Source organism: Lactuca virosa, chromosome 4, assembly GCF_052849685.1.
Source record: "Lactuca virosa cultivar CGN04683 chromosome 4, Lactuca_virosa_CGN04683_v6, whole genome shotgun sequence".
Taxonomy (NCBI): Eukaryota; Viridiplantae; Streptophyta; class Magnoliopsida; order Asterales; family Asteraceae; genus Lactuca; species Lactuca virosa.
Window position 1 is genome coordinate 89,810,440 of NC_136429.1, and position 61,052 is coordinate 89,871,491.

Consider the following 61,052-nt stretch of genomic DNA (forward strand, 5'->3'; position numbering starts at 1 on the left):
TCCAACATCCAGGGTAAAAGACCATTTTACTTTTTTCTTAGTTGACCCAAAACGAAGGCCCAACCCATTTTCCCAAAAAGCCCAAATTCATAAATGGCATCCCAAAGCCCAATATGGCCCAACCTCCTAACTGGGCCCAAAATCCATCATGGGCCTAAATCCAAGAAATCCCATAGCCTAGCAATGACCCAAAGTCAGAATTCCAATATCCCAACAAGGCCCAAACCCTAAAAGTCCAAAATATGGCCTAAACCCGTGAAAGTCAACCGATGGTCAAACTGTTGAGTACGCTAGGCATACTCAGACTTATGCTCATTCGGATCCCTCCATTGTTTCCTTTTCCTTCCGCACCTTTTCCTCGAAATGAGAAAGAAGATGGTACACTTGAATTGTATTATTTAAGTGCTTATTGCTTGCCAAAAATCCTACTTCTACAATTGGTAGGTCACCGACTCCTTCCAGGGCCATTACGTGTAACATATGAGTTGGGTACGCCCTACGTACTCCACAGAAAACCAACCCAACTCGTTAAGCACTTAATCGGTTAAGCCATCAAGCCAAACTCTCAGATATGATCCTAAATGGTGACTTAACACGTAAAGTTGGCAACTTTACTCCCATGCATGACTAAATAAGACCCAAAACTCAAAGAGAACCATACCAAGGAACCTAACACATGCATGGACCAAAATAGCTCATAAAGATTGCATTTTTATGGATAATGGACCCCAAAGGTGCTAAGATCTAACATCCATGGCTTCTGAGTAGACCATAATCTCAAATATGGCTTAAAGGACCCAAAAATGCACAAATAACACCCTAAGTTGGATCTAGCATAAGGAACCATCAAGATGAGAGCTTTTTACCTCAAATAGCTTGCTAAGATGAAGATGACTCTGGATCTACAAGCTCAAGTCACTCCCAAGCAACCTCCAAGTTTTCTTCTTCTTCTACTTCACCAAAAACACCACCAAAAATCACTTTCAAGCTCAAATATTACAAATGACAATTAGGTTTTCGATCTTAGGGTATAGAGAGATGGAGGTTGTTCATTAGAAGGTCCAAAGGTGTCTTAAGTTGTTTAAATATGGCACAACCCCTAAAAAGTAGGGATTGACCCTGCATTATGTACGCCTTCCGTACTCCCACGTACATCCCGCGTACGTGGGTGCATCTTGATGGGTTTTAGGTAAAACAAATAAACCAGAAAACAATTCCTAAGTTCACATGCAACCTACTTTGGATCTATGTTTTAACTATTGAACATATAACTTTGAATTGCAAACAAGAACCCTAGAGGAGAGAGGCTAATTTCGAAATTAACAAACTAGGGTTTAGGAGTTACATACCTTTCAATTGTTATAGTAAACAATTGATAATCCTCTTGATCTTGATCTTGATCTTCTTGGAAGCTTAGCACCACAAGTGTAATGCCTCTAATGGAATCACACCCAAGAACTAGCAAGAAGGAAAGTAGAAGAAGAGAGAGGGGAGGGAGTATGCAATTTCGGCCAGGGTTTCTTCCAAAGAACAAGTGACCTAAAATGTGAGCCAGGAGGCTCCTTAAATAGCTGAGGTATCTAGGGTTTAGGGAAAACCCTAATTATCCTTTGCTTAGGGCCTAAGCAAAACCCAAGGGCCTTATCTGGACCCCTTGGACGAAATCTCTAGGGTTTCCCCTATGGATTTCGTCCACCTCCTTCCAAGGAGGTTCTGGAGCCTTCCACTCAACTATTAGATAATTGCAAACTAGTCCATGTACTTTATAATTAATACTTTTAACCCCAAAATTAATTCTGATTAATTTCTGGCTAACTATTAATTAAACATAATGATTTCTAATTAATATATTAATCTATTAACATATTAATAAATCATTTATATATTAATTTATTAATCTTATAAATTAATATCTCTCCTTTCATAATTTCCTTGTCCAGTTGCTAGGTTGAGGGCAACCCAAAAGGACTGTGCTGCTATCAATTCAAGTACATACCAATTATAGTTATGGGCTTAGACACCTAATCCAACAGTCTCCCACTTGGATAAGTCTGTAACTATAATTGCTAGTATGCCTTCTAAATTTGACCAGCAAATTGTAGCTTCCAAAAGCTGCTGCCGAACTCTGACCCAGTCAGTTACGTGTCCTAAGATAAGTGATCATATAATCCTTCGTTCTCCTGGATATCCCCAGACAAAAGACATGGAATATAATCAATCTCTTTGTCCAGAATCTATGTTTCCCGATTCCTGATTGTGATGATGTAGGACTTCTAATTGAACAAATTTAGTCCTGGCTGGGCCCAGCACATAAGTCAACACCAAATCATCGAGGGGCCCACAGATATCGCTTTTCCGCTTAGGGCAAAAGGAACGAATAAACGTTGACTCATATGCTTGTATCTTTTACTCATCAAATTATACATGACAATACGTTTTATAACACCAAGTTACTGATGCGTTTTCGTATCACCAATGCATGACCGACTTGTAAATTACAACTCATATATCTTCGTTTCAAGATTATAAGATATTATCGTCTCAGTATTACTCGTGATGAATTCCATGAAGTGATACTCTGAGCGAGGGTTTATCCAATACTCAAATCTCAATTTCTGAGTACTCATGAACATTGCAGCAATTCTATTGCCATGCCTATCCTCAGACAATCTACAATCTATTTCATGACAGTCTTAATTCACTACTTACTTCCAAAAGTACGAGCGACTGTGGAGTTTGAATAATCTTATTATTCGGGAAGTAAAACATGCAAAATATGAAACACAATAATAAACAATCGACAAAGGCAGTAACCAAACTTATAAATAATACTTTATTATTTAATCACCAAAAGTCAATTACATTTACTTTGTTACAAGTTTCAGAACAAAACTAATCTAACTACTAAAACTAATATCATCTTTTAGTCCTATGCTCCGAGCATGCTGAATATGCTTAGCTCTACTCAGACCCTTTGTGAGGGGATCTGTTGGGTTATCTTCAGATGACACCCTCTTTACTATAAGATGGCCTTCTTCTACTCTATGTCTGATGAAATGGTACTTTCTGTCGATATGTCTGGTTTTACCATGATCTCTCGGTTCCTTTGTCAAGGCAACCGCTCCTTCATTATCGCAGAACAGTTCCATAGGCTCCTGGATGGTTGGAACAACTCCGAGATCTCCGATGAAGTTCCTCAACCAAGCTGATTCTTTCGACCCTTCACTCGCTGCTATGTACTCTGATTCACAAGTAGAATCAGCCACCGTATCTTGCTTGGAACTTTTTGTAACGCCCCGGTTTTTCTCGGTACGTTTGGTTATTTTAATTTAATTATCCTTGTAACCTTGGGTTAATTTATTTAACCAATGTCTGATTTCTTATGTTATTGGACTCTTTTGATCATCTTGTAAACTCCTTTTATTGAAGTCCATGGGCTATGGGCCTATTTGCAAGTCCATCTAGTAAATAGTACTTAATGTGTTAATTGAGTCATTTGGAACACACACAAGAAAAACACTCTAAACCCTCCATCTCTCTCTCAAATCGTCCTCTCTCTCTTTGGGATCAAGAGCAGCCAAGGGGCTGTTGTTTGGAGCTTAATTCTTGTTCATTTCCATCCTTGATTCGTATTGGTATGAACCTCCTTATCATTTCTTACAACTTGATTCATAACCTTGTTCTAGTTTTATGATTTCATCTTCACTTCTTCTCCTTACTATTTGATTTGTAATTGTATGTTATACATCATCTCAAGATCCTATCTTCACCCCATATATGGTGGATGATGGATCTAGGGGATTACATGTGGCAAAAGATCATGGAAACCCTAAAAGGGAGAATGGTGATTTTATGTGCTTTATGTTCATTTTCATGTTGATTATTATTACAATCTTGTGGCAAAATGAAATCCTAATGATACCTAACCCTTTTTAGTACCACCATGATCATGGGGACTAAATTGGGATGATGAACACATCTTAAAATGTGTTTCAAAGGGAGAAGGATGGATAAGCCAAAAAGGAATCACGGGTGGCTACGATTCTGTTTTCCATCAGATATGTAGTCATTTTGTAAACTTCATATCTTGAGCTCTAGAACTCAAACGGACCCCAAACCAGTTCCAAAAGTTCACAAATTGAGTTGGCTAACTTTCTTAAGCAGGCCAACCTCACTGATAAGGACTTTATCTATGGGAAAGAATGGCATCTTTGCTGTTAGGTCTGATCCGGGTCTGTTCTGATATGTCATTTTTTTTTCATCATTTCTAAGGCTTGGAAAAGGATCCAGAGTGATTCCAAGTTTCTATATGTTCCTTATATTATGAATTTAAGATCTGGAGCAGATGGGGTGTTATTTCCAATTATAAATTGGTTAAAATGGATCCACACTCCAGATCAGTGGGCAGTCACCAGCTTTTGCTAGTGCTGTGATTGTCCACAATGTGAATTTTATATCTGGCGTTTGGGAGATGCTTTTCATTAAATTCCAACTCTGAGACTTTCATTTGTATGTCCTTTACTTCACTTAATTTTGGTTTGGACGAATTCTACTCACAAGTTGGGTAGAATTGGTCAACATCACTTGACTGTATTGTTGGAGACAGAAGTGATACACCATTTTGTAAAATTCATATTTAATTCATCTTTTAGAGTAAAAATGAGTTCTTTATAGTTGTGGAATCCTGAGCAATCATAGTTTCCTATAAAATTTAGTTAGAGCTATGTTTCTATTTTAGATTTTGGAGTAAATCCGTTTTGAACAGCAGGTCTGTTTTAGAGACCTTGCTGTGATTACTCTTTTCTCAACTCATAGCTTCATTACTTCTCCTTTCTAACCTTTAGTCATTCTTAGGTGAGGTTTTGAAGTTTGCTCAAGCTTGGTAGCATTATTTGATTGTTAGATATCCTTACTACTCACTCAAGGTGAGTTCTCTCACACCGTTGTATTGATGTTTGCGTTTGCTAGTTAGCTCGTGTGTGATTATTTGAATTTATTATAAAGGCATGTTATATAACCATTGTTTTAATTCGTACATGTGCACTGTATGTAACTAATTATGGATATGGGGACACCACCAAAGGATACGGATTTACCGGTGCGGTGGGTAGGTAATATCACCAACGTAATACTCATCATGAGGTGCGTTGATTAGGGCCAAATGATACGGGATCTTCCCGGTGCGGTTCAAACCTACAAGTCCTTCTTGTATTATAGGCATTGATTTGTTCTTTGCCCTTATCATATAATTATAAATGGAAAATGGATTAGGGTTAGTAAATATGAATGTTAGTACAATGTCTGTGTTTGAATTCACTAAGCTTTGTGCTTACGGTTTCCCTTATAACTTTTCAGGTGTTAAGATTAAAGAGGCTAAGGCTTGACATGGAGCACCGGGACATCGCTACTAGTTATTTTTGTTGGGACCTTATTATTATTATTATTACTTCTGCACTTATTTTATATGATTATTAAGTTGATGGATTATGTTATGACTATTTCAGTTGTTTTAATTTAATTTAAGATGCGTTTTAAAAGTTTAAAATTTTTGCAAAAATTTGGGTGTCACAAGTTGGTATCAGAGCCACATTTTGAGGGAACTAGGCATTCTTGTGGATGTTCTAGACTCAAATTTGAGGCTCTATAAGAGTTTATTTTCTTTTTAAAATATTTTTCAAACCTTCTGAAGACTAGTAGTGGAAGATGTCGCAGTGTGCCAGTCAGCCAGCCAAGTAAGCCTTATTTCTTATGTTAAATGTTTATGTTAAATTGTTGACTATGAATTGGATTCTACTAGTCTTAAAATGTTAGATTACACACTTATTTAGTGTTAACATGTGAGAGAGTTGTAAAATTAACGGCTAGAGCGAACTGGAAATTTTGAAACTAGACGCGAATGCGAAATTGGAACTTGTGTGGAAGGTAGTAGAAGGGCCCCTACTATTTGAAACATCGGTGCCGGTTTCGGGTCGGGGCAAGGTTGAAAAATTTTCGGCAAGCTGAGTGTTTTGTCTTCCTAGAAATATCTAGGCTGAATTGTTTCTAAGATTTTCCTTCTTCTGCGGATACCAATGGCTCCGCCTGCTCGACTTAATCAGCTCCAAATGGAGCAAGTTAGGGATATTGTTGCTGAGGAATTCAATAACGCTTTCAACGAACTAATCCCGGGTGTGACCAATGACATAATCAACCAAGTTGGTGCTCTTCTGGATGAACGCCTCGCAACTATTCCCGGGGGAGCGTTACCGGCTCCGCCCGTTCGGGATTCGGCATACTACTTCGAGAAGTTCAGCAAGTGTAGCCCTCCTCTTTGGAACGATGAATCCGACCCAGTTGCTGCTAAGCACTGGGTGTCAGATGTTGAGGGCGCCTTCATGACTGTTAGGTGTCCGGACCAGTACAAAGTTGTGATCGCCATGAATCAGCTGCGGAAAAGGGGAAAGACATGGTGGAACACCATCACCGCTCTATTAAGCGAAGAAGAAGTGAGGGCCATGTCTTGGGCCCAATTTGTGGAGAGGTTTGAGGCACAATATGTGCCTAAGGTGGAGCAGCAGCGAATGCAGCAAGAGTTCATGGCCTTACAGCAGACTACCGAGTCCGTTAGCGACCTGAACGCCAAGTTCTTGGAGATGCTATCTTTTTGCCCCTCGTTTGCTGGGAACGAGGCCTGGTTGGTCAGCCGGTACATGGCCATCCTACGTACCGAGATTCGGGAATTCGTTAGCATGCAGGAGTTCTCGACCTTATCCGCGATCATGAATGCAGCGAGGAGGAGGGAAATCGAGTTGCAGACCCAGTCCAAGAGGAAGGCCAATGACACCTCTTCCAAGACATCCAGAGATGCCCAAAAAAAAGCGAAAGCAGGGTAGTAAGTCAAGGTATGAGTATAGGACGTCTTCAGGGCGAGAAAAATCCGTTGATATGCTACAACTGCAAAAAGCCAGGGCATCATTGGAAGAATTGTAGGGATCCCCCTACGAGTGCAGCACCTCATATTACTTCTGCAGTTCCCGTCTGCTATCACTACAACGAGACGGGACACAAGAAGCCCGAATGCCCGAAGTTGAAGACTGGTAAAGGAGACGGGGGTACAAATCCTGCAATTGCATCGTCCTCTAAGGGACCCACTATGGTGACACGAGGTCGTGCTCACCAGATGACTGCGGAGGAGCCGGTGATTACAGCGACAGTGGCAGGCACTTATTTGCTAGATTCCGAGCCCGATGTTGTTATGTTTGATAGCGGTGCTACCCATTCTTTTGTATCTCGCATGTTTATTAATCGTTTGGGGCGTAGTATCGGAAAATTGGCTCACCCAATGGTTGTCGAAGTTGCCGACAACCGCACTATTTATGTCACCGATGTTTATCGGGGTTGCACTCTCGAGTTTTCTGGAGTTGAATTCCCCATTGATCTTATCCCTATTGCGATGCGAGAGCTCTGCGTTATCGTAGGCATAGATTGGCTTGATGCGTGTGATGTGGAAATCCACTGTCGTAAGAAGCAAGTTCGTGTTGAAAACCCTAGAGGTGGAGAACTTATCATTCAGGGGGACATTCCCCGCGTGGCCATCGCTTCTTGCTCTTCTGCTATAGCACTAGACGACGTTCCTATCGTTTCTGACTTTAGTGATGTCTTTCCGGAGGAACTCCCTGGTTTGCCACCTATTCGGCAAGTGGAGTTTCGCATTGATTTGGTGTTGGGTGCGACTCCGGTAGCTAAATCTCCTTACCGCTTGGCACCACCTGAGATGAAAGAGCTCCAAGATCAACTTCAGGAACTAAGTGATAAAGGGTTTATACGGCCAAGCTGCTCGCCATGGGGTGCTCCTATTCTCTTTGTGAAGAAGAAAGATGGATCCCAGCGAATGTGAATTGATTATAGGGAGCTAAACAAGCGCACGATAAAGAATAGGTACCCGTTTCCACGTATTGACGATCTTTTCGACCAGCTTCAGGTAGCGTCTTGGTTCTCCAAGATTGATTTACGTTGCGGTTACCATCAGATGCGGGTTCGTGAAGAAGACATTGAGAAAAAAAGCATTTCATACTCGTTATGGGCATTTTGAGTTCGTGGTGATGCCTTTTGGTCTCACCAATGCACCCGCAGCGTTTATGGATCTCATGAACCGGGTGTGTAGCCCGATGCTTAACCGTTCGGTCATAGTGTTCATTGATGACATCTTGGTCTATTCTAAGACCAAAGAGGAGCATGAGCAACACCTTCGGGAGATTCTGGAAACTCTGGCAAGAGAAAGGCTTTATGCTAAATTCTCAAAATGTGAATTTTGGTTAGAAGAAGTTCAATTCTTGGGGCATGTGGTAAACAAACACGGTATTAAGGTCGATCAAGCCAAGGTTGATGCGGTTAAACAATGGGAGATTCCAAAAACACCTTCTAAAATTCGCAGTTTCTTGGGTTTAGCCGGTTATTACCGTAGGTTCATTGAAAATTTCTCTAAAATCACCTTGCCACTCACCCGATTGACCAAGAAATCAGTGAAATTCGTTTGGGGCCCGGAGCAACAATTTGCGTTTGATGAGCTTAGGAAGCGATTGTGTGATGCTCCGATTTTGGCCTTACCTGATAGGGTTGAGGATATGGTGGTTTACTGTGATGCATCGCTTCAGGGTCTTAGTGTCGTGTTAATTCAACGGGACAGGGTGATAGCATATGCCTCCCGACAGCTGAAACCCCACGAACGAAACTACCCCACTCATGATTTGGAGCTTGGGGCTGTTGTTTTCGCTCTTAAGATTTGGAGACACTATCTCTATGGAGTGAAGTGTATCATATACACTGACCATAAGAGTCTGAAATACTTGTTCGAGTAGCGGGATTTGAACATGAGGCAGATCAGATGGTTGGATGTGGTAAAAGATTATGATTGTGAAATTCACTACCACCCCGCTAAATCTAATGTTGTAGCTGATGCTCTCAGTCGTAAACAATCTGCCGAACTGATTCGATCTAAGTGTCTCCGGATGACGATGGTGTCGTCTTTGTTAGATATGATTCGTGGCGCCCGTTTGTTGGGGTGAGGTTTGGCAGAGGGTACTTGGGAGTACCGATATCGTGCTTCGGACTACAGAGAAAATCCACGTGATTCAGGATCATTTGGTTACAGCGAGGAGTCGTCAGAAAAGTTATGCCGACAAAAGATGCTCCGATCTTGAGTTCCAGGTGGGAGATTATGTGTTGCTCAATGTCTCCCCCTGGAAAGGTGTGATTCGATTTCGAAAGCGGGGAAAGCTCGAACCCCGATTCATTGGACCCTACAAGGTCATAGCCCGTGTGGGAAAGGTGGCTTACCGTTTAGAGCTGCCTGACGAGCTTAGTCTAATTCATAATACGTTCCACGTGTCTCAGTTATGAAAATGCGTGGTTGACGAGACCGCTGTGATACCACTGGAGGACATACAGATTGACGAGCGTCTCAATTATGTTGAGAAACCAATCGCTATTTTAGCAACGAAAGACGAAAGCTCTCCGCAACAAGACTATAAACCTGGTTAAGGTGCAGTGGAAACATAGGAAGGGTTCGGAGTGGACATGGGAACCGGAATGCGAGATGCGGGCTCATTACCCGGATCTGTTTCTAGGCGTTGACTTCGAGGACGAAGTCCATTCTTAGTGGGGGAGAGTTGTAACGCCCCGGTTTTTCTCGGTACGTTTGGTTATTTTAATTTAATTATCCTTGTAACCTTGGGTTAATTTATTTAACCAATGTCTGATTTCTTATGTTATTGGACTCTTTTGATCATCTTGTAAACTCCTTTTATTGAAGTCCATGGGCTATGGGCCTATTTGCAAGTCCATCTAGTAAATAGTACTTAATGTGTTAATTGAGTCATTTGGAACACACACAAGAAAAACACTCTAAACCCTCCATCTCTCTCTCAAATCGTCCTCTCTCTCTTTGGGATCAAGAGCAGCCAAGGGGCTGTTGTTTGGAGCTTAATTCTTGTTCATTTCCATCCTTGATTCGTATTGGTATGAACCTCCTTATCATTTCTTACAACTTGATTCATAACCTTGTTCTAGTTTTATGATTTCATCTTCACTTCTTCTCCTTACTATTTGATTTGTAATTGTATGTTATACATCATCTCAAGATCCTATCTTCACCCCATATATGGTGGATGATGGATCTAGGGGATTACATGTGGCAAAAGATCATGGAAACCCTAAAAGGGAGAATGGTGATTTTATGTGCTTTATGTTCATTTTCATGTTGATTATTATTACAATCTTGTGGCAAAATGAAATCCTAATGATACCTAACCCTTTTTAGTACCACCATGATCATGGGGACTAAATTGGGATGATGAACACATCTTAAAATGTGTTTCAAAGGGAGAAGGATGGATAAGCCAAAAAGGAATCACGGGTGGCTACGATTCTGTTTTCCATCAGATATGTAGTCATTTTGTAAACTTCATATCTTGAGCTCTAGAACTCAAACGGACCCCAAACCAGTTCCAAAAGTTCACAAATTGAGTTGGCTAACTTTCTTAAGCAGGCCAACCTCACTGATAAGGACTTTATCTATGGGAAAGAATGGCATCTTTGCTGTTAGGTCTGATCCGGGTCTGTTCTGATATGTCATTTTTTTTTCATCATTTCTAAGGCTTGGAAAAGGATCCAGAGTGATTCCAAGTTTCTATATGTTCCTTATATTATGAATTTAAGATCTGGAGCAGATGGGGTGTTATTTCCAATTATAAATTGGTTAAAATGGATCCACACTCCAGATCAGTGGGCAGTCACCAGCTTTTGCTAGTGCTGTGATTGTCCACAATGTGAATTTTATATCTGGCGTTTGGGAGATGCTTTTCATTAAATTCCAACTCTGAGACTTTCATTTGTATGTCCTTTACTTCACTTAATTTTGGTTTGGACGAATTCTACTCACAAGTTGGGTAGAATTGGTCAACATCACTTGACTGTATTGTTGGAGACAGAAGTGATACACCATTTTGTAAAATTCATATTTAATTCATCTTTTGGAGTAAAAATGAGTTCTTTATAGTTGTGGAATCCTGAGCAATCATAGTTTCCTATAAAATTTAGTTAGAGCTATGTTTCTATTTTAGATTTTGGAGTAAATCCGTTTTGAACAGCAGGTCTGTTTTAGAGACCTTGCTGTGATTACTCTTTTCTCAACTCATAGCTTCATTACTTCTCCTTTCTAACCTTTAGTCATTCTTAGGTGAGGTTTTGAAGTTTGCTCAAGCTTGGTAGCATTATTTGATTGTTAGATATCCTTACTACTCACTCAAGGTGAGTTCTCTCACACCGTTGTATTGATGTTTGCGTTTGCTAGTTAGCTCGTGTGTGATTATTTGAATTTATTATAAAGGCATGCTATATAACCATTGTTTTAATTCGTACATGTGCACTGTATGTAACTAATTATGGATATGGGGACACCACCAAAGGATACGGATTTACCGGTGCGGTGGGTAGGTAATATCACCAACGTAATACTCATCATGAGGTGCGGTGATTAGGGCCAAATGATACGGGATCTTCCCGGTGCGGTTCAAACCTACAAGTCCTTCTTGTATTATAGGCATTGATTTGTTCTTTGCCCTTATCATATAATTATAAATGGAAAATGGATTAGGGTTAGTAAATATGAATGTTAGTACAATGTCTGTGTTTGAATTCACTAAGCTTTGTGCTTACGGTTTCCCTTATAACTTTTCAGGTGTTAAGATTAAAGAGGCTAAGGCTTGACATGGAGCACCGGGACATCGCTACTAGTTATTTTTGTTGTGACCTTATTATTATTATTATTACTTCCGCACTTATTTTATATGATTATTAAGTTGATGGATTATGTTATGACTATTTCAGTTGTTTTAATTTAATTTAAGATGCGTTTTAAAAGTTTAAAATTTTTGCAAAAATTTGGGTGTCACACTTTTCCAAGTAACTGCTCCTCCATTCAATAGAAATACCCAGCCTGATTGAGAACGGAAGTTATCTCTATCCGTCTGAAAGCTGGCATCACTGTAACCATCTACTCTCAAAGTATCATTGCCACCAAGTACAAGGACCCAGTCCTTTGTCCTTCGCAAATACTTGAGTATATTCTTAACCGCTATCCAATGAGCTCTACCTGGGTTTCCCTGATAGCGACTGACCATGCTCAAAGCAAATGCCACATCAGGGCGAGTACATGTCATAGCGTACATGATCGATCCGACAGCGGAAGTATAAGGTACACGACTCATGTCATCTATTTCCTCATATGTACTCGGGCATTGAGTCTTACTCAATTTGGTATTGCTCTGGATAGGTAGCTCTCCCTTCTTGGAATTTTCCATACTAAACCTCTTTAGTACCTTATCCAAGTATGTGCTCTGACTAAGTCCAATTAGTCTCTTCTTTCTATCTCTCAATATTCTAATCCCAAGAATATAGGCAGCTTCTCCAAGGTCTTTCATGGCAAAACACTTTCCAAGCCAAGACTTAACTTCTTTCAAGGTTGGAACGTCGTTACCAATGAGAAATATGTCATCGACATATAACACCAGAAAAGTTACTATACTCCCACTAGCCTTGATATACACACAAAACTCATCTTCACTTCTAGAGAAACCAAACTCTTTGACTTTCTCATGGAAGCAAAGATTCCAGCTGCGAGATGCTTGTTTCAATCCATAAATGGATTTCTCAAGCTTGCACACTCTATTGGGAAACTTTGCATCAACAAAACCCTCTTGCTGATTCATGTAAACATCCTCATCCAACTTCCCGTTAAGGAAAGCAGTCTTGACATCCATCTGCCAGATTTCATAGTCATGAAAGGCAGCTATGGCAAGCAATATCCTAATAGATTTAATCTTAGCTACTGGTGAAAAGGTCTCATCATAGTCAACCCCTGGGGTTTGAGTGAAACCTTTTGCAACCAGTCGAGCCTTGAATGTATGCACATTCCCATCCATGTCTGTCTTCTTCTTGAAGATCCATTTGCACCCAACTGTCTTACGACCTGGTGCACTATCAACCAAATTCCAAACTTGGTTGTCATACATGGACTTAATCTCGCTGTCCATTGCCTCTTTCCACTTGGAAGCCTATGGGCCTGCCATTGCTTCCTTATAAGTGACTGGTTCATCTAAGTTTACCAGTGTTATGTCACTTATGAATGTGTCACCATCTGAAGTAATATGAAAACCATACAACTCAGGTGGCACACTCACCCTAGTGGACCTTCGAAGAGGTAATGAGTTATCAACTGGTTCAACAGGAACTGTTTCCTCTGGTTGAGTGCTAGTGTCATCTAAGGTTCCTTTATTGGCTGACTCTTGAATATCTTCAAGGTCAATGGTGCTCCCACTGTCCTCTTTGAATATGATCTCTCTTTCCAGAAAGACTCCTCTTCGTACTACAAAGACCACGTTTTCACTAGGCCTGTAGAACAAATATCCAAAAGACTGCTTTGGGTAACCAATGAAAACACATTTCTCACTTCTAGCTGCTAGCTTGTCGTGAGTCTCTCGTCTTACGAAAACTTCACAACCCCAGACTTTAATATGTGCTAACGAGGGAACTTTCCCCGTCCACATTTCGTGAGGTGTTTTGGCAACCTTCTTTGTAGGGACAAGATTGAGGATGTGGGCGGCTGTCTCTAAGGCATACCCCCAGAAGTGAATAAGAAGCGAAGCACGACTCATCATAGAACGAACCATGTCCAACAAAGTTCGATTATGCCTCTCAGCTACACCATTTAACTGTGGTGTCCTAGGAGGAGTCAATTGTGAGACTATCCTACATTCTTTCAGATAGTCGTTGAACTCGATACTAAGATACTCCCCGCCTCTATCGGATCTAAGTATCTTTATCTTTCTGCCCAATTGATTTTCGACCTCATGCTTAAACTCTTTTGAACTTTTCAAAGGTTTCTGACTTATGTTTGATCAAGTAGATATAACCATATCTGCTATAATCGTCAGTGAAAGTCACATAGAATCGATTAGCATCCCTTGTGGTTGATCTGAAGGGCCCACACACATCTGTGTGTATGAGATCCAACAGACCTTCACCTCTTTCACAAGACCCTGTGAATGGTGATTTTGTCATCTTTCCCAAAAGACAAGATTCACACATATCATCTGATTTTAGGTCAAATGATTCCAACACTCCATCCTTTTGGAGTTGGGCTATGCGTTTCTTGTTAATGTGTCCAAGACGACAATGCCACAAGCATGCCTTGTCTACACTATTAGACAAGTCAATATTAAGTACACTATTTCCTAAGCTATCAACACAAGTCACTGTTTCATACACACCATCACAAGGTAAAGCTTCAAACATAAAAACACCATTCTTATAAACAGAAATTGAACCATTCAAATCATTAAAAGAATATTTAAAACCTTGTCTGAACAATGCATGAAATGAAATAATGTTTCTCGTCATCTCAGACGAATAGCAACAATTTATCAAATCTAATCTAACATCATTACTAAGCAAAAGCTGATAAACTCCGATCTTGGTTACTGGTGAAGACTTTCTGTTTCCCATGATCAAGTTTATCCTTCCTCGCTCTATCTCCTCACTTTCCTTTAGCCCCTGCATATCAGAACAGATATGAAAACCACATCCTGTATCAAGGACCCATGAACGAAAAGATAATGAGTTATTAGCAGAAATAGTGTAAATACCTGCCGAAGATGGCTTCACTTTGCCATCCTTGATATATTGCAGATATTGTGGGCAAGATCTCTTCCAGTGCCCCTTTTGATTGCAGTAAAAGCAAAAGGCCTCTTTTGGATTAGAAACATGGGGAGTGGAACCATTGGGCTTAGCCTTTGGGTCATTGCTAGATGACCCAGCTTGAGCCTTGCTCTTCCAGTTTTGCTTGGGAGGACCTTTCCTCTTTTTCCCCTTTCCCTGTCCAATAGCCAAGACAGGGGCACTTGCAGGTGTGGAGGGTATACTTTTACCCTTCATCCCTGCTTCAGCTGTCTGCAACAAGTTGTGCAATTGGGCCAAAGTATGCTCAGTATTGTTCAAATGGTAAGTTAGAATAAACTGACCATAACAATCAGGTAGTGAGTTCAAGACCATGTCAATGGCCAATTCCTCATCAAAGTGAATGTTGAGCTTGACCAAACGCTCTATGTAGCGTTGCATTCTTTGCACATGTGACACAACTGATTCCCCTTCTTTCATCTTGCAAGCCATGAGTGACTTGACTACTTCAAACTTTTCTTGACGAGCTCGCTTATGGTACTTTTCCATAAGGTCCTTGTTCATCTCGAAAGGCCAGTAGTCCTCATAGTACCTTTGCAGTTCTGGGGACATGGTTGCCACCATGATGCACACCACTTTGGTAGCATCATCGTAATGTTTCTTGTAGGCAGCAAGATCTTCAGGAGTAGCTTCAGACTCATCAAGCTCTTTGAGCTCCTTTTCAAGAACATATTCTTTGTTCTCAAAACGAAGCGCCATCTTGATGTTGCGCATCCAATCGTTATAGTTTGAGCCATCCATAACGACTTTGGAGCAGATATTGAGTAAAGAGAAGTTTTGGTTGGAGGAGGATGAAGCAGAAGTGTTTCCAGGAGTAGACATCTGAAAAGAAAGAAAGTTTTAGTTAGATTTCAAGATACCTCAATATAATAACCCAAAGATATAATATCAAGGTTAGGATCCAACTATGAAGGTTCACAACTTAGAAATGGGATGCCGAGATCCAAGTGTAAATTTCATAAAGGTAGGTGAATGACGATTCACCAATTCCACCATTAGACGAAACAAACGAAGTGAAATTCCTAATTCTTTTGAGATACATTGAAACTATTCAATGGCATGTTTTAATCTCAAATTATGCTCTTCTATTTGTGACTGGGATGCCGAGGATCACAAACAAGATGTGAATAACCATGCAAATGTGCTTGGTAACCTCATTGTCTTTATCATTAACTATTGATGTGCTGGTAAACCACACACGCTCCATCAAAATGACAATTATGAGATACCCATTACTACTCTTTATTAGTGCCTTTTAGTGTGCTGGCTAACCACACACGCTCCACTAATGACCAATAAAGCATAATGTGCAATTTCATGGATTAGCATACTTTTCACATTATTCCTAAAGTAACTAGAGTTGGGATTTTGTAAAATAATGTTCTAGTACTTTCTTTAATAACATTATACTTTTAATGAGAAGTAGTTGTCCTATCAAATCCGTTCTGCTAACGACCCTCCACTAATCAAGGGAGCGGTGGGTGAGAGTGGACACCCATTCAACTACCATTTTATAGGCAGTTTCCTTATACCCCCCTTATAGACTAGCTTCGAGAATGAGGCATACTAGCGATTTGACTGACCATATTCTTATACATATATAATATTAAACATTTAATCATAATACATATATAAGGTATGTTTTAAATTTTTTAAAACTTTAAGGTTTATATAAATTTCGAAAATTAAACTATTAATTTAAATTTAAAAATAAACCAAATTACTAGATTTAATGTTTATCTATTAATTAACTTTTAATCAATTTATTAAATCTTGTAAGGATTATCTAATCAAATTAATCAATTAATTTAATCCTAATCCTTATCCCTCTAAATTTCGAAAAATAGGGTAAGGATAATTATCCAATTAATCTAATCAAGTAGCAATTATCCAAAACAAGAAACCCTAAAACTTCTAGCATATTTCGAAATTTACAAGGGAGGAGGCTAGGGTTTTCAAAACCCTAACCCTAGTTTCGATTAGGGTTCTTTGGAGGCTAGGGTTTTCGAAAACCCTTCAATCCAAAACCCTAATTGCGAAAATTTGGCCTTTAGGGTTTAATGACTATAAACCCTAATTTGCAATTCAACTATTATAGCAATTCAATTTAAAACAAACAATGGCTCTGATACCACTGATGGGTTTTAGGTAAAACAAATAAACCAGAAAACAATTCCTAAGTTCACATGCAACCTACTTTGGATCTATGTTTTAACTATTGAACATATAACTTTGAATTGCAAACAAGAACCCTAGAGGAGAGAGGCTAATTTCGAAATTAACAAACTAGGGTTTAGGAGTTACATACCTTTCAATTGTTATAGTAAACAATTGATAATCCTCTTGATCTTGATCTTGATCTTCTTGGAAGCTTAGCACCACAAGTGTAATGCCTCTAATGGAATCACATCCAAGAACTAGCAAGAAGGAAAGTAGAAGAAGAGAGAGGGGAGGGAGTATGCAATTTCGGCCAGGGTTTCTTCCAAAGAACAAGTGACCTAAAATGTGAGCCAAGAGGCTCCTTAAATAGCTGAGGTATCTAGGGTTTAGGGAAAACCCTAATTATCCTTTGCTTAGGGCCTAAGCAAAACCCAAGGGCCTTATCTGGACCCCTTGGACGAAATCTCTAGGGTTTCCCCTATGGATTTCGTCCACCTCCTTCCAAGGAGGTTCTGGAGCCTTCCACTCAACTATTAGATAATTGCAAACTAGTCCCTGTACTTTATAATTAATACTTTTAACCCCAAAATTAATTCTGATTAATTTCTGGCTAACTATTAATTAAACATAATGATTTCTAATTAATATATTAATCTATTAACATATTAATAAATCATTTATATATTAGTTTATTAATCTTATAAATTAATATCTCTCCTTTCATAATTTCCTTGTTCAGTTGCTAGGTTGAGGGCAACCCAAAAGGACTGTGCTGCTATCAATTCAAGTACATACTAATTATAGTTATGGGCTTAGACACCTAATCCAACACATCTGCGATCCATCAATGAGCTAGTACGCTAAGCATACTCATAGAGTATGCCCCACATACTAGCTAGGGACTAAAATGATAGAAATTTTTACAATAAGGGTTAAAAGAAACATACCAATAATCTCGAATGTTACAACATGTTTAGTCTCTATTTTCAAAAATTAACTTGAATCGTCTCTTATATCATAAAAGGTTACACGTTTCATCCATCGTTAGTTTAAATTTGCATGCTTCATCCCTTTCGAGAAATGAAATGACTATAATGCCATTTTCAATTTCTTTTGTAACGTCCATAAAACCATAGTAAATTTTTTTCAAAATTTTAAAGAAAATAAAAGTCATTTTCATAAAACCAAACATCACCAAATATCCGTTTCACAACATAAATCCAAAATGAGAGTATATTATTAAAACATCTCTAAAAAATCATGAAAACAGCTAATGAGTGTGTACAATCACGCCTTTGCTTTTCCATGATCCATTAAAGTACCTAAAACATTTAAATCCACAAATATAAGCCAAAGCTTAGTGAGTTCCCCAAAGTATCACATACATCACAACATAGCTAAACATATAAACAACTATGGCTTATCAACAACCCCGAGTCATCAACGGCTCAAACACGCGTATTAGGGCTATCAACAATCCCGAGTTATCAAAAACTCAAATACGGTAATTTGGGTTATCAGCAACCTCGAGCTATCAACAACTCACATATAACAAATTGGGTTATCAGCAACCCCGAGCAATCAACAGCTCACATATAACATATGATATAAGTAACATAGTGAGGATACTCACCTCACAGACAAAGAAAAAAACCCCTACAACTCACAAAACGTGAAGGCAAGTACAACAACCACTTAAACATATAATCTGAGGTGAAATCTCAACCTATGACCTAAACACTGGAGTTTGACCTAAATTCAACCTTTGTCAAAAAGTCAACGTTCAAAGTCAACCATCATGTCACCACACCATGGTGACGAGAAGACAAAATAGACGCAAATCTTTTGTCCACCATGTTGTGGTCAGCCCCTCGCCACGTCGCGATTCATGCCACTTCTTCATTAAGTTCTTAATTCACTAAAACCAAGACTCAAACTTTACAGAAGGCTTTAATACATGCAAATAAGTCATAAAAATTATAACTTTATGGACATACATACCCCATGCATGTCCTACACCATTTTAGGTCAAAATGGTAAATATGTGACCCTTATTCTTTGCACGGCCCCAAATCACACTTAAGTTCTACTTACAAGATAAAACACTCTAGGTACATTCAAGATTTATAAAGTTGTAAACTTTAACTAGATTTCTTCCATAAACTCCAACCAAAACCATAAAAGGGACCTAAAATTCCAAAAAATTGCTAGATCTAGGAAGTTTAATCCATAAAGATAGGAACTTGAACACTTACAGACGTCCAAATGATGCACACAATGTTGGATCTCTTCTGGAAACACGCTCAAGCTCCAAAGGGGTGATAATCTTCCTTCAAGAATACAATAAACACACAAAAAGCCTTAAAACTTGAAAGGAAGGCTAGGATTTTGGGGGATTCTTTCTGGAAGAGATGGAGATAGGGGTTGAGGGAAATCCTAACCCCATCATTCTTTCAATAGGGCTCATGATCCGTGGCCTAGGGCTTTGAGCCCATAATTGTGTCGCGTCGCGTTCCTAAAATGAATGTTGTGTCGTGGTTGTAACATTCTAATCCTCGAGGTATGAAAATGTGTAGTTTGATGTGATTTTTGGGAGGGTCACGACGTGAGGGAAACACCATCACGCCGTGACATGGCCGCATAAATCGGGATGGATCATTTAAGTATAACACAGTGACACTCTATGGGTCACGACGTGACAACTAATCAGATGTAAAACCCTAATTCTAGAGTTGGACCCTATTTAAAGGAAGTGAGGGGATAGGGTTTCCTCCAGCCTCAGCCTCCATCACCTCCAAGCACCCCTTTGGCCAAACCCTAACTCTCTTGAAGCTTTTGAGCTTACTTTTGCAAGTTTTGGTGGTTTTGAAGGGAAAAGAAGAAGTTTTGGTGCTTAGTTCCTCCAAGCAACCCCTCATCATCCTTGTGGTATCTTCTGGACTTCTTGTAAGTACTCAAACCCTCATTTTGTTGTATGCCTCTTAGATCTAGGTTTTATGCCATGTTTTGCCCCATTTGTGAAGATGGGACGAGTAGAAGAGATAAAGTCTGCAACTTTATGATCTCTTTGAGTTCCAAGAGCATTATATCTCACAGATCTAGGATGTGGTTGTGATTTGGGGACCTTGCATGGTATTTAAGGTCATATTGCATCTTTTGGCCTAGATTTAGGAAGGACAAACATGCGACATTCATATCCATAAAGTTTGCATCACTACAAATAAAATGACATTTAGTGGCATATAAAAAGTGCCACTAAAAACTGAAAAAATGCCACTAAAGGCCTTCAGGACAATCAGCGGCACAAATAAAAAGTGCCACTAAAAGCGCTGCCACTAAAAGCCTTTAGTGGCACTTTTGGTTGTGTCGTTGCAGCCCTTTGGGGTTTTAGTGGCACAATTCTATTATGTCACTAAATTACTTGTAGGTTTTAGTGACACTATATTTATGCCACTATTAAAGTGCTAAAATAAATATTATTTTTAGTGACACTTTTTTTAACTTAAAAAAACTTATATAAATATTTTAGGTCTTATTTTTTTATTTTAAATGGATAAAAATTAATAATAAGACAATAAAGATAATAAATAGAAAACACAAAATCACTACTTCAATTTAAACTTGTCTAACCACCGTATTCTTAATATTTAAAATACAAATGTATTCATAAAAGTTTAATAGGTCTAAATATTGTGCTAATACTCAAAACATAATCCTATCGAACTAAATACTTATTAGTGAAGAATCATGAAACATGATTGACCTCGAACTAAATATTAGCATACAGCTTCAAGAGCTTCTTAGTAGGTGTCAATGTTTACTTTACAAGTTCTATCTTTGCATCTAAAAGCTTTAGTAATGCTCCATCTCCATGGACTTCCATTTCTTGCTCTCTATCTTGTTCACTTTCTTTGAAACCTGAAATTGGAAAAGGAGACACAAATGTTAACCAAAGAAAACCGATCCATGAAGCTATTAGTGTCTAGTACTCAAACCATCTTTGTCAATAATAATGGCACCATGAAGCAGAAAAAAAACAAGGAGTTTTGTCAAATAATTTTTAGAATAACATATATCTTTCTTATTAAATAGTTTTTTACAAAAAAAAAATAGATAAAAAAAAGTTAATTTTTTACCAAACCAAAAGGAAAAATAGTGCAATCAACATATGATTTTACGAATAAGAAACAAAAATTGGAAGAAAGGCATCTCACATTGCCACTGTGATCATCTGTTTATTCTAATTTCCTACAAGTTATGTCAAATATTTTTTTCAATGACATATATCTTTCTCAATAATAAAAACATGCTTTCGCTTTGGTACAGGGGAGTCATTAGGGATAAATACATACTTATAATTGAAAAAAAAAAGATTGACAGGTTAGCATGTGAGCTTTAAATTACGGTACATGGAGTTGATTTTGATTCTTTTGGTTTTACAAAAAACAGTAAACATAATTATTTCTTTAATAACAACATACCATAATACAAAAAATGATTTTAGATGAAACATGAGCAAAAAAAACCCTAAAAAGAAAAATAATAATAACCAAAAAAACAACAATAACACTTTTTTGACATTCGTTATCATTAGACTTACAAAGTAACTCAAACTCACAAAAAAAATATTAATAGCAAAACTATTACTGATTTGGTTCTCATATAAAAACACACATGACCATAAAGATCCAAAACACCAATACGATGTTTAACAAATCATGTGTTTACCTGTGAGGTTGTAGGGACGAAGGTTGAAGAAGCTGTTGAACAACACAAAATATTGTAAGTGATACATTTTTTGGTTTACATCGTCCAATATCTCCACCTACAAGTTGAAAAAATCATCATCATAGTAAAGTTACAAATTAGGTGTCGTCTTCTAGCTCGTTTAACCAATTAAGATCATTTTCGGTCTAAGCCAGAGACAAGAACTAGATACACGGAGAACTCAAAAGACAATGGGTAGGGTTTAATCGCCACCATCTATTACACATATTATCGTTTAAACAAAAATATGGATTAATAATTTAATATTTTGGGGAAAAACTAAGAACAGAATTATGAATTTAAACTATTCACAAAATTTTAGTTCATAAACGCTAATTAGGTAACTAAAAGGAATGGAACCTTGTTGAACTTGGATAGCAGGGTCGTTCCAACACACCAGAAAATACCAGATCATCCTCTTGATGAAAAGAAATAAATCACAAAGATGCAATCAATAAAAACCAGAAAATACATGAACACAAACAACTTACGTTTCTTAATTGTAAACGGGAGGGATCCAACTGCAAGCCCTAATTGGAACTCGTGTTGTTCATCTCCTAACAACAAGCCCTATCGGAACTCAAAAAAATAAACAGAGGATTGGAGATGATTGAGCGAAGCGGCCGAAAGTACTCGCCAAATATTCTTATGAACGATTGGCAAGTGAGTAGAGATCCACGAGAATTTGGGCAAGGATTGGAACTAGGGAAGGAACGGAGATTAGGGTATATGATCGAGACCAGTCTTTTTTCCTTCTTTACTTTTTAAGTTTAGGGTGGACGAAATCCTCTATTAATGATGGGGGAAATAGGAGCGGGCAACTTGAAATTATAATTTTCAGGGAAATAGGAGCGGGCTATTGTGATTTTCAATTTATAGTGGCATAAAAACATTTGTGCCACTAAATGTAATATTGTTTGTAGTGCATTTTTAGGGATCATTACGATCCTTAAAACCCTTCTCGAAGTTTTGGATTGAATATCTTAAGAATTAAGTGCTTAATGGTTGATTTCATGAATTGAGTTGCCTTTAAGGACCTTGTATTTGAGATCTTGGCTTAGAGGGATGTATTAATGGGTAAAGTTGGAAACTTTGTCCATTAAGACCTTGGGAATAATCAGATCTGAGCTTTGGAGCTCATGGAATCGATGGAAAATGGCTTAATCCAATAAGCTGTTAAACCAGTTTTCACGTCGTGACGTTTTGGCTGACATGATGTGGTGACCGAGGAGGGTCCCGTGATTATTTTGTCCTTATTATGCCATGATGTGACCAATAGGAGGTCACGACATGACGATTCTCCAAAGTTGACTTGGACACTTGACTTTGACGGTTGACTTTTGACCAGGGTTGACTTTTGGTCTAAGTGCTAGTTCTAGGATATAGACTTGTTTGATTGTTAGGTGTATTGTAGCACCGGTTTTGTGGCAGTTAGATGTGGGTTATCTAACTTCGTGAGACAGGTGAGTCTTCTCACTATACTGTGTAGGATGCTAGTTGTCTTTGTGATGTTTGCATTAAAGCCACCAGGGGTAGCCCGTGTCATTTGTATGAAAGAGCATAGGGGTAGAGCATTACACTTTTATATAAGACCATGGAGTAGCCAAGGAAATGCAAGAAAATACCATGGGGGTAGCCTATGACAATGGTATGAAAGACCATGAGAGTAGCACATGACACTTGTATGGAAGACCATGGGGGTAGCCCATGACAATGTATGTATGGTATGTGGTATTTTGGGAACTCACTAAGCTTTGTGCTTACGGTTTGTGGTTGAACATTTTCATGTTCTTCCAATTCCAAAGGGAAGGGCCCGACTTGACTCTTCATCATTTCCCTAAGATGATTTTCCACATTGATGATTGTTATTTTACTCTGATGATTATGATACATTTTTACTATGATGGATTTTTGGGACAAATACTATATGATTTGATTGGTTTAAAATGAAAAATTTTATTCATATTTTTGGTATGTTACAATGGTGAATTAGCATTACCACGTCGTGGTAAGCCAAACACCATGCGAGGGGGGGGGGGGGGTGTAAAACACAAAACCCAACTTTTGAACTTAAACATACCAAGTATAAACTCATACCTAGAGTGAGTGTTACATCTTTTTCATTTATTTTTGACATTTCTGATTATTATTAATTATTAAAAAATATATTATTTACAAGACAATTTCTCTCTCTTTCTCTTTTGTTTAAGAACAATAACCACCACCAACACCAAAAAATTTGCACCACACTGGAAAATGGAGCACCACCTAAAATGTCATAGCCACCACCAGAAACCCCTATTCCTTGTCTTATTTCTCAAGTTTGACAACCACTAGGCACTACCTTTCACCTTTAACAACCCCCACCACACCAAATCAAATGATACCATCCAAAAATAAAATGAATATGAAATCAAAATCCCAAAAATAAAAGCCAAAACTCAAGCTACATGTAAAAACCCAAGTAAAAAAAGGAAATCATAACACTAAATTTTAAGCTACACACCAAAAAATATACCCAGATGCAAGATTGGAAAATTCAAAACCCTAATGCTTTTCTGTTTGAGAGTTTAGTAAAATAAGAACTAGTTTTGTAAACCCTGAACCCTAACGTGAACCCTGATCTTCTTAGAGCTTGTAGGTATGGTGGTGGCGGTTCCGAGTTGTAGAGAAAGAAGCTTAAAAGTTTTATTTTTGTTTCATGGGTGTATTTTGTTGGATTAAGCGTCTAAGCCCATAACTATAATTGATATATATTTGAGTTGATCGTAACACAGTCTTTCTGGGTTGCCCTCAAACCTAGCAATTGGATATGATAATTTTTGGAGAGAGAGGTTGATCAAATTCTTGATTAATAAATTGAAATAAATAATTTATTAATATGTTATGAGAATAATATATTAAATATAAATACTAATATTTAATTAATAATTAATCATAAATTAACTTAAACTAATTTCAGGATAAATAGAATTAATTAAAAGTGCAAGGTCTAAAGTACAATTATTCAACAGTTGAACAAAAGGCTCCAGAACCTTCCACCAGGAGGGTGAACGGTTTCTAGAGACTTTTAGGGTTTCAAGAATTATCCATGTGGATAATTAGAAAGCTGAATAATTACCAAATTATATATATATATATATTAATTACCAAAAAAAAGTTTCTCACACATTTACTATTCATTTCAATTTTGATTCTTGGCCATTGATAGCTATCCAGGCATTCATTTATGGATGGATACCCAGATACTCGCTGGCTGCTTAATTCTCTTTCTACTCACATTTTTTCTTTTAAATGTGAATTCCAAATCATAATAAAAATGTAAAGCCGTCAATACAATCTATAAAAAATCTCTGGAGATAGCAATTTTAGTTTTGCTCATAGTAAGTTTTATATATTTATATGCTTTCCCTCAAATAATCTCTTATAATTTTAATGTTAAACTAGAAAGGTTACCCTCGCTACGCGGGGGCCAGAAGCTTTCGATGTTGTTTCCGGGCTGACAAATATGAATACAATCTGCACATATGAATACAATCTGCACATACGACCCTGGCTTCCACATATTCTAAATTTTTTTGATATTGAAGGTTTTCATTGATTTTGTTTTATGGCGACAATTTTTTAGAGTTTTGTGTTATTTTATCTCTTCTGGAGAAAATGATTCCTATTGGACTGCAATTGAAAGTATTTTATATCTTTTTTAACTGTTTACGTTTATATTGTTTTGGGTTTTCAACAGATGACCTTCCTGTCAATGATCCCAAATATTTACACCCCAAATATTTACACAACCGTCCTCTACTAAACTCCTTAACGCAGAAAGCTTCTCCAGACAACACTACCAACATACAAAGAGTTGTAAATACAAAACACCAAAACTCATAAATTAAAAAGAATGTGCGAAAAAGTATATACACACGAAACCAAAAAAAATATTGGATACCTGAACACAAAGAACAGGAGCTTTGTGTTATTCAAAGTTATTCAAATTTATGAACAGGAGACTCAATTCCATTAGAAACTAAAATCCTCTAGTGAAGCATACAAACAGAATGGTCAGTTGACCTACAAAATACATAACAAAAAGATTATCTACAATAAATGGCTGCGGTTTAAGATTTACGGATATCACTGGTAACTTTTACTATATATATATTTTTCATGCATAAATGCTATATTCGACTTGTACACAGCCTTACTAAGCAATGATATTTGGTGACTAAAATGCCCTCTAATGTCAATTCCTTTGCATCCTCAAGGAACCCATGTTTATAGAAGGCTAAAATCATAATGATGTAAAAATACCCGTTTAGGGATAATTTCAAATTAGAGGTAAAAACCTCTGAAGTCAAACTAATGGAAACTTTTTTTTAGAGTAAGTAGAAGAAATGTTGCAGGAATACCCATCCAAGGATAATTTCATAATGAAATAATTAGATTAAAATCTTCAGAAGTCAACTCAATGGAAACTTATTTAAAAAAAAAAAAGTAAGTAGAAATGATCACAACTTAACCTGAGGAGGTGGGTGACAGTTTCCATCTGAACTAAGTGAAGTTGCATATTTATTTAAAGGATCCCATGCTACACCTTGAACATAATGGAAATGAGCATCTAGAATCTACTGCAAAGATCCTGAAGAAAAAACAAAAGAAAAAACAAAAACACAAACTTAATCAAATAAGCATATAAGAAATGTGCCATCAGTTGACCACTCCAAATCCAACACATCCGTTTTCATGAAACCTGTCTAATTTCTTTCATTAGTAGGGTGACTAATTGAAGTCCTAAATATGGATTCTTCGTGAATGGATCTTATTAATTGTTAATACTCCGTATTATATATGTGTGTGAAAATGGAAAGCCTACTTAATGCATTTTTGTATCAACCAATCTAAATTGTGTTTTTAAGTTTTTTTCTGTATTTTGTCCTTTTACAAAACCTGAAATAATGGTTTTTTAATTGGTCAAAAGAACTCAAACTAAACCGTGGCTAAATCAATAAAAAATAACACATTTTTGCAATTTAAAATAACTTGAGCTTTTATATGAGTATACAGTATACTGACCTCAATTAGCTCATCAGAAGCCACATAGCCTATAGCCTCTTCAAGTGTCATCTGCATATAAATTAAAGCCACATACATCTTTTATATCCACAAAACTTATAAAAGAGAAGAAGAGAGATTCAAGATTTTAAAAAATTCAGTGATTGAGAGACATACTCTGTGAGGAGGTGACAATTTGACATTCTCGTCCTTTCCAGCTGATCTGTAAGTTCCTTGTTTCTTATAGGATTAACCTGTGAAAAGATAATAATTAAATTACTGAAAAGTAATGTGAAACTGAAATGTTATATTATTAATCAAGAATAACATATATCCCTACATCAAGATCCATATCTCGTGAATGTTCACCAACGATCATGTCATCATATGCCTACATCATATCATATTCATTCACAAACAAAATTAATAAACATTAGTTTTGCTTACTAATTTAATGCTAATAATTAGAAACAGTGTTACTTAGTAATTGGTAATTACCTTAACCCCACTCACATAAAGTGTTACATGTGGCTCCAATGGTAACAGGAAATTATGTTTACCAGAAGAAGAGAACCGGGCAACAAACTTACAAATTGTGTCATTTCTGCGGTGTTGAGCTTAGTATCTCCTGAATCTTTCTCATCCTTCCGATAAAAGCAATTCAGTTGTTTTCACGACATCTAACCAATAAAGGTTTATAGCAGGTCAATAGCGGAAAGTTAAAAGTGTATGAAAGCTGACCTCTTAGACATCTTTATCAAAACCACCAAACCAAACCACTCATCTTCAAATTAGTGGAAACCCATTTGGAATGAAAACCAAATCGAATAGGTAGAATACAAAATACACTAAAAAGGTAGTAAGGTATCAGTATGGAAATTAAATTTGAAAACGTGTGTGGTAGCAACATAACACAAACATACTTGACAGAAATGGAACGGAACACCTTGAAAGCCGTGTGGTAACAAACCAAAGCCCTGAACCACCAGTGGTACATATTCTCTTATTGAAAATCCAATTCAGTTCGTTTTGTGTAAAAACTTCCACTTAATGCTATTTTAGGCATATGTTTCAACTGGTTTGCTACGATAACCAAATAACCTAACTGTATGTCAATTTATTATGGTTCTTGTGTTCAATATATCAACAAAATCCCAAGTTATTATGTTGAATATATCACTAAAATCAGCAAAAAGCAAGATATCAGCAAAAAAAAGGAAAAACACGTTCTTGTGATGGAGATGATCGGAGGTGGCGATGAGGAGGGTGGCGGCAAAATCGAGTGTATTCAACAGAAGTCGGCTTCTTCAAACCCCTTATGTCAACCTCTCGTATCCAAGCCTAGCAGAAATTAAAAAGAGATTAGGGAAATGAAACAGAGATTAGGGAAATCAAACATGAAAAAATGGTAATTTAAGAGGTAAACCTGTTAATTGTCGGCCACAGAGAAATCCACTGAAAATAGAGCGTCGGATAGCAGAGATAAGCCTAAAATTAGATATGCATAAACCGGAACCAAAACAAATCTTCAAGCCACCGATTTCATATTGATATAACACATAAGAAATTGAAAGGTTTTGAGTCGTTTTCAAAAATCAACGGGAAATCGAATGAGATGAGGTGTTGGTACCGATTTCAGAAGCACCGTCTTATCGTTTAAGGTGCAATCGATTCCTCCGGAGATGATGATAGGGTGGAGTGTAAGCTGTTCTCCGAATGTAGATAGTGAAGGTTGAGAGCGAGGCAGATAGGTGTTGGTATCGATCAACTCAGTTTTGGTGGCAGCAGGTGCGATCGCGAATTAAGGAAGAATCGGAGGGATCGCGAATTGAGGAAGAATCGGAGGTATGATGGGGTTTTTGAATCGGTAATTCGTCTGCGATGATTGAGGGAGCCAGGAATAGATAAAGAGAATGAAGAAGGGAGAAACGGTGGGAGAAGAAGAAGAAGAAGAAGAAGAAGAGAGAGAGAGAGAGAGAGAGAATAGCCTGTAATAGAGGGAAAGAGACGGTGGAGCAATTAGTGGAAAGAAGCGGTGGAAATGAGATCAACAGAATGACACGTAGCAATGGAGTCGATGACTCACGCACCCAGGCATTGACCACTCACCTTGAATGGCAAAAAAATTAAAAAAACATACCACATTTGTCAACATAGCAAAACTACAGGACCATTTTTGCCAAATCAAAAACATTACGTAAACCCTTTCCATAAAAGAAACCAAAAACCACGGGAGAAAGGCCACTAAAGACAAAGGAAGCTAAGTAGAAGGGGTGGAATAGACAAATCAGATGCATGTTTCCATAATATATACGTATAGAAAAAGCAATCCCAAACTGCAACAAAAAGGTATAGTTAAAGGACCATTTTTGCCATCCCTTAGCTACCCCACCCCATATAATTATTGGTATTTTTAAATTTTAATTTTTATCCTCTACTATATTTCTCTACTATATTTTAAAGTTACATTTTTCATCAATTATATATATTTTTTATAGTTTTCATTTGTGTTAATATTACTTTTTGTTATATAATTTCTTAATTTTTTTAATCAATTGTCATTTGTTGTATTATACCAAAGACAAAACTGCAAAATTAGTCCATGTGGTATTCAAAAAACTTTGGATATGGCCCAAAAAGTTTTCAACTTGCATGGATGATCCAAAATCAAGATTTTTATGGTCAAAAAAGCTTGAAAAGACGGTTTTGCCCTTCTTATTTCTTTTTTTGTATTTTTTATATTTTCTTTAATCATTTATTAATTAAAAATTAAAAAAAGGAATTAGCTACCCCACCCCATCCCTCCACTCGTACCCTCCCATTCTCTCTCCATCTCTCTTTGACTTTCTCTCCTTTCTCCTTCCTCACCCTACACCTGCAAATTCAACCTCCCACACACATTCACACAAACACTTAGGTTTTAATCCTTCTTCATCACGATGGAAGTTACTAAAATCTTTCTTTCTTTCTTTTTCTTTTTCGATTTTAACACAAATTTTGAGATCTTCACCACGATTCTTTAATGGCTTATTCTCCCCCAAAACATTGCAAGACTCACAACCATCACCCACTTTGATTCTCAACGCCAACAACCCATTTGAAAACAACAAAAATCAAAGCAAATCCTTTCCCTCTAAGGTTTTTGTAGATTAATATCCATTGGCGCGTAGATGAAAACCCATACACCTTTCTCATGAAGAATATGATGATGACGATGAAAAGCTTCATGTTAACTGTAATGGCGACTTCAATAAGATTTACAACATTAGCGATCTTCCCATGTTTTGCAGCCAACATCAACGGAGTCTGATACCATTTGATCAAAGTGCACAAAATCATTTATGTTCTTAAGGAAGTAATGAAGTTTTAAAGAGCTCCAGAATTCACATTTGTTATTCAAAAAAAAGGATTTGAAAAATTATAGAAACTTCAAATCATTCAATGAGAATGAGAGCAAATAACGCACATGTTTATGACCATACAAAGAATTAGGATTGACTGATCGATTCTCCAAAAGCATAGAAATAATCAAAACCCAGATAAAATATGAATCAAAGATACAAAATTAAAATTACCCATCAATCGAATCGGTCAAATACAACAATATTTGAGGAAGCACCAACTTCCAAATCGCCAAACTGTACTGCTGTGAACAAGCCATGTTCATCTTGTACTCTGCAGCTAAGCCCCTGCCCCATGGTTTTAAGGTAATCTGAAGTTTTGATGGTTTATGCAGAAGACCAACGGAAGTCCACCAGAATCATCTACTACCACCATGAGAGGGATTGTTCGTTGTGAATAAAGAAAGGGTTAAATGGCAACGTATTTAAGTGTGTGTATGCGTGTGTAATTTAAGTTAAAGGTGGACTGAGAAGAAGAAGATCGGGAGTGGGGGTAGGGGAGGTGAAGGTGGGTTTTTCTTTACTCTGTGTGTGTGAGAGAGAGAGAGAGAGAGTGATGGGGTGGTTGGTGGCTAATTCTTTTAATTTCTTTTTTTTTAATTAAAATAACGTTAAAATAATTATAAAAAGGAAAAAAGAAAATAAAAGGACAAAATCGTACTTTCAAGTTTTTTTGGACCAAAATCACAGAAAAATCTTGATTTTGGACCATCCATGCAAGTTGGAAACTTTTTGGACACTATCCAAAGTTTTTTGAATACCACAGGGACTAATTTTACAGTTTTATCTACCAATTAAGATACACTTTCAAATCTTAGTTTTTTCCGTTTTCTCCGTACATAATTCTTTTGATTGAAACTTTATTTTTATATTTTTATAGTCCACCTCACAAAAGAGCCACTCGCTGCAACGCTCAGGTTGTATATATAATAATTGCCAACTTTGAGTATGTGAGTATAGTTACTATTCATCTGGTTTTTATTTTTTCCAGAACCAAAATTACTATATTTCTATCATATTCTACTTTTTAACACGTTTGGTATAAAAAACAAATAAGATTGTATTTGAAAATGACAATTTTGATTATTCTTATAGAAAAAGTTATATTTTTTTGTCCCTTACATAATTTGTTTTATAGTTCTCATTTTCATTAATATTAATTTTTATTTATTATTTATTTATTAATTGTTATTTGTAGTATTGTACCAAATATGATATACTTTCAATTTTTTTTTGCCTCCTCCATACATAATTGTTAAGATATAAACTTTATTTTTATACTTTTGTGTTCCACTTTACAAAGATCTAACTTGGGACCTCTAATTTTTTAACACCCTCCTTATGTTTCTTATTTCTTGAAGATGATAAAAGATTAACAAACGTTTGAATGTAATTACAGTTGTTTTGTTGCTTGATTTTATATGATCAAAATATGTTGGCTCAAGATCATCACCATAAAACTGCATAATTAACATCATTGTGGTAGGAGCTATGGTTGAGAGTAACTATGTTGAAAGTTGTCTAAAAAATTATCACACAAACTTTATCAATACGAACTGCGTTTTTCAATATACCGGGCTTCCCATAATTTTTTTATTTTTGTCCGCCCCTTCTATACATAATTGTTAAGATAGAAACTTTATTTTTATACTTGTGTGGTCCACTTTGCAAAGAGTTACCTTGGGACTTCTAATTTTTTCAGCACCCTGCTTATGTTCTTATTTCTTGAAGATGATAAAAGATTAACAAATGTTTGAATGTAATTACAGTTGTTTTGTTGCTTAATTTTATATGATTAACATATGTTGGCTCAAGATCATCACCATAAAATTGCATAAATTAGCATCATTGTGGTAGAAAATACATTGTAGTTTGCAATTTTGGGCTATGGTTGAAGGTAACTATGTTGAAAGTTGTCTCAAAATTTCTCCCACAAATTTTATCCATGTCGAGTTGCGTTTTTCAATATATCAGGCTTCCGTAGCATCGCGCGGACGGTCCAAACCCTTGTTTGAATTAATATTATTTAATTCAAATCAGGGTTATCTACGGTTTCCTAGTTGCATTATAAATGAGATCCTAGGCCTTTGATTTTCGGCCATCACTTCCTTCCCAAGGCTTGACCGAAATTCTGCTCTCCCCTCTCCTCTCTCCATAATCTCCTACTTGCTAGCTTGGGTGTGAACCACAAGAGACACGACATTTGTGGTGTTTGCTTCCAAAGGTTCTACAAGTCAAGGATGATTGTTATTTGCTATAATAACAATAAGGTATGTAATCCTAAACTTTTTCTTCTGTTTTTCAAAAACTGCCTAGGGTTTCTAGGGTTCTTATTTTGATGTTCTTAGTTATAAGTTCAATAGTGAAAAAATAGATCTTGTTTTAGGTTGCATGCACACTTAAGAGTTTTAAGTTTGTTTTTGTTATGCCTAAAACCCATCATATTTCACATCAAATGAGGACGAATGGGGTAGTGCTAGCCTTGGCAGCTTCGCACACACAACCTCGATCTCGCACCAAACAGATAGATCTCAAAGACCTAGGAGGCATCAGGTCGGGGATCGGCGGCGACAAAGTGGCTAAAGTGCGGTCGACGATAAGGTAAATCTAGTGGTGAGAGGTCCATGGTCGCCGAAAACTGCTTGAAATAGAAATAGAGGAGATTAAGAAATAGTCGTCGGAGTAGCCTAATGTTTGTTCCTCCTTCTGTAAAGCCAACTTCCAAAAACGTTTTCATATTTTTTTCATTATCTTTAAAGAGAAAGAATAAACCATAAAGAATAATTTTATTCCAATAAAAAATAAAAAAGTAAGAATAAGCAAGAAAAATAAATGAAAAACAAATAAAAAAGAGTAGTATAGTCAGTGGCGGACGTAAACTGTTTTAGTAGGAGTGTCTGTCACACCCCCAAACATTACACATTGAATATCATCACAATGAATATTCATGAAACATAACACATTCATCACCAAACATTACATATTACAGCTGGTATTGTTCACATCAAGTACATTGTCACAGGTTACATAAATTCAAAGTATTAATAGTACGATGAGTGACGTTACACAAAATAAATCCATACACACTTGAAAGTCCTTCTGCTTAACGATTTCCTGAGAATACAAGTTATTTTGAAAACGGTCAACATATATAATGTTGGTGAGTTCATAAGCATGTTTGAATAAAAGTCTTTGTATTGTTTGTAAAACCCAGAAAATCCGATATTTTCTGTAAAAGTCTGAAAAATTATGTGAAAATCGAGTATAAATGCATGTGTGAATTTCATAGTAGTAACATATAGGAATGCAGCTCAAATTTCTTTGTATTCTTTCTATTGTAAGTGGTATTTGAATAATATATTTCCCTAGAAAATCCGATATTTTCTGATTTATATAAATGTCACGGTCTTTGCACTGTAGAAATGTTTTGTATCATTATGACTTACAAGTTATTAATTTTTCCGTAATATCTTAATGGAAATGGATCTCTATATGAGTTGTTATAACCATACATGATAGTGACTGATTTGGCTGTCTTGGCATTTTTCCAAACGCCGGATTTTCGATCAAGGTTTTGTCACCCTAGACTGGCCTAGTCTAACTGTAGCGAACAACTCAGGTGTGGGGGAGTCACCCCCGTATAGATCTATACACAAACTTTCGCTCTCCCTCCAGGAGACTCTGATTATAACTACAAGCTACGGGCATACACTCGGTGGTGTCAACCGACACGTCTCACTAGATCCCATTTGTCTCCACATCAATTTGTATAATGTTATATGTATTTAGAAGTTCGAACACTAGATGATGTATGAAATGAAAAGGTAAGGCCCAACAAACATGAAGGAAAGGCAACTATGGCACATTTAACATGTAAGTTATTTCTAGGCTAAATTAGCATGTAAATGGGCTACTAAGGCCTAATAACATGTAAAAGCTAAATTAGGCCCATTTAGCATGTAATTGGGTCACTGAGGCCCAATAGACATGTGATGAATACATTGGGCCCAATAAACATGTAATTGGATCACAAATGCCCAATAAACATGTATAGCAAATACTAGGCCCAATAATCGCACCATTGTTGTATTTTGTTTAATCGAATTATTTATCTGTAGCGTTATAAAAAGTCCGATGTTTTGTTGTAATGATATTTTTAGTTTGATACGTCAAAATTTTATAATTTGAACCCGTATTTATAAAAATTTACACTTTAGGTCCCTTGAGAACTAATTTGAACATTTAAACGATTATTTTACATAAAATGTCATTTTGGTCTATTTTAAATTAAAAATAACATTTTAGTCCATAAGTTTATAAAATCTACATTTTCGCCCCAAATGTTTAGTGATTGATGGGTTTGGCCCAAAAATACATGTAATGACATTTTCAATCCATTTATGCAGAAAATTACAAATTCAGCCCTTATTTGTATAAAATGACATTTTCGGATTTTTATAAAATTAACATTTTTGGTCCAAATCTTGAGATAGTGTCATTTTCAGCCCCTAATCTTATTTATTCTCATTTTTGGCTCGAGTTTTGATTAAATAACATTTTAATCCCCAAAAATTGACATTTTTGCAAGTTTGGGCCCAATAGGCCGTGAGGCCCACCTTAAGGCCCAAAATGCCAAATTTTACACTTTTGACCTTAGAAAAATATGTTTGTTATAAAAACTCATTTTTAGGCTAATAATACCCTTTTAGCCCCTATAAAACCGTAGGTGTCACTCTTGACCCCAAACTTTTGTTTATTTTCCAAAAATGATCCTTATACAAGATTTTGTTTGGTTTTTCACAACTTAGGCATTTATAACACTTTTAACTTTGTAGTATAGTGTCTAGAGTGTTTTTGTTTGTGATTCTCACTTATTTTTGTTATAGTTCTATAGATTCATCGAGTTTTTCACCCAAACACAAACAAAAGCCAAGAAAATCACACATAACATGCATAAATACATAAATCTACACATAAATACTTGTATTCTCCCCAAAAAACAAGTAAAAACCGAAAACAAGGGGGTATGAACTCACATTTGCTTGTTGTTCTCGGTTTTGAAGAAGAAATGGAAGAGTTTTCGGTTCTAGCAAGCCTTCCTTGAATAGATCTTGAGCTTATGGGGGTTTTCTAAGAGTATGGTCACAAAAATGCTTAGAAGGAGTGATCTTAACATAAGAATGAAGTTATACAACTTAGATATGTAAGGACTTACCAAGGAAAGATGATTTTTGGTGAAGATCTTCTTGAAAAACTTAGAATCTCGAAAATTTGGATGGAAGGAAGTAGGATGTTCTTGAGTGTTTGAGAGAATTTGCTTGAAAGATTTTTTAGAGAGTGAGGGTGGTGTGAAGTTTTTCGGCCGAGAAGAAGAAGAGAGAGGAGAGAGGGAGTGAGGTGATGTGCATGGAGATCCACCATGCAAAAAAGAGGTGGCAAGCTCTCATTAATCCTCTAATTTCCCTTAATTTTTCTTTTCTTTTCCTCTTTGGGCCGAGAATGGGCTAAAGAGAAAGGAGGTGGATTAGCTTGGCCCATTTCTAGCCTTGGTTCGAAATTATGAGGCCCAATAATTACTTTTCGGCCCATTGGGCTCATTAGGTGGTCTACGGCCCATTTGAAAGAAGAAAGGGAGTTTATGGCCCATTAAGGCAAATTAATTCATTTATGGCCCAATAAGGCCCATTAGGGTTAGAATGAATCATTCTAGGCCCAAATGGTCCAAAATATTATAGATTTATGAATTGGGTCACATTAGAATCCAAATAGGGTTTCTAAGCCCAATGTAGTTGGATTGAATGCTTATTGGTCCATTAGGCCCAATAAGGAAATCCTAGTCCATAATGAACTTGAACCAGGGTCTCTAGGGTTTTCAACTCCCCAATTGACTATTTGGATACTTTGTGTAGAGTTTTGAACTTCACTTGTAAATCTTGCTTTGTTTGTGGTCATAGAATGAACATAGTGTATGATATCAAGTTAGAGTTACAAGTATTATCATGTAACGCCCGTAGATCCGGGCTAGTCAATTTAGAGATAATAGGGGTCGAAAACGACTTTTCGACAAAAGATTACTTATAATAAATAATCTTAACCAAGTTTTAGAATATGTCTCAAGGTTTCCGTACATATAAAGAACGCCGAAATCCGAATTATAACAAAGAAGTTATGACCCGTCAAAGTTTTACGGCAAAACCGACATGGCACCGGGAAGCGTAAATAGTGAATTTATGATAGAGCGACTTTTAGCCTTAGCAATCTAAATGAAAGTCGTAGAAAACGTTAAACCGAGAGCGTCCATAAAAAGAACGCCCAAATCTGACTTCGTATGAGGAAGTTATCATTTTTCGAAGTTTCGGCTTAGTAGTGTACAGCCCGAAACTCGAATTTTAGTTCGAGCAGTTTTTGGCTTACGCGACCTAAATGAGAGTTGAAGATCTCATTAATAGGAACTCAACGATAAAAGGACAGACGAAAACGGAGTCCGTATGAAGGAGTTACGAATTCTTCGCGGTCATTTAACAACCTAATCTCCTCCTACTGTTAAATTTAAGATCGGTCGAGAATTAGCCGACGGAGTCTAAATGAAAGTTATAGATCTTGTTTTTACCTACGCGCGGAAAAAAAGAACGTCAAAATCGGAGCTCGTATGCGAGAGTTATGATTTTTCTAAGTCGGGAGGCTGTTGTGCGAAATCGGGTGACGTGGCGCAATCCTGGCCATTGCTTCCTCCCCAAGGCTAGCCACCAGATGGTGACACCTGGCCTGGAACTCGACGAGTTGGAGGCCAACTCGACGAGTTTTTGGCATTTCCAGCCTATAAAAAGGGAGCCGGGGCACCCTCATTTCTCACACCTTCCAACTTCTCTTTCTCTCTCTACACTCTCTCTAAGCTCCCTAAGCCCCCCTAAAGTCTAGGTAAACCCCCTAGCATCCGAAGGAAGCCCCGAGGCTCCCGGAGTCCCAAGAAAAGAGCCTTTCGGCTCGGAAACGCTGCTCCAGCGAAGCTCGGTTTTGAGAAAAACCCGCTGTAAGTGAGCTACACCTAACCTATCTTTAGTATAGCTTATGTTTTAATATGGTAATGTTATTAGGACCTTATAATAAGTACTTGGGCTATTATTATGGGTTATATAAGTATCGTTTAACGCTTATATAATAGTAATAATAGTTAGACTATTAATTAGTCGCGGTTAACGTTAGACTAAACCCTAGTGATATTGATACTAGGTTTTATCGAGGGATAATTGTTTTGAGATAACGAAGCGCTGTTCGAAGGCAGAATCACCACATTTTCAGGTGAGTGCATAGTTACTTTCATCTTACACATAGATATGAAGTATTTTATATAAATTACGTGCTATGTATGCATATTATCTGTATACTTGCTATCTATGCTGGATGAACGATTTTATACATGTTTTAAATGATTTAAACTATATATATATATATATATATATATATATATATATATATATATATATCTACGAGAATATGTTGGGTAAAACATGGGTAGATGTAATAGATGGAATATGAGTTGGATGATGAATTGAGAGGTGTTATAGACCACGAGGTGAGTGTGAGAGGTGGACGATGTGAGAAGCCTTTCCCAAATGATGGCCCCGTCATCTAGCAGAGTATGGATGACAACCACGACTATTCTAGACAGTCCAGTGGAACACTGGCAGGCTCGCAACCTGTAGGTGTTGTGAACGATGTGTTCATCGGTGTACTCTAAAAACCCATTGACATGTATTGCGAGTGGACTCTCGAAAACGATACTGTCAATAAACGAGATAACCCTAGCAACTGTGCTCGAAGGACAATACTGGTAGCTGCGCCTCACATAGAATGTCACAATTCTGGTAGCTGCGCCTAAGTGATAGAACTAGCAGCTGTGCTTGATAGCTGTGTCATTGACAACGATGGACTTCGTGCCGATTCCTTAGGATGATCCTTAGGAATGAATGAACGAGGAATGATTGATTCTTAGGGTAGATCCTTAAGAGTAAAGAAGATAATGGGGATGGGTAATTGGGTTGATTGTTTGATGTTTAAACATAATTATTATATTATTGTGGGTTGAAAACCCTATGTACTCACCAGGTTTCCCAACCTGACCCACTCAGTTTATTTGTATCACATGTGTCGATATGAAGTAACATTACACTGAGAGATTTAAAAGAGATATAGATCACTAGTGTAAATGAATGTAAGTTCTGTTTATGTTTATGTTTCTGTATTAACGATGACATCCCAAATGTTTTAAAATGAATAAAAATACATTTCTTCGGAAATGCTTTGATAACGTATTTATCATGTTTTTCTGGGAACAAATTCCGCAAGATTTTTATTAAAAGAAGTACTCTGATTTTTATAAAGCATAAACAAAATCGGTCTTTTCTTGCCGTGAAAATGGGGATGTCACATATCATAGTTGACGTTTACATGATCACAGAATTTCCTGGTAAAATGCCAGTTGTGACAATGTCCCTCGTACTTCAAGCCGGTGCACCTAATAGAAAAAACCAAAAAAGAAAAAAAAATTTACACTACGTGCCGAAAATTGAGCAGTAGCCCGGGACCCCCAATGCTCCACTAAGGTCCGCCAGTGAGTATAGTCATTTAATGTTTGTAGGGATGAAATGTGCAACCTTTTGCAATATAAGAGACGGTCCACGTTAATTTTGAAACTAAGGACTCAACTTGCATTTTGACACCTGTACGAGGGACGATTCGTGTAATTTATTCTTTTTCCAAAATAATGAGACTTTTCTATAGATTTTCTTAAAATTTATATATAATGTATAAACATATTTTTATGTATTTTTTTGCATATTTTTATATAATTTTTTTTACGTATTTATGTTCGCTTTTAAAATGTTTTTCAAGTTTTTTTATATATTTTTTAATCTTTTTATGTATTTTAGTTGTATAAACTTATTTTATATGTGTTATATGAATTTTTAAGTATTTTTATATATTTTGATATATTTTTCACATATTTATGTAACTTTTAAGTTTTTATGTAGTTTTTTTTGCATATTTTTATGTATTTTAAATGTATAAATGTATTTATATATTTTTTCTGAGTATTATTATGTATTTTGGTGTGTGTGTGTGTATATATATATATATATATATATATATACACGTATTTATGTATTTTTTTTACTTTAAATTTCATTGTAAGCTAACTATTATACCTTATAATGAAGAAAAAAAACATTATAGTACTTCAAAACAAACATTTTTCAAAGTCGATACTTAGCAATCAATGCCATTTTTTCAGGTAAATTCTTCCTTTTATTTTCTTGAAATCAGTTTGTAAATGAACAAAGTTTACGAATATCTTTATTACTTTTTCTTAGTTAAAGAACTTTTGGTTTATGATAAAATCTTTAATTATAATTCGTAAATTAGAAAAAATTGTGTTATGTGATATACTAATTATGATTAAAGATTTTTTCAGAAACCAAAAGTTATTTAGCAAAATAAAATTAATAAAGATATTCATAAATTTTGTTCATCTGCAAATTGAATTCAAGAAAAAAAAATTATCTGTTAAAATTACGTTGATTGCTAAGGACCGTCTTTGAAAAATCTTTGTTTTGAAGTATTGTAGTGCTTTTTTTTCCATTTACAAGGTCTAAAACTTAAAGTAAAAAAAACACATAAATATGTAAAAAATATACCGAAATACTTAAAAATACATATAAATAAGTAAAAAAAAATATGTTTATACATTTAAAATACATAAAAATATATAAAAAAAAAACTTAAAAAATACATAAATTCATGAAAAATATACCAAAATACATAAAATACGTAAAGATATTTAAAAAGTCATATACATACGTAAAAATATGTTTATACATTTAAAATACATAAAAAATATATATTAAAAACTCTAAAAAAGATTTAAAAATATACAAATACATATAAAAATATATAAAAATACATAAAAATACGTTTATACATTATATATAAATTTTGAGAAAATCTGTAGAAAAATCTTATTATTTTTGAAAAACTAACGATTTTGTTTCATAAACTGTTGAACATGTCAAAATGGACAAAAGTGACGAAATTAGTTGGTTTTTTGGACTATTTTATTCAACCTTTTTTTGGGACTTAATCATTTATTGGGTTTTATGTGAAAAAGTCCAATTATTTTGGAAATTATTTTGATAAAGCCTTAAAAGTTTTTTTTGAACATAAAAATCATATTATTTTGGAAGAATTACATAATCTGTCATTTCCTGTTAAAATATAAAAAAAATGACTTTTTCGTTAATTTGGGAAAAATATTAAACAATCGAGACTTTTCTGTTAAAAAAAACTTTTTGGACTATATTAAATTTTTTCCAAAATAATGAGATTTTTCTACATAAAACCATCGTTTATTTTTCGAAAATAATTGGACTTTTCTGCATATATTTTTTAATAAAAGAAATTATGTTTCAAATTATAGTTAAGGCTCAAAATTTAAACAAAATGGATCTCATTTCCACGAAACTGCATGATATATAAGAACATATTGTATGGGGTCGTGAATGGGGGCGTTATGGCTAATGTAGCTCTCGAAACGGCGTTACAACGCCATGAACACCACCCCTTTCTCGTTAAGGGGGTGTTATGGTGTTCCCCTTTTGACGGTTGAACTCGATGAAAGTCGTATTACAATTCAAAAGTTTCAACCAAACAACATGTTAAAAGTTCAGATCTTAAAAATTCAGACATTCTTAGAAATTTAGACCCCTGATTCATATCCTGCCAAACAGCCCTAACTCAAATTTATTCACACCATTCTTCTCTTTCTCTATATTCTATATAATTTCAATAACTTTTCAAAAAAAAAAATTATAGACCCTTTCGACTCGTCCAACGATGACGATGATGATATGTTCATTATTATGATGTACGAGTATTGCACTAATGAGTTACTACAACCATATGTAGCCCCTTTACTAACAAAATGTGGGATGTTAAACATAAATCGTGAGGAATGACACAAACATCTATATTGTGATTATTTTTACGGATAATTGTGTCTACGAGCCAAATGATTTCAAAAGAAGATTTCGTTTGAGTAGAAATGTGTTTCTACGGATAGCCAACGTCTTGGAAAGCATATATCGTTTCTTTAACTTTAATACATATTAACTATATCTTTATACAAAATAAATACAAATTTTTACATAATTAATATATGTTTTGGTATAGATTTTTCCAATTGAGATATGATGCTAGAGGTAGGCGAGTATTCACAATGTTGCAAAAATGTGTTGCGGCCATTCGTTTGATGGCTATGGGGAGTCACTCAACGATTATATAAGAATGTCTGAAAGAACTGCAAGAGAAAATTTGTATAGATTGTCAAAAGATGTTGAAACATTCAATGACGTTTATTTGTAGAAACCTTCATTGCATGATATGCAAGAATTGTACGCGGCACATGAAAAAAGATATGTGTTTCCCATAATGCCTGTAAGCATCGATTGTACACACTAAAAATGGAAAAAAAAATTGTCCAGTTGCATGGAAATGACGGTATTCAAGTGGTCATCATAGTGCACGTTCGTTAGTATTAGAGGCTGTTGCTTTCAAAGATTTATGAATTTCCCATAATGGTGTTATAACACCATGGACAATGTGACATGTGAGGTGACATCCCATAATGGTGTTAAACCAAAAAAGACTAACAAAAAGCTAGATATATCACAAAATATAGTTTATCATCAAGAAACTAATCCAAATAGACCAATCTAAAGAAACTAAACTTGATCTATGTTTAATCCAATTGAAAGTACAAACTTAGATGTCATCCGTCGTTTTTAGAGGATCAATTATCTCCCTTCTAAACAGGAGCCTATTCCGCGCCTTCCAAATCAACCAAAAAAATAGTAAATAGTTGTTTTTTCGCAAAATTAAAAATATTTCTTAAACCGTTATTGAAACTTGAAATTTGTTACAAAACTAATTCCGTAGATTAACGGAATCTTTCAAAGGAATTTTACAAAAAGAATGATTAGTTTATGGCAATTTTTTAATATGTGATTATTTGATGTTTTCTCATTTTATCATTTTGTTGATTACACATTATGTTTAGAATTAATGAATTAAGGCTGTTAGGTGTGGGCAACGCCTATGGAGCGTTTTTTCCACGTTATAACATCACAAACACCGTCCCTCCTTTTCGTTTTTGCGCGTTATTAGCCTGCACGCTGCTTCCCGTTATCACCACCACATCCTATAATGTCTGTTTTCTTGTTTTTTCTTCTAAAAACGTCGGAGGGCGTTGCCCACTCCAACCAATCTAAATTTGCATAAAATTTTAACTACAAATTGACTAAGGGTGTTTTTGGCAATGAACTTATGAGAGTTTTTATGATTTTTTAGCTTTTAAGAAAAAACTGAAATCTTGTTTTAGGGGGTGTTTGGCTAAGCTTATTTACGACTTATTTTCCGAGCTTATTTTTTATAAGCTAATTTTTTTTATAACTTATTTTTCAACTTCTGAGCTTATTATGATTTACACTAAGAAAATAAGTCAAATTTGTGAAAAATAAGTTAGAAAAAATGAACTTATAAAAAATAAGCTGGGAAAATAACCTTAGCCAAACACCCTTTTAAAATACTATTTTAAACAAAAAAACTTTTAACCTAGAAAATACTTGAAGTAGTTTTTAACTTATATTTTTTATGTAACTTTACATTTTAAAAAAATTCTAGCTAGTTTGCTAACAGTTTACACAAACAAAAGCTTTAGGTTCCAACTTTCTAATACTAGTTTTGACGAACACTTTTCAAGACAAATGTCTTAAGCCTTTGGGAAGCTTTTAACCTTTTTTTTTTTTTTTTTTTAATGTAATTTTGTATTTTTAAAAGTTATCCTTAAGTTTTCCGAACACATCTAATATAAATGAGAAATTAAATTGTTTCCTACTTTTTATGCCTACAAATGTTCCTACCCAATAAAATTATGACAAGTGTCATCCTTCCATATTTTTTTAACTAACTCATTAATGTTATATTAGGAATATATCAAATAAAATTAAATTGAAAGTTGATTTGTCATAATTTTAGTGGGTAGGAATAATTGTAGGAATAAAAGGTAGGAGATAATTTAATTTCTCAATATAAATAAAAGCCATAGCTTTCAGTTTTCCGCTGACAGTTTTGACGGACACGGCTCGTGCCTCAAATTCAAATGACTTAAGCCTTTTCATCCTTGAAAGTTGTTTAAAGAATTCCGATTTAATTTCGTAATGGTTTTTGTAAAGATTATCTCAATTATTTATAAAATAAAACAAGATTAGCGTACCACCTAATATCATTTGACGTATTTGGACCTTTCTTAATATTTATTGGTTTTTACATATTGCCTAACACACCCATTTGTATCGTCTATACACATAGACCTTGAATATTTTACAAACATACAAAGTATAGAATTTATAAACCTTTCAAAAATTACATTTTATCCTGGAAATATTTTGATAATATTAAGCATTCATCTTTCTTAAAAGGAAAGCTATATATTTAACATAAACTTACGTAGCTGCTTAGGCCTCGGCTTATAGAATCAAAATTATTATAGAATGATAACTTTGCTTTCTTACATTGAACTATTCTTAAAGATTACAATATATAACGTATTCAGCATAAAATAGTAACTCCAAATGAGAAGTACATATCCAGTGTTCTAAGAAGCATCGTCTGCAATTTGGATATATCATTAACTGAAAAACCAAACGTGGGACTTTGTACTAATTTGAATATTGACTTCAAACTAGTCAAACATGTTTTTTTTTAATCTGAAATTACGTACAAGCCCATGTCTTTTCGGCCATTGAAATCTGATCTGACGGCTGTAAAAGCATTACTTTATTATTTTTTCAATGTGCTGACGATGGAATATGACTATGATGCCCCTGATTGGCGAAAGTTCATTGAACACAAAAACGCAATAAAAGAGAGTGAGGGCATTTACGTAATTACACCAAAACGACATGTTTATTCTTTTTCTAACGTGGGGTTGTTGTAGCCGCCTAGTGAACATTCTTGAGAAAATTTAATTAATTACTATTAGAGTTATATCGCTATAGTAATTTTTTATTTTGATACTTTTAACCTTAATTTCAATCTTAGAAAATATGAAATTAAAGGTTACCAATTACACTCCAACTTGGAAATGATTGGTGTTAAAATGTAATGATTATAAACTTCATTTTCTATTTTTTACCTATTTGTCCTCTTTTATGACAAAAGGATAACAATATGGGCGTCTTAAAAAAATATTTGTGCCAAAAAACAACTTTGAAAAAAGCATATTGTATTGCAATTATGTAGTGAATGGCCATATGTCCTTCCAAAGGTTAAAAATCCTTATCTGATCATCTGACTTCTTGCTAACATCACAAACAAGTTGAGTACGTATTCTCATACCAAAATTCTTTTGACTGTTTTTTTACTAAACAAGCTATTAAGAAGTGAGCTTGATATAGTGCGATGATGTTGTACCGATCAGTGTTAATGTTGTAGCATGCAGATGTGTCTAAGAAGAGATAAAACGTAACTTAGATGGAACCATTAGTCGATACAAAGCATGCTTAGTTATAACAGAGTTGTTGCATAGTGCTTAAGTTGATTGTTTTGATACATTTAGTCGAGTAGTTAAGCCTACTATTCTTGGATTGCTAATTTGTCAAAGTGATGCTAATAATGTCTTCTTGAATAATTAATGATGTTGATGAAGTAGTTTATATGGAGCGTCCATCTTGATTAATGGACATTGGCAGCTTGTATCATGTTTTCCTTTTTAATTAAGAAGGTGAACTTTGTTTGGTTATTAATTGTATTTAAAATGTACCCCTTAAACCATTTTGAAGGTTGCTGGTTTGTCACTTTACGCAAAATAGACTTAGTATCAAGATCGTTTGGTTTGTGTTGTTGCATGTACACTTCAAATTCAGCTCTTTTTATTACAACCATCTCTGCTTGTTATTTTTCTTCTCGGTAGCTTTTTATTATTGTAATAATAATTGCTGTTGTTAACAAAAAAATAAAAAAAACACTTGCCTAACCTGTTTACATTAGTTGTTATAAATTGTGGTACTTGAACGTAACAACAACATTATCTCTCACCACTAATGTGCGTACAAATTCAGTAATTCTAATCTCACAAAAGCTTCTGGTTTGCTAGCCAGAATGTGTTAATCGACTAGGTTTGACTAGGTAGTTTGTTTCCGTTTTAATAAATTTAGTGCATTTATGGGAGCTAGTTTCAGTCAATTCAATTTAGTTGCATGGATATTTGATTATATTGACATCTCAGTATGCTTTAAGCTTTCAGTGTAAAAAAAAAATAATAAATAAAAATAAAAATCCAACTAAGGAGATGATATGATACTAGCATTCCTTAAATAAGAAATTTGTCCGAAAATTAACTATAATCAGTTTTGCCTGTTTTGGTCAAAAGGGATAATTCTTGCAAGTAAAGGCAGGATATACAATGACTATATAATTAATGAATTAAACAGCACTTATGATAAAATGACATATAAATATTTTACATAAACGTTTTATTTGAAAAAACGGTTGAAGAGAAAAATGAATATGTTTTTAATAATGATAACTCAAATTTATAACATAATCGAACAAAGAAATTAATAATTACATACTCATATTTTCACCATTATATATAGTATTTAGATCATTTTTAGTACAGCTTAATTGAATTTAATTACAAACATAAATAGTTTTTTGAGACATGAGAAGAACTAGAAAATATAATTTAAATAAAAGAATGTGAACTTTGATTCCAAACTTAATAATAATAATAATTAATGTAACTGATATAATTATAAAATATGAATGTATGGTCAATAACTCATTCAAATATGAAACTGTGAATACCAAAAGTACAGTTAATTACAATGTACCAATTCTATCAAACTTTAGTTAATATTTTAAAAAGGGCAACCAACCACCATGCATTAAAAAACTATGATTATGCGATCAATAACTGTCTTCTAATTAATTTAATTTAAAACACAAACCGTCTTTCCATAATTATTTTAAGCAACCCCACGTGTTATAAAGATGCAATTTGCACTTTGCATAGTTGCATGGCTGATGAAACTTCATGGCAATTCATATAGATAATTACTTATGAATATAAAACAACTTTACTTAAAATTCCTCGCATATATATACATACATCTTATATCTATCTCCCCATCTACTAAAATTTCAACGATAATTCCCATCAAAATCACAAGCGGAATTCAAATTCAAAACCTCACCATCAATAACTTACTTTAAAAATCACAAAACATGTATCAAGAAACATTCATGTCAGAATCTGATCTCTCTTTTCTTGATTCAATCCAACACCACCTTCTCTACGATTCCCAGATCTCCAATCTTTTTCCGGAGACGAGCAGTGGATCATCTGGCAGCAGTGCAACACTAGGGGACGTGGTGGCTTCCGGTGGGTTCGACCTGCCGGTGGTGAAGCTCGAGACATCAGAAGAAAATCAAGAAATGGAAAAGCAAGAAGTTGAGGCGGGACGTGAAACTCACGCGCCTCAGGAGTTCAGGAAGTTTCGGGGTGTGAGGCGGCGGCCATGGGGGAAGTATGCAGCGGAGATAAGAGACCCGGCGAAGCGTGGGGCGAGGGTGTGGCTTGGGACTTATGAAACTCCGGAGGATGCAGCGGTGGCTTATGATCAAGCAGCTTATAAGATTCGTGGGTCTCGCGCTTTGTTGAACTTCCCGCACCTGATTGGAACAAACATGGCAGAGCCAGTGAGGGTAACTCAACGTCGGAAGTCAGTGATGGAGGCTGGGTCGCCACCATCATCTTCGTCGGAAGACGGAGGCATAAAGAGACCAAGGAAAAGTGGTACAGTGGATGATTACTATCTGCCATACTAAGATAAATTATTTGCATCCATTCATGTGATTAATTTTTTCCATTCTTTTAATTAAGAAGCTCAATTTATTTCTTCTTTCAAATTTAATTAATCAATTTGCATTTTTCTAAAATGAATGTAATTACTTTTTGGTTTTTATTTGTGTAAAAAATAAAAGTCAGTTCGAATTCAGAACTTCATAAGTGAACATTCTTACATTCATTAGCTTTGTGACGTGCTGATGAATTCCTCAACAAGTATATTAACTCAATATATAACCGATAAAATCATTTAGCAGTTGAATATAAAATATAGTTGTAAATTTAAATACAGAATATTGTCAATCTTCAATGGTCAATGTCGTTTGCAATTTTGCATTGTTCTTGCTTATGTCTTACTTTTCCTTCGAGTGGTCACGGCAGCATATTGCCAATTAGAAGGATAGTGATTAAGTTTCTTTGGACATCATTCACAAGTTTAATCGAAACTTGTATTTATGTTAATGCCTTTCTGGCTATTTTATTTTAAAGTTTTCTTTCTAGATTTATCTTTATTAAATATATATTTAATTGGATAAAATCTTTAGAAGTGTATATTATCTGTTAAATAAGTTGATTTCTCTAATTAGAGTTATACATTCGTATTAGGCTTTTTAGATTATTATAAATAAAACAACAATCATAGAAGTATGAAGAGTTAGAGTTTTATTAATAAAAAATCTGCATCATTTTCTATTTATTTTATTCGTTTTGGTTGTAATTATCATTCGATCCAATCATCTCGGGATCACTTGGTATCAAAGCAAGTGTATGCAAATGTATGCATTGATGAACAAATGCTTCGTGGGTGATTTTCCTTCTCTATTCTCGGCTTCTCTGATTCTTTATTGTTCAAAAATCTCTGACGATTCATTGATTCAAGGTATGTGCAATGTTTTCCCTTGATTTTTTCATCATCTGATTATCTATTAGGATTAATAGCCGATTAGGGTTAATTTTTTGATTTTCCATTGTTTTTTGTTTATTGATTAATGCTCGATTTCTTTTTTTTCTCATTGATTTTTGATTTTTGAATTAGTGTTTCCACTCATATTTTGCGTTGTTGGCTTGCTGCTTAAAGCTAAAGAATGTTGTCCTTTTAATTAAAACACTTGTAACATCCCAAAATTCAAGACCAAAACTTCCATTTAAAATTAAGTAATGAATAAAAATAGTAATCTGAAAACATCGACAATATCATTTCGTCTCATAAACAACACAAGTGTCAAAACATACCATGTAAAATAATGTTAGAGTATAACTCCCAACGATCTCATATGCGGAAAATCATAGTGTGATGCGCTGCAATCATGCCGGCCCCATTCCTCTCGAAGAAGAAGTACCTGAAAACAAAACTGTAAACTGGAAGCATGAAGCTTAGTGAGTTTCCTTATCATACCACATAAACACATACTGCCAGACATATCTGGGTGCCCGCCTACCTTGTCAGGCATATATGGGTGCCCGACCTACCCTGCTGAGCATCCCTGGGTGCTCAACCTACCAATGTCAGGCATACTTGGGTCCCCGACCTACCCATGCCAAGCATATCTGGGTGTTCGACCTACCCTGTCAGACATATCTGGGAGTCCGACCTACCATCTGGTCTCATCCAACCGGTTACGGAGTATATATCACCTCCTACCACTATCACATAATAATATATCATAAACATACTGTCAGACATATCTGGGTGCCCGACCTACCCTCTGGTTTATCTCAACCGACTACGGGGCCTATTCCACCCCTCCTACCACTACCACATAATACATAGCACACAAGCACATAAATCTCTACAGATAGTGGCATACCAGACAATTATCACAAAGACAATCATCTCTACTATAAACAACAACTAGTGGGCCAGACGTGGTGCCTTAGACCCACTTCTACAGAAAGGTAACTCACCTCGCAAAGCTGAATGAAGAATCTCACGGTAAGAAATCTTTAACGGCTGCTCCGTCGACTCCCCGAGCTATCATTACCACAATAACACTTAGTCAAAAACTAATAATCCTTCTTAGGGTAAAATGACCATTTTACCCCTAATCTATTTTGGCCAATGCCTAAGGCCCAACACCATAAAAATGAAAGGCCCAAATCTAGATAGCCTTCCCAAGCCCACTAGTGGCCCACCAATGGCCCAATTTTCTAAATTGAGCCCAACTCCTCAAATGGGCCTTCTCTTAAGCCCAACATACTCTTAGCCCAAAATAAATAATTTCTGAGGGCCCACTATGGCCCAAAAGACCCAATACCATAAATCGCAGTTCTAGGCCCAGAGGCCTCACTCCACAGCGGGCCATGAGGCCCAAAAATCCAGGCCAAAACTTCTAAGGCCCAAAATGTAACATCCCAAAAATCATGACCAAAAATTTCGTTTTTAATTAAGTTATTCTAAAACCAACAATATAAAAACATTCATAATAACATCACGTGTCAAGACAAAAGTGTCAGTAATCAAAACATATTATCATAAAATAATATCAGAGTGTAATCCCAAAGATCTCATGTGTGGAAAACATAGTGTGATGCGCTGCGGTCGCGGCTCCATTTCTTTGAAAACGTAGTACCTGAAACCAAAACTGAAAACCGTAAGCACGAAGCTTAGTGAGTTCCCCCATCATACCACATACCATACATAACACATACTATATAACATATCCGGGTACTAGCTACCCCTTCGGTCTCTTTCAACCGCTAACTTGCCTAGCATATCAGGGTGCTGGCCTACCCCTTCGGCCCTGTCGACCGGTAACTCGCCTAGCATATCAGGGTGCTGGCCTACCCCTTTGGTCCTTTCGACCGGTACCTGTGGACTATTTCACACCTACCACTACCACATAATATCATAATCTGTCTAACATGATTGGGTACTAGCTACCCCTTCGGTCCTTTCGACCAGTACCCGGGGACTATTTCACCCCCTACTCTACCACATAACATCCTAGTTCATAAACATATAAGTCATATACTGCCTAGCTTATCTGGGTGCTGGCATACCCCCTCGACCCTATCGACCGGTACTAGGGTCTATCCTACCCCTCCTATCACATATCATATAACATCATAGCATACTATCACATAAACATAACATACCAGATAATTATCACAAAGACAATTATCTAACAACCATCTCCTACTAGTGGGCCGAAATTGTAGCCATAGACCCACTTCTACTGGAAGGTAACTTACCTCAATGTCGTAAAGTGTCTGAACTGTCCTTGCTGCCGGAATCAACCCCTCTTAGGTCCTACACATAACAATCTTCCTTAATTACCAATTCCTGGTCAACTCAGGTCAAAGTCAAAGTCAGGGTCAACATCTTGGTCAAAGTCAACATCCAGTTGACTCAACTTGCCGAGTTGGACCCACAACTCGTCGAGTTCAGAAATCATGAAAACGCCAAGACTTCGACCCTACTCGCCGAGCCTTACAAGGGCTCGCCGAGTTCTCCTTTTAACAAAGTCGGGACCTTCTACAACTGACTCTCCGAGTTCATCTTTGTCCGAGTTAAGGTGTTTAGTCCTTGACTCGCCGATTTCATCCTTGAACTCGTCAAATTCATCTTCATATGGTTGGGATATTTCCTTGAACTCGCCGAGTTCATCCTTGAACTCGTCAAGTATTTTGATCTTCATGTCCATAATGAAACCAACTGGCTGAGTCTTCTTCCAACTCAACCCACTACTCGATATCAGAAGGGGTTTTGGGGAAAAATGCGACCTGACTCGCCGAATCACATAAGCGAATCGCCGAGTCCCTCTATGTCCAAAACTATTTAGTCAATTTCAGATGGTCCTAATGCATCCAAAACATAAATCTGACTTCCTAGGGTCCATATTACACGTAAAGCTACGAACTTGACGTTCATGGATGGCGTTTTTGGCTCAAAAGGCTCTAAAATGAGGTTTATATGATGCATGGGACTCCCATGGCCATAAAAGTTGACACCTTTATGCCATGGGAACCCTCAATGGTACCAGATCTGAAGTCATACCCCCCCACCTTAGAACCACAAAATCCCGAAAATGGCTCTACTAAAACTTAGAAAAGATAGAAACTTATCCTAACTAGAGATCTAAGAGATAAATGGTCAAGGTTGTAGATTTTCACCTTGAATGAGCTGGAAATGAAGCAAAACCTCTGGATCTACTTGCTTCTTTTGGAACCACCAAGCTTCCCCTTCTTTCTTCAAGCTTCCAAGCACTCAAGAACACTCATAAATGGCTCACAAGCTTATGGAAGGCACTAGAGTTTTATGGATTAGAGTTTGAGCAGTGTAGGCTGGAAATGAGGTTGATGGGAGGGGAATAATATGCTTAAATAGGGAACAAAATCCTTAATTTAGGGTTTCCCAAACCCAGACCAACTCGCCGAGTTGGTATTCCAACTCGTCGAGTAGGTCACTTAACCCGCGTCCCAAAGGAATATGTTCAAAGGAATGTACTTTGAATTTGAGACTTCATTTCCATGGAATTGTCTTGTAACAATCTCCAAAGGAATATTTTGTAATATCATTGGTCAAGTCTCTGTGACTGTTGGCACCTAGACATTACAAAAGAATCATTGCATGATAGTTTAGAATATAACACTTCTAGCAGTGACAAGAATTTGGAATTCTTACACTTGCAATAAGGATTTGGAATTTTGAAATGAGCATCATTGAAATGTTTTTCAATTGATCTATTTCATAAAGTAAGGACCATGGACAAACATAGTGTGCATGCTTGGTACATGGCACAACTATTGTTTAGACAAACATAGTTTGCATGCTTGGAGCATGGCATAACTATTGTTTTAATTCAAGTGTTAAGTTGATTATTCAAAACATTGTACAATGAATGATGAGTAATCTATATGGCTTAAAAGTTTTGGGGCCATATAGGATTAGTATTATTCTTGTGTTTCACTTTGCATGTTTTGATTTTCCGAATAACTAGGTTATTCAAATCATCCACAGTCGATCATACTTTGGAAGTAGGTATTGAGGCAAGACTGTCATGAATGGGTCTGTAGTTTGTCTAGGACAAAGAGGTTGCGGTGTTCATGAGTACTCCGGGAATAAGATTCGAGTATTGGATTCAACCCACGCTCATTTGAATCACTTCATGGATTTTATCACGAGTGATCATGAGACGATAATATCTTATAATCTTCAAACGGAGACATGTGAATTGTAGTTGCGAGTCGGTTGCACATTGACTGAAACATCCCAAAAATACAACCCAAAAATTTTCGTTTGAAAACTTTACTAAACCATAATATTAAATATTAAAAGATAAATACATGGATCATGCGTCTCAAAATGTCATAATAAGTTAATCAAATCAACTGATGTCAAAACATATCAAAATGTCTGAATAAAACTCCCAGGATAAACTGAAGCTGTGGTGTGTGCCATGCCACATCCCGAGCTCTTCCATTTACTAGCGGAAGTACCTGAAACCAAAAACTGAAACTATAAGCACAAAGCTTAGTGAACTCCCCCAAACTACCACATACCATACAATAACATATAAAACACATACTGGGCCTTGCCCACTGCATCGGACCGAAGTCCGGACCAACTGGGGCCTTGCCCCCTGCATCGGACCGAAGTCCGGACTAACTGGGGCCCTGCCCCCTGCATCGGACCGAAGTCCGGACTAACTGGGGCCTTGCCCCCTGCATCGGACAGAAGTCCGGACTAACTAGGGCCTTGCCCCCTGCATCGGACCGAAGTCCGGACTAACTGGGGCCTTGCCCCCTGCATCGGACCGAAGTCCGGACTAACTGGACATAGCATAGCATAATCATAAGTACTAGCATAAACACATATACTGCATACTGCATCGGGCCGAAGTCCGAAACACATAACACAAGAACATGCTTGAATAAAGACATCAAGCACACTAAACTACTGCATCAGACCGAATTCCGGAACTACTGCTAACTAAACAGGCCGGCATTGTGGCCGTAGACCCGTTCCTACTGGAAGGAAAACTCACTTGTACTGCTGATAACCCTCTGCTGCTAATCGACTATTCTCTGAAGCGCTGCTCTCCTAGCTCACCGAGCTACCAACACCAAATAATAGAACTTAGCCTAAACTGTCCCCCAGAGGTCAACTAAGTCAACTATGGTCAAGGTCCTGGTCAAAGTCAACCTTCCAGTTGACTCGACTCGCCGAGTTGTTCTACCAACTCGCCAAGTCCATGCTCCTCAAATCCCAAACAACCCCGACTCCACGCGTCGAGTCTAGCGAGAACTCGACGAGTTCTCCTTCATCTAACACTTCGGGACTATCTTCAACCGACTCGCCGAGTTGTTCTACAACTCGCCGAGTCCATCTTCATCGGCTAAGGAGATTGCCTTGGACACGTCGAGTTCCTCCTCGAACTCGTCGAGTATCATGATCTACATGTCCATCACGGGCACAGACTGGCTGAGTCCTTCTCTAACCCCACTCACTGATCCAACTCATAAACAGAAGGGTTTAGGTTTTGCGACCCGACTCGCCGAGTCCATAAGCTGACTTGCCGAGTCCTCCCTGTGACAACTCTATTCTGTTGATTTCAGTCTATTCCAACACTTCCAACTCATAGATCTGGACTCCTTACGCTAGCATTGCACGTAAAGTTGCTAACTTTACGTGCATGCAAGGTGTTATGACGCTAGAACACCCTAATCTAAACTACAATGGAGGTCTAAGTCATGAAAGGAAGCCATAGATGAGTAAAGCTTCTCACTCAGAGCTTCTAGAGCTCATATATGCTCAGATCTAGTCTCTATTCGTCCTCCAAGGCTCAATACTCGGGTTGACCTTGGAAATGGTCCCAAAAGTGACAAGATACTAGCAAAGAAGGGGATCTAGATGATTAATAGCCAAGGTATGAGCTTCATACCTTCAAATGATCTGAGATAACACCCAAACTCTGGATCTATACTCCTTTCCTTGCTCCTATCTCCTTCAACCTTCAAGATGCACTCAAAAGGGACATTAACCTTCACACTTAAGCTCAAGAATGAAGTTGGGTGGCTAGGGTTTCGTCTCTGGACAATGGAGGCTGTAAATGAAACCCTAGAAATGAGAATGAGATGCTTAAATAGGGTGCCGAGTCTCGAAACCAGGGTTTTCCAACCCAGACCAGACTCGCCGAGTCAGTCTCCCCGACTCGCCGAGTCGGTCACTTAATCCGCGACACGGGTCACGCTCCGACTCGTCGAGTTCCTCCTTGGACTCGACGAGTTGACTCCTTTGACTTAGAGCTTTTCTTTCCTTTCCTGGTCTTCCTGATTCTGGGTGTTACAACTCTCTCCCACTTAAACTAGACTTCGTCCTCGAAGTCCGCTACGACCAACTGTCCTGCAATCCGTTTGCATTACCCTTGCCTGATGAATGTAACTCCGGATGACCACTTCCATGGACCTTCCGCCCGGTCACTCAGAATAAAATTAGTTCTTGTCGCTATTCACCTTGAGTGCACTCCAATTCTCAACAATCCTAAGAACACATCTTACCCAACTGACCATCCATCTAGTACTCCCCGAGTACTTATGATGAACATCCTAGGGGCTCACCCTCTTTTCCTTGCGCGTTTTCTAGCTTCCCCAAGGCAACTCTCCATAACTAACCATCTCCCCTGCCACTGCGAAGAACATTCCTTTCACGCTATCCCTTACTCCAGCCATTTAACTTAGATTTCATCCTCGAAATCATTCCTTACCATTCCTTACATGCTAACTACTCCAGGTTCCCACTAGGACAACAGAACTCACAGATCCACTTATCCCTATGATCCACTTATACTTGACCATAACTCAAATAATCGTGCTATGAGTGTCTTGCCACTCCCCAAACTATCCGTGAAAAATCCAAAATACCATTACCGCTGGAGACCCAACACTGTCTGAAACACTGATCTGCCTGGAATCACTGAACTGCCTGAACACTGAACTGCCTGAACACTGATTGCCTGAAACACTGAACTGCCTGAACACTGAACTGCCTGGAACACTGAACTGCCTGAACACTGAATTGCCTGAAACACTGAATTGCATGAACACAGAACTGCCTGGAACACTGAACTGCCTGAAACACTGAACTGCCTGAACACTGAACTGCCTGAACAGTATGCAGCCACATGGCTGCTCTCCCAAAATCTAACAAGACCTCCCTGGTCTCAGTCCGTTCACCAATTATCTGAAATACCGGGTTCCAACCCGACTGCGGAGCCAAAGGACTCTCTATTTTAGTCGCCTCACACGGCCTCCGAACCAAAAACCTTCCCTGGAACTAGTTGCCACTAGTTATCATGTCACTGAGGTTCTAACAACCTCCTGATCCAACCGATCGGGTCCGAGCGTCGAATCGTGATGTTACCAACCCGCGGCTAAACGTGATTGCTGCATGACCAATTGTAGCCTTATATAACAAGTAACCTGAAGCAATCCATTGCTTCCTCGATCTCAAAGCTGTAGTGGCATTCCTACAGTCTTATTGCTGGCTCAACTAGGTCTAATCCATCCAGATAATTCCGAAATCCACCTCGTGGATTTCGACATCCTCACTGCTACGCCCGAATTGGGGGGGGGGGGGGGGCTAATGTTCCTTCCGCGTCCTAACAACGCGCTCATGCTGTCTACCAGCCAAGTGTATTCCACGGCTACGCCCACAGTCTCACAACACTCTAGCACTACCTAACTGCTCGTGAATGCTACGGCTACACCCGCAGACTTACAACACTCTGACACTATCTGGCTACTAGTGAATGCTACGGCTACACCCGCAGACTTACAACACTCTAACACTATCTGACTGATAGTGAATGCTATGGCTACACCCGCAGACTTACAACACTCTAACACTATCTGACTGATAGTGAATGCTACGGCTATACCCGCAAACTTACAACACTCTAACACTATCTGTCTGCTAGTATACATACGACGTATCATTCAAGACTGGACCCAGGTCCTGACTGGAATCCCCAACCTGATTCCCTAAGGCTTGCTGGCAACCATTACGGGAATGCGATCTCCCTTCTGGCAAGTTTTTCCTAAACTTCCATCTCACACTACCCTCAAACCACACAGCTGCCTAGGCTGTCTTCCTTTCTGATAAGGAAGCGAAACTTATCCCAGTTTCAAAACTGCTCCTACTTCTGAATCCTTGGATGATACTCCCCCACTTTGATTCTACTATCGTCTTACAGCACACGATGCTGGAAGGATACTCAATCCTTCTTACCATTCTATGCCTAATCTGCTGAAAGCCATGTTTGCCATTGCTAGTGTGTCACTACTAACCAATCCAAAAGATCACACCACTTCTAAGAATCTGAATACCTCTACGGTGATAACCTGCTAGACCCAGGAAGCTCCGAATCTCAATTGGAGACCTCAGAAACTCCCACTATATCACGGTCTCTATCTTAGCCGGAACGGCTAGAATACCCTTCTGAGTGACAAGGTACCCAAGAAATTGCACCTCGCACCAACAGAACTCACATTTTGAGTACCTTGCAAAAAGTCTCTCCCTTCTCAAAGTCTCTAGCACCTCCCTCAGGTGCTCCTCGTGCTGGAATCTAACCGATCTATATCCGAACGACACCTTTCCGAAGGTAATGAGATACTACCGAATCTTACTCATACTTGCTACAGTTACTGCATTCGTAGTAACCTGCTCTACAGGGGACGACCCCCAGCTATCATTCCAAATCCAAGATATGCAGATGTCATATGACCCACTCGCAAGTAGGTAATATAATATTCCAATATATGTACCTACTTAATCGGTGCAGTAACATAACAACAACATCATAAATAATAATTGACAGGAAGGTGAAAGATACGTACCTCCAACATCCCGTGCTGCTCGAATCCTTGCTGAAATCAACCGGAATGCTCTGCTCCGAGCCGTGGGCGCCCTTGCCCGACCCTGACATCTGCTGGCGGTTCTCGAAGTCACAGGGGCAGGAGCTGTCACCTGCCCTGCTGAACACAAACTCGGACAATGGGCCTTCTTGTGGCCCCTCCGACTGCAATAGAAACATATTGGGTCAAGTCCCTGGGCGATGGGCGATGGTAGCAGTACAATCTCTGCTAAAATGACCAGTTCGGCCGCACTTGAAACAGCCAGGATCACCACCTCTACTACTCCTACACGCACCCCCGTGCGTCCTGCCACACTTACCGCATCGGCTGCGGCCCTAGAAGTCTCTCGATCTCAAACTCGGCCCTTTGGTTCTTTTACCCGAACCTGTGGGCTACTGAACCTCATTCGGTTTTCTCTTCCTTTCTGACTCCCGATCAATCTCTCGCTCCTGCGTTACCCCATCGTCCCCCCCAATCGTCTGAACAACAGCTGTCTGATCCTGGAGTTTCTCAGTCAACCTATGAGTGACCCTCTTGACGATGTGGGGTAGCTCCTCGCGGACGACTCGCGAAACCTCTGCAGCAACCCAATCATGCAGAGAACTCTCCTGGGGACATGGTGCCCCACTCGCTCCCGACCCCTGATGGCAAGAGCTAAAAATGGGATCCCCCTCCCTGATGGATCCCTGGGATCCATAAGAATCGGGCTCTAGGCGAGCCCCAAACTGCCTTGAAACTATCCCGGCCCTAAAGGCCTCAAGACGACTGTCCAAAAGCTCCACGATGGCCTCCCTAACCGAACCGAATATCACAGGAGTCTGATCAATGATGTTGCGTATAATCTCTGCGGAAATGACATCTCTCATCTGATCATCAAACTGTCCGGCTCTAGAGCCTGAGCGGGATCCCTCCTCGGCACCTGAACTGCCAACTGGTATCTCGCGCAACGTCACCATGCTGAAAACATATCACAATAACTGTCAAAATACTCATCGCTGCTGAGGGATCTCACACATACTCTACAATTTCCCCGGTTTCGTCTTGGCCCTTCTTGAATCAAGTATAGATTCTCTGCTTTCAGTAGTATGGGCCCCTGATACCTTCCACATCTATCCGTACTTTCCTCAAGAACTGCCTTGACTACACCAAGTCCCTTCCACTGCTACTGATCTCTGCTACTCTCATCCTAGGCTTGCCCTAGGGAAATCTCTGACTCTACCCAAACCAGTCCTCAGCTGCTGAAGGTCTCCTTGTAATGCCATATAGCCATCACATGAATACCATCACATGTGACGAGGCTCAGATAATCCTTCGAGTAAAAGACTCGTCCCTACAACGGTTAGACTCAAACAAGAGCTGCGCAATAGGGCCACATCCAACACTCTGAGTTTATTCAACCCTGATCACATGTGACGTGACGTATTCACCTAATGGCTAACTCCCATCACTCAGAGTCCTACAAAGCACAAAGCAAGCAACATTCGGACACAGGAAACTACTCAAGAAAATCTATTCTCATAACGATAAACTGTACTAGCATACAATGCTAAGCTCATAATATCACGCATAACCTAAACAGACTATCCTACTACTGTCTACTCAATACTAGCATGTAATTCTCATAAAGCTGAAATACATATAGCAGGCACATAAGGCATCCTCCTAGACCCTTAGTCCTATTCTAGCATGCTGTTCTACTGAAACTGAAACTGATAATCATAACATAACTTGTATGAGTAATTTGGGAGTACTTACTTGAGCTTGGCTGATTGCATGCACCACACCCTTTTCCTTTCAAAATTCTTTTCGCCTTTTCTAAAACTCTTTTCTTTATACTTTTTCTAAAAAAAATTTCTTTTCTAAAAATCCTTCTGTAAACATGGTTTTTCTCTTGAAAACTTTATACCACTTCCTTAGTTTGAGTTCAGACACACCCGAAAGTGTGCCCGAATCCCTCAAACCAAGGCTCTGATACCAACTTGAAACATCCCAAAAATACAACCCAAAAATTTTCGTTTGAAAACTTTACTAAACCATAATATTAAATATTAAAAGATAAATCCATGGATCATGCGTCTCAAAATGTCATAATAAGTTAATCAAATCAACTGATGTCAAAACATATCAAAATGTCTGAATAAAACTCCCAGTATAAACTGAAGTTGTGGTGTGTGCCATGCCATCATCCCGAGCTCTTCCCTTTACTAGCGGAAGTACCTGAATCCAAAAACTGAAACTGTAAGCACAAAGCTTAGTGAGTTCCCCCAAACTACCACATACCATACAATAACATATAAAACACATATTGGGCCTTGCCCACTGCATCAGACCGAACTCCGGACTAACTTGGGCCTTGCCCCCTGTATCGGACCGAAGTCCGGACTAACTGGGGCCCTGCCCCCTGCATCGGACCGAAGTCCGGACTAATTGGGGCCTTGCCCCCTGCATCGGACCGAAGTCCGGACTAACTGGACATAGCATAGCATAATCATAACTACTAGCATAAACACATATACTGCATACTGCATCGGGCCGAAGTCCGGAACACATAACACAAGAACATGCGTGAATAAAGACATCAAGCACACTAAACTACTGCATCGGACCGAAGTCCGGAACTACTGCTAACTAAACAGGCCGGCATTGTGGCCGTAGACCCGTTCCTACTGGAAGGAAAACTCACCTGTACTGCTGAATTCTGCTGATAATCCTCTGCTGCTAATCGACTATTCTCTGAAGCGCTGCTCTCCTAGCTCACCGAGCTACCAACACCAAATAATAGAACTTAGCCTAAACTGTCCCCCAGAGGTCAACTAAGTCAACTATGGTCAAGGTCCTGGTCAAAGTCAACCTTCCAGTTGACTCGACTCGCCGAGTTGTTCTACCAACTCGCCGAGTCCATGCTCCTCAAATCCCAAACAACCCCGACTCCACTCGTCGAGTCTAGCGAGAACTCGACGAGTTCTCCTTCATCTAACACTTTGGGACTATCTTCAACCGACTCGCCGAGTTGTTCTACCACTCGTCGAGTCCATCTTCATCGGCTAAAGAGATTGCCTTGGACTCGCCGAGTTCCTCCTCAAACTCGTCGAATATCATGATCTACATCTCCATCACGGGCACAGACTGGCTGAGTCCTTCTCTAACCCCACTCACTGATCCGACTCATAAACAGAAGGGTTTGGGTTTTGCGACCCGACTCGCCGAGTCCATAAGCTGACTCGCCGAGTCCTCCCTGTGACAACTCTATTCTGTCGATTTCAGTCTATTCCAACACTTCCAACTCATAGATCTGGACTCCTTACGCTAGCATTGCACGTAAAGTTGCTAACTTTACGTGCATGCAAGGTGTTATGACGCTAGAACACCCTAATCTAAACTACAATGGAGGTCTAAGTCATGAAAGGAAGCCATAGCTGAGTAAAGCTTCTCACTCAGAGCTTCTAGAGCTCAGATATGCTCAGATCTAGTCTCTATTCGTCCTCCAAGGCTCAATACTCGGGTTGACCTTGGAAATGGTCCCAAAAGTGACAAGATACTAGCAAAGAAGGGGATCTAGATGATTAATAGCCAAGGTATGAGCTTCATACCTTCAAATGATCTGAGATAACACCCAAACTCTGGATCTATACTCCTTTCCTTGCTCCTATCTCCTTCAACCTTCAAGATGCACTCAAAAGGGACCTTAACCTTCACACTTAAGCTCAAGAATGAAGTTGGGTGACTAGGGTTTCGTCTCTGGACAATGCAGGCTGTAAATGAAACCCTAGAAATGAGAATGAGATGCTTAAATAGGGTGCCGAGTCTCGAAACCAGGGTTTCCCAACCCAGACCAGACTCGCCGAGTCAGTCTCCCCGACTCGCCGAGTCGGTCACTTAATCCGCGACACGGGTCACGCTCCGACTCGTCGAGTTCCTCCTTGGACTCGACGAGTTGACTCCTTTGACTTAGAGCTTTTCTTTCCTTTCCTGGTCTTCCTGATTCGGGGTGTTACATTGACATATGTAAACGCACCAGTAACTTGGATGTTATAAAACATATCATTTTGTTTAATTTGATTAGTAAGTACAAGCGAGCATTTGGG

At 37.6% G+C, this 61,052-nt stretch overlaps 1 protein-coding gene and 1 long non-coding RNA gene across 9 annotated transcripts; one reads left to right on the top strand and one right to left on the bottom strand.

Annotated features, from left to right (window-relative positions):
• Positions 1–20,638: 20,638 nt before the first annotated feature.
• LOC145106236 (uncharacterized) lies at positions 20,639–28,786 on the bottom strand. Of its 8 annotated transcripts, XR_013707520.1 has the most exons (11): positions 28,175–28,786; positions 27,672–28,089; positions 27,490–27,596; positions 27,247–27,392; positions 27,089–27,139; positions 26,926–27,002; positions 26,770–26,820; positions 26,217–26,335; positions 25,646–25,767; positions 21,661–25,540; positions 20,639–20,850 (listed from the first exon to the last, which is right to left on the bottom strand). It is a non-coding gene; the product is annotated as an uncharacterized LOC145106236 (long non-coding RNA). The 8 variants fall into 8 exon arrangements; XR_013707519.1 differs by having other exon boundaries at positions 20,641–20,850; positions 27,490–28,089; positions 28,175–28,785; XR_013707517.1 differs by having other exon boundaries at positions 20,642–20,850; positions 27,247–27,596; positions 28,175–28,784.
• Positions 28,787–46,380: 17,594 nt separating this feature from the next.
• On the top strand, positions 46,381–47,227 carry LOC145109896 (ethylene-responsive transcription factor 1-like). The gene has a single exon (XM_079047021.1). The coding sequence runs from the start codon at positions 46,491–46,493 to the stop codon at positions 47,091–47,093; it is 603 nt and encodes a 200-aa protein (XP_078903147.1). The 5' UTR covers positions 46,381–46,490; the 3' UTR covers positions 47,094–47,227.
• Positions 47,228–61,052: the final 13,825 nt, after the last annotated feature.

Bases quoted from the DNA above. Each gene is read 5' to 3' on its own strand.
- LOC145109896 (XM_079047021.1), top strand. From the start codon at position 46,491: ATGTATCAAGAAACATTCATGTCAGAATCTGATCTCTCTTTTCTTGAT.